This window comes from Mercenaria mercenaria, unplaced genomic scaffold, assembly GCF_021730395.1.
Source record: "Mercenaria mercenaria strain notata unplaced genomic scaffold, MADL_Memer_1 contig_3704, whole genome shotgun sequence".
Classification (NCBI taxonomy): Eukaryota; Metazoa; Mollusca; class Bivalvia; order Venerida; family Veneridae; genus Mercenaria; species Mercenaria mercenaria.
The window spans coordinates 1-69,073 of NW_026461869.1; the positions used below are offsets into that span (position 1 = coordinate 1).

Here is a 69,073-nt window from a genome sequence, read left to right on the forward strand (position 1 = left end):
GATCATCTACTTGGCATGTCCAGTCATCCCGCTAAATTTCAACACTATTGGCCTAGTGGTTCTCAAGTCACTGTTCAGGCTCCTGTGACCTTGACCTTTGATCAAGTGACCTCAAAATAAATAGGGGTCATCTACTCTGCATGTCCAACCATCATTCTAGGTCAAGTGGTTCTCAAGTTATTCTCAAGAAATTTTACATGACCAGGCCGCTGTGACCTTGACCTTTAATAGACTGACCCCAAAATCAATAGGGATCATCTACTCTGCATGTTCAATCATCCTATGAAGTTTCAACATTCTGGGTCAAGTGGTTCTCAAGTTATTTATCGGAAACTGTTTTCCATGTTCAGGCTCCTGTGACTTTGACCTTTGATCAAGTGACCTCAAAATAAATAGGGGTCATCTACTCTGCATGTCCAATCATCCTATTAAGTTTCAACATTCTAGGTCAAGTGGTTCTCAAGTTATTCTCCAGAAATGATTTTACATGACCAGGCCCCTGTGACCTTGACCTTTAATAGACTGACCCCAAAATCAATAGGGATCATCTACTCTGCATGTTCAATCATCCTATGAAGTTTCAACATTCTGGGTCAAGTGGTTCTCAAGTTATTGATCGGAAATTGTTTTCCATGTTCAGGCTCCTGTGACCTTGACCTTTAACAGCGTGACCCCAAAATCGATAGGTGTCATCTACTCTGCATGTTCAATCATCCTATGAAGTTTCAACATTCTGGATCAAGAGGTTCTGAAGTTATTGATCGGAAATGGTTATCAATGTTCAGGCCCCTGTGACCTTGACCTTTAATGGAATGACCCCAACAAGAGGGCCATGATGGCCCTATATCGCTCACCTGTTATCATTGCACTTGAGGACAAGAAGGTCCTCAGAAAAAATATCTAAGTCCAAAGGCCAGGAACAACAAAGGAAAGAAATTTAACCAAAAAGAAAAAAAAATTCTTACCAGGTACAGATATGTCAAAATACACCTAAAAATTGGAGGTACCATCCATGTTGTACCACAGAAAAGTGGTCTCGGTTTTTCCCTACGGCCAATAATAAAAATGTTACTAAAATAAGCTATTTATAGTAACGTAAAAGGGAAGTAATTAACAAGAGGGCCATGATGGCCCTATATCGCTCACCTGTTATCATTGCACTTGAGGACAAGAAGGTCCTCAGAAAAAATATCTAAATCCAAAGGACAGGAACAACAAAGGGAAGAAATTTAACCAAAAAGAAGGAAATAATTCTTACAAGGTATAGATATGTCAAAAAACACCTAAAAATTGGAGGTACCATCCATGTTGTACCACAGAAAAGTGGTCTCGGGTTTTCCCTATGGCCAATAATAAAAAAGTTACTAAAAATAAGCTATTTATAGTAACATAAAAGGGAAGTAATTAAAAAAAATATTGTAAGTGAACAAAAGAAGGATCTGCCAAATAAATATGTTGGCATAAATAAAATTTCAGATCAGTATGTTCATTAGGTACGGAGATATACCCATTTTAATTTGAAATAAAGGGAGGTAATTTGACATAAAATCAGTCCATAGTTATCTACCCTGATTGTCTCAGTCCAACTAATAACAATAATGAAATTTCAAATAAGTCCTGTAAGTACTTACTGATATAAATCCATTTTGATTACAATCAGGGGAGGTAATCAGATATAAAATAACTCTGGAACCTACAACTGGATCTGATTTGTCATGGAATCCAAGATTTATTGTTGTTGAAGATATTTTGGAAGTTTGTATCAAATAAAACCATAAATGAAGTCTCTATAATGGCTGCAAAAGCCAAAATAGCCGATTTTGGACCTTTAAGGGGCCATAACTCTTGAACCCAAGATGGAATCTGGCCAGTTCAAGAAAGGAAGCAAGATCTTGTGGTGATACAAGTTGTGTGCAAGTTTGGTTAAAATCAAATCAAAAATGAAGCTGATATTGTACAGACAAGGTCAAAATAGCTAATTTTGGCCCATTCAGGGGCCATAACTCTGGACCCCATTAAGGAATCTGGCCAGTTCAATAAAGGAACTGAGATCTTATGGCAACACAAGTTTTGTGCAAGTTTGATTAAATTCAAATCATAAATGAAGCTGCTATTGTGCAGACAAGGTCAAAATAGCTAATTCTGGCCCTTTCAGGGGCCATAACTCTGGAACCCATAAAGGAATCTAGCCAGTTCAAGAAAGGAACCAAGATCTTATAGTGATACAAGTTGTGTGCAAGTCTGGTTAAAATCAAATCATAAATGAAGCTGCTATTGTGCAGACAAGGTCAAAATAGCTAATTCTGGCCCTTTCAGGGGCCATAACTCTGGAACCCATAATGGAATCTGGCCAGTTCAAGAAAGGAACCAAGATCTTATGGTGATACAAGTTGTGTGCCAGTTTGGTAAAAATCAAATCATAAATAAAGCTGCTATTGTGCAGACAAGGTCAAAATAGCTGATTTTGGCCATTTCAGGGACCATAACTCTGGAACCCATAATGGGATCTGGCCAGTTCAAGAAAGGAACCGAGATCTTATGGTGATACAAGTTGTGTGCAAGTTTGGTTTAAACAAAATCATAAATGAAACCACTATCGTGCAGACAAGAAATTGTTGACGGACGGACGCACGCACGCACGCACGGACACACGACGGACGACGGACGAAGGGTGATCACAAAAGCAAACCTTGTCACTATGTGACAGGTGAGCTAAAAACAATAGGGGTCATTTATTCTGCATGAACAATCATCCTATGAAGTTTCAACATTCTGGGTCAAGTGGTTCTCTAGTTACTGATCGGAAATGGTTTTCAATGTTCAGGCACCTGTGACCTTGACCTTTAATGGAGTGACACCAAAATCAATAGGGGTCATCTACTCTACATGACCAATCATCCTATGAAGTTTCAACATTCTGGGTCAAGTGGTTCTCTAGTTATTGATCGGAAATGGTTTTCAATGTTCAGGCCCCTGTGACCTTGACCTTTGACGGAGTGACCCAAAAAACAATAGTGGTCATCTACTCTTCATGATCAATCATCCTACGAAGTTTCAACACTCTGGGTCAAGTGGTTCTCTAGTTATTGATCGGAAATGGTTTTCAATGTTCAGGCACCTGTGACCTTGACCTTTGCGAAGTGACCCCCAAAACAATAGCGGACATCTACTCTATATGACAAATCATCCTATGAAGTTTCAACATTCTGGGTCAAGTGGTTCTCTAGTTATTGATCAGAAATGGTTTTCAATCTTCAGGCACCTGTGACCTTGACCTTTGACGGAGTGACCCCAAAATCAATAGGGGTCATCTACTCTTCATGACCAATCATCCTATGAAGTTTCAACATTCTGGGTCAAGTGGTTCTCTAGTTATTAATCGGAAATGGTTTCCAATGTTCAGGCCCCTGTGACCTTGACCTTTGACGTAGTGATCCCAAAAACAATAGGGGTCATCTACTCTTCATGACCAATCATCCTATGAAGTTTCAACATCCTGGGTCAAGTGGTTCTCTAGTTATTGATCAGAAATGGTTTTCAATGTTCAGGCCCCTGTGACCTTGACCTTTGACGGAGTGACCCCAAAAACAATAGGGGTCGTCTACTCCAGCAGCCCTACAATCCTATGAAGTTTGAAGGTTCTAGGTCAAATGGTTCTCCAGTTATTGCTGGGAAATGAAGTGTGACGGACGGACAGGGCAAAAACAATATGTCTCCGCTCTTCTTCTTATAGAAGCATTATCAGTCTGCTACAAATTGTACTGATTTTACAGTTTGGAAAAGCTGATAAGAAGCAGAAATGAAACGTTTGCACTTTTGATTATATGTAGCAGGCTGTAAGCAGAGTAGAAACACAAAAATTGATTTGTACAGATTTCTATATTCATCATTCAAACCTTAAAGAATATAGTTTGGCCTGAATGCATGAAAAATACCTGGCTATGGAAGCAACTGCTTTTGGATTAAGTGATTCCTATGGCCGACATATGGATTCATCACGAAAAAATGTTTTAAATGCATTACCTAAATTGCTGTCAATTCTAGCCTGTCTTTTTGCTGCACATTCCTCAATCCTTAATTTAGGCATACCAGAGGCAACAGCCTTGGCCATTCCACCCATCTCTTCTATCTAAAAATATAGTACAGAATCTCTGTCCACTTTTCATACCCTACTGTAATGAAATAGTGCTTAAAAGAAAGACATTCATTTGACCTGGCCTGGTTAAATCCAAGAGAGCCGAAAATATTCCAGATCAAGCTGTTATAATGGCACTTTTATTATATACCTGCACATATTCTCTAAAATGTGACTGTAACTCCTCAGAAACAAAGAACTAATGCTGAAAATAGTCCAGATACATGAAAATCACAGAACAGATTTCAGCCTTCACTAGCCCAACAAAGGTTTTTTATTTCCATCCATTTGTATTATCTAAGACCTTATTTTTACAGCACATTTACAGGTATATAAATGTGACAATTATTTCACCAAAGCTGTCTTTGTATTCTTACTGCATTATCACAACTAGATGCAACAAAAAAGGTTATGACTTAGGTTTACCTCATTGATAACATTCAGTGCTGCCTCATAAATTTCATTAGTCATACTCTCCATCATGTAAGATCCACCCCAGGGATCTGCTACCTGGCGAAACAAAACAAGAAATTATAAATATTTTACAAGACAAGTAGTACTCAAAATTTATTTGATTTATAGTTACTGCAGGATAGCTTCGGTCAAATAGTTTAAAGCCATTAAACTCTTAACATAAAATTTCATGGTATTGGCCAAAATGGCTATTTTGAATGAACATGACCTTGTGCATTACTTCAAGCAAATATACCGGTATTAAAAAAACCTGTATGGTCAAATAACCAAATCAAATGTTATTTAAGATTGACTGATTTGGATTTCACTGCGCACTAACATAGCACAGGTTATACGACCCCAAACAGGACTTAATATTTCATCTCATTTACATAAAAATAACAAGAGGACCATGATGGTCCTGAATCGCTCACCTCTTCCCACATGACCCAGTTGATAAACATTCAGACCAACTTTCATACAGATCCCATGAAAAATATGGCCTCTAGAGAGGTCACAACGTTTTTTCATTATTTGACCTCCTGACCTACTTTTTGAAGGCATGTGACCCACTTTCGAACTTGACCTAGATATCATCAAGATGAACATTCTGACCAATTTTCATGAAGATCCATTCACAAATATGGCCTCTAGAGATGTCACAAGGTTTTTCTATTTTTAGACCTACTGACCTAGTTTTTGACCGCACATGACCCTGTTTCCAACTTGACCTAGATATCATCAAGATGAACATTCAGACCAACTTTCATACAGATCCCATAAAAAATATGGCCTTTAGAGAGGTCACAAGGTTTTTCTATTATTTGACCTACTGACCTAGTTTTTGACGGCACGTGACCCACTTTCGAACTTGACCTAGATATCATCAAGATGAAAATTCAGACCAACTTTCATACAGATCCCATGAAAAATATAGCCTCTAGAGAGGTCCCAAGGTTTTTCTATTATTTGACCTACTGACCTAGTTTTTGAAGGCACGTGACCCAGTTTCGAACTTGACCTAGATATCATCAAGGTGAACATTCTGACCAATTTTCATGAAGATCTCATGAAATATATGGCCTCTAGAGAGGTCACAAGGTTTTTCTATTTTTAGACCTACTGACCTAGTTTTTGAAGGCACGTGACCCAGTTTCGAACTTGATCTAGATATCATCAAGATGAACATTCAGACCAACTTTCATACAGATCCCATGAAAAATATGGCCTCTAGAGAGGTCACAAGGTTTTTCTATTATTTGACCTACTGACCTAGTTTTTGATGGCACGTGACCCAGTTTCGAACCTGACCTAGATATCATCAAGGTGAACGTTCTGACCAATTTTCATGAAGATCTTGTGAAATATATGGCCTCTAGAGAGGTCACAAGGTTTTTCTATTTTTAGACCTACTGACCTAGTTTTTGATGGCACGTGACCCAGTTTCGAACTTGACCTAGATATCATCAAGATGAACAACCTGACCAACTTCCATAAAGATCCCACAAAAAATGTGACCTCTAGAGATGTCACAAGGAAAAGTTTACGGACGGACGCACGGACGATGGACGCTGCGCGATCACAAAAGCTCACCTTGTCACTTCGTGACAGGTGAGCTAAAAACATGAGGCATGGAATCGAAACACTTATTCCTAATGCAGTCATGAAATTACAGCAAAATCAAGTGTTCAGACCCTATAAATTGCCTCAGGGTAAGACAGTGGTTCCAATTCATTTTATACCTAGATTGTCCAAAAATACATGGGGCTGTGATTTAAGAAACAGATCAAAAGAGCTGTTCATAAATAAAAGTGCCTGCTCTCCCTGCCCCCAACCCCAACCCAAAACCCCAACCCACTCAATGGCGTATCAGAGTTAACTGGGCATGTGATTTTCAACCTAAAGTAGGCTGTGACCTTGAAATTTTACCAAATGACCCAAAAAGATGATAGGGATCATCCACTGAAGTCTGAATCCAGAGAAGTGGGCTATGAAGTTTAATGGAAGTAGACAGGATCATTCTCCAGTCAATGATCATTAACCATTTTAGTCTTAATGTCACTTTGACCATGACCTAATAGCTTCGGACAATAGGGTTTTTCTCTTCTGAATACAGGCAATTATGCTATTAATTTTGAATGTCACAGCTGAAAGCCTTCTCCAGTTATTGAAAGAAAATCATTTTTAGTCTTCAGGTTACTCTGACCTTGACCTCTGACCTAGTTACCCCCAAAACAGTATGGGTCATCTGCTTACCGCAGTCAATCATCCTTTGAACTTTTGCAGCAGTTGGCCAAACTTGTCTTTTGATACTGAAACCAAATAATCTAACGACCGATAGACCTACTTACCAACATCAGCAAAATAGAAACAATCCTACGTTCAACTCAAGTACCTTTGTGATGCCAGATTCTTCCTGCAGAATGATCTGTGTGTTTCTTGCAATTCTAGCACTGAATGGTGTAGGAAGTCCAAGGGCCTCGTCGAAAGAGTTTGTATGTAATGACTGAGTACCACCAAATACAGCTGCCATGGCCTCAATACATGTACGAATAATATTGTTGTATGGATCCTGGAAATATATTGAGTCACGGTTTCCATATTTGTAATCACTTCTAAATATTAATAAACAACTGACAATTTTGCTGCAAAAAGTTGGTTTCCAAGATCAACAAATGCTTTTTTGAGATTTTTAGTAAAATCAACTGTTGTAATTCATGACCTTCATGACTCCACTCTGAAAATGTACTGTTATTTCTTGGGACTGTAAGACAGACAGAAGCAAAAAGAAAATTTAGCATTTTGAAGTTTAAGCCACAGTTTCAGACTTTAAGCCTTGATGAACACAGAAGCAGATAAACTGTCAAATGACTATTTTTTAATGTACGTGTATGTGAAACGGATCACTTCCTTACACTATGATTTCCATGACTAACCCTTCACAGTTAAGTGATATGGTAAACTGACACTGTTAACTGTGTCATCATTGGCCAGTCTGAGAACAAACTCCTAAGAGGCTGGGAACTGTCTGTCCCACAGAGCCCCGAACCACTTGTTTTCTTAAGACAGAAAATATACCTGTTCTGTCAATGACCAGCCTGAAGTCTGGGAGTGGGCTCTTAGCAGCAGAGATTTTGGGTTTTGAGGTTTGAACTTTTCATTCACCAGATGTGCCCAAAGCCTTCTTGCAGCTCTCAACTTGGCTATTTCCTGTAATAAAAGAAAATTACCTGTTAAATTGCATAATTATATAAATATAATACTAGTAATGATATTTCTTTTCTAGAAAGATACCTTATGCTTTCCAAGTGGATAGTTTTAAGTAAATGATTATCAGCTGAAAACAAGAGCTGTCTCCATAGGATGACACATGCCCCTGATGGCACTTAGAATGAATAGTTATGGCCGATGTTAGAGTTTAGGACCTTTGACCTACAGACCTGGGTCTTGCGCGCGACACGTCATCTTACTGTGGTACACATTTATGCCCAATAATTTTAAAATCCATGCATGAATGACAAAGATATGGACCGGACACGCCCATCAATGCACTATCATGAAATATGACTTTTAACGTCTAAGTGTGACCTTTACCTTTGAGCTACGGACCTGGGTCTTGCGCGCAACACGTCGTCTTACTGTGGTACACATTCATGCCAAGTTATTTGAAAATCCATCCATCGATGACAAAGATATGGACCGGACATGAATGCACTATCATGAAAAATGACCTTTAACGTCTAAGTGTGACCTTGATCTTTGAGCTACGGACCTGGGTCTTGCGCGCGACACATCGTCTTACTGTGGTACACTGTGGTACACATTCATGCCAAGTTATTTGAAAATCCATCCATGGATGACAAAGATATGGACCGGACACAAATGCACTATCATGAAAAATGACCTTTAACGTCTAAGTGTGACCTTGACCTTTGAGCTACGGACCTGGTTCTTGCGCGCCACAGATCGTCTTACTGTGGTACACATTCATGCCAAGTTATTTGAAAATCCATCCTTTGATGACAAAGATATGGACCGGACACCAAAATTGCGGACAGACCGACAGACTGACAGACCGACAGACGGTTCAAAAATTATATGCCTCCCTTCGGGGGCAAAAAAAAACTGTTTCATGTACAAAAATTGCTGTCTTCTGAAAGTCAATGGTTTAGGCATTTTAGTTGGAAACATCTCACTGCAAACCTTTTTTTTTTTTCCAAATGAACACTAGTAACAAGTTAGAAGAGAGTGGATCAAACCTGAGTCCCCTGGTTTCCATAAATTAACATCTTACCACTCAGTCTACTCTCAAACTAAATGAGCTAATAGGACAATTTTCATGTATGTCATTAACTATTATAGACATACTGGAAAAAACAATCAACCATACAGTGTGACGGCTTCCTAACCTGATTTCTGACCCTTGAGATTTTCTAATATATCTGATGACAACAGTTAAAAGTTCAAAATCAGCTTGTCTCAACCACTAAACTATGGAAAGCCAGAATAATGTTTATTCATTAAGACTCACCATATACATGTTCATACCAATTCCCCAGAAGAATGACAGTCTTGGTGCAAACTTGTCCACATTCAGACCTCGCTCGATACCTGAAGAAAGAACAGGATATACTGGTATAGACCTGAACATGAAAATCCTCAGAAAAGTACTTTATTATAGTATCACAAAAACATAATATTTTGAAGCAGACAAATAACAATTCAATCAGGAAGAAAGGTCTACAATAGAATAAACAACTGTTTAGTTCATTACATTATCTATCCAGGTTGAATAGACTTTAGTGGATGGAAATTTTAAATTCATCTCACTGTCATAGAAAATTTATTTATCATGGTTTCATATTTTATTGACAAACATATAAATATTACATTTCTTGCACACTAAACTGGCATTTCCAGTGATTTTACCCATGCCAGCAAAACCCACCCAGGCACCCCTCATGCCAGATGACTCTGATGCTGTTAATGGCAACCCAACATATTATATTCATGTATAAAATTAATGCACTGTTTATATATTTTTATCTAAAATTCTACAAAAATCAAATACCTTGATAGTTGCTCATTGTTCCCAGTAGCATTTTATTTCTCAATTCAGTTTTATCCTGCATAAGGGATGAACATACTTTTATCTGTTCCCTGAACAATGAATTTCATGTGCAAAACAATCTGGCTGCTTAAATTCTGATTGTCAGCTTCTTGATCTGCCTATTTGTCAGAATTTTTTTAATTGGAAATTATTCGTAGCCAATCCTCCCTGCTGAAAAAGACTTTTTGATATCCCTGATGACAAACAACACAACTATGTATACACACCAGTCCTAATGTACTGTAAACCATCTGCAATAGTAAATGCAAGCTCCAACACAGCATCAGCCCCTGCCTCCTGCATATGATAGCCAGATATCGAAATAGAGTTGAATTTTGGCATATTCTGAAACAAAAAGCAACAAACTGCACTTACTTAAAATCCATTACATCAGAACATTTACATGCACTTTAAATAACTTCTTTTCTAAATACTGGTTTTATAAGAGACATCATGAAAAGATTTGAAAAAAGAATAAACAAATGTGTGCCCCCATCAAATATAAGCCTGTTCTGAAAGTTGAGAGGCCAATGAGCCATAACTCTAGTGAATTCTGATATTTTTTTTTCATGCAGATCTACCATTATCTGTAAACGTCTCTGAAAATTTGAAACATTTGTTCAATAAGAAAAGAAACAAAACAAACATAAAATGAACACGTCAAAAAACAAATTCATCTTATTCGGTAGTAGACACCAACTTGACAAATGTTCAATTAACAGAAATTGACATTGCTGGTGACAAAATCAAATCAGTACATTGTATAAGGTACCTAGAGGCATTCTTAGATGAAAATCTTAGGTTTAAGGATCATGTCAAGAGAAAATGTCAAACCGCAATGGTTAATTATCTTAGAATCAAAAATATCAGAAAATACCTTACTAAAGAGGCTACTGAAATTCTGGTATTATCACTGGTCATTTCACATATAGATTATTGCAATGCAATATTGTATGGTATTCCTCAGTGTGAAGTTCAGAAAATGCAAAGGATACAAAACATGTGTGCCAAACTTGTTTTAAGACTCAGCAAGTACGACAGTTCAAAACAAGCTCTGTTCCTACTACATTGGCTTCCTATCAAAGCTAGAATTAAATTTAAGATTTTAACTGTCATGTTTAATTGTTCAATCGGCCAGGCTCCACCTTACCTGATTGCAGTATTATCGGAACAAGCACCAAGACGTAGTTTAAGGTCGTCAGACTCTGTTACAGGTTGTTACGAGGTACCATTTAAAAAACGTAAAACATTTGGTGATAGAAGTTTTCAAACTGTAGGGCCGAAACTATGGAAAAAATTACCAGTAGATGTGAGAATTTCTCATTCAGTAGACACTTTTAAGAAAAAGCTCAAACCACTGTTTTTCAGAAGCTTTGAATCATGGTTTTGATTATTTTTCTGTTGGTGGACTGAATATGGTAGAAACGCTGAGTATGCTCTACTATGTAGTGTGATCGACGTATGCTTAATACACAATGTTGTAATTTGCACTGTATAATAATTTTGTCAATTATGTCGTGTTTCATTGTTTGATACCACTATGTATATATTTTATCATAAAATTTTTAATTTAATGTACAACGCCAGTGAATATACTATGTGTAAAATTAGGCGTTTAATCAAATAAAGCAGTTTCAGTTTCAGAGTTTGTCAAGACATACATACGGACAGACATACATATGTACGGATGGAGAGACATATGTACTGACAGATATTCATATATATATTCATAGACAAAGACAGATACAAACAGGCATACATATTTGAGTACTGGCAGACACAGACACATACATACAGACATAGATGCATAAAGACAGACATATACATATGGACAGAAATACATAAAGACGGACGTTCCTACATGATGGATACTTATGTGGCTACTCTTTTGTTCTCTCTGTTCTTTTAGCCACGTAAGAGAAAAATAGCCACATAAAAGCCTTACGGAATGAATGACATCAAAGAACAAGAGGACCATGATGGTCCTGAATCGCTCACCTCTTCCCACATGATCCAGTTTTGAGTATGACGTCGTTTTTTCTATTATTTGACATAGTGACCTAGTTTTTGAGCTCATGTGACCCAGTTTTGAACTTGACCTAGATATTATCAAGATAAAAATTCTGACCAATTTTCATGAAGATCCATTGAAAAGTATGGTCTCTAGAGAGGTCACAAGATTTTTCTATTATTTGACCTATTGCCCTAGTTTTTAAGGCACGTGACCCAGTTTCAAACTTGACCTAGATATCATCAAGGTGAACATTCTGACCAATTTTCATGAAGATCCATTCAAGGGTATGGCCTCTAGAGAGGTCACAAGGTTTTTCTAATTCAAGACCTCCTGACCTAGTTTTTGATCGCAGTTGACCCAGTTTCAAACTTGACCTAGATATCATCAAGATAAACATTCAGACCAACTTTCATACAGATCCCATGAAAAATATGGCCTCTAGAGAGGTCACAACGTTTTTTCATTATTTGACCTACTGACCTACTTTTTGATGGTACGTGACCCACTTTCGAACTTGACCTAGATATCATCAAGATGAACATTCTGACCAATTTTTATGGAGATCCATTCACAAGTATGGCCTCTAGAGAGGTCACAAGGTTTTTCTATTTCAAGACCTACTGACCTAGTTTTAGACTGCACATGACCCTGTTTCGAACTTGACCTAGATATCATCAAGATGAACATTCAGACCAACTTTCATGAAGATCCATTGAAAAATATGGCCTTTAGAGAGGTCACAAGGTTTTTCTATTATTTGACCTACTGACCTAGTTTTGATGGCACGTGACCCACTTTCAAACTTGACCTAGAAATCGATCAAGATGAATATTCAGACCAACTTTCATACAGATCCCATGGAAAATATGGCCTCTAGAGAGGTCACAAGGTTTTTCTATTATTTGACCTACTGACCTAGTTTTTGATGACACGTGACCCACTTTCGACTTTGATTTAGATATCATCAAGGTGAACATTCTGACCAATTTTCATGAAGATTTCATGAAATATATGGCCTCTAGAGAGGTCACAAGGTTTTTCTATTTCAAGACCTACTGACCTAGTTTTTGACCGCACATGACCCAGTTTCGAATTTGACCTAGATATCATCAAGATGAACATTCAGACCAACTTTCATACAGATCCCATGAAAAATATGGCCTTTAGAGAGGTCACAAGGTTTTTCTATTATTTGACCTACTGACCTAGTTTTTGATGGCACGTGACCCAGTTTCGAACCTGACCTTGATATCATCAAGATGAACATTCTGACCAATTTTCATGAAGATCTTATGAAATATATGGCCTCTAGAAAGGTCATAAGGTTTTTCTATTTTTAGACCTACTGACCTAGTTTTTGACCGCACGTGACCCAGTTTCGAACTTGACCTAGATATCATCAAGATGAACATTCAGACCAAATTTCCTACAGATCCCATAAAAATATGGCCTTTAGAGAGGTCACAAGGTTTTTCTATTATTTGACCTACTGACCTAGTTTTTGAGGGCACGTGACCCAGTTTCGAACTTGACCTAGATATCATCAAGGTGAACGTTCTGACCAACTTTCATGAAGATCTTGTGAAATATATGGCCTCTGGAGAGGTCACAAGGTTTTTCTATTTTTAGACCTACTGACCTAGTTTTTGAAGGCACGTGACCCAGTTTCGAACCTGACCTAGATATCATCAAGACGAACATTCTGACCAACTTTCATGAAGATCCATTGAAAATTATGACCTCTAGAGAGGTCACAAGGTTTTTCTATTTTTAGACCTACTGACCTAGTTTTTGATGGCACGTGACCCAGTTTCGAATTTGACCTAGAATTTACCAAGATGAACATTCTGACCCATTTTCATAAAGATCCCATGAAAAATCTGACCTCTAGAGATGTCACAAGGAAAAGTTTACGGACGCACGGATGCACAGACGATGGACACTGCGGGATCACAAAAGCTCACCTTGTCACTTCGTGACAGGTGAGCTAAAAAGTACAGTTACCTATTGTTCCTACAGCCACCTAAGTATGCAAATGTGTGCTCAGACGCACATATATATGGACAGCCTAATGCAAATTTATATGCACCATCTTCCAATATTTGACGCTAGAAAACAGAGCGTAACAAAAGTGCCAAACTGTCACAATATAATATTATGCTCATCACAGCAAATTACTTTTGACTTTCAACAGACTAGTTGCTAATTTTCTCAATTTCAACTCATTAAAGGTCCATAACTCTAGAGAACAAGGACTATCTCAGTGGCTGGTTATCAAATTTGGCCAAGACATTATGCCAAGATATTATGCCCATAAATATTATGACAAAGTTTGGCTAACACTAAGGTAAGAAATGCTTAAGTTATTAAGATGCACTGTCAATTTTCAGCAATTTGAAGTAATTCAAGGGTCATAACTCAAAGAGTGACAGGAACTATTCGACTGGTTATCAAACTTGTCTCAGATATTATGCCAGAAAAGATTATGACCAACTTCGGTGAACATTTGGTTAGAACTACTCAAGCTAGAGGCCAGACAATGTCAGTTTTTGTAATTTTTAGTAGTTCAAGGGCCATTATTCAAAAGCCCCTGGGATGACCTTAACGGTTATCAAATCTGGCTGACATATTATGCCCATATACATTGTGATCCATTTTGGCAAGGTCTGTATAAGAACAACTTAAGTTAGAGTGCAGAAAATTTTGGTAATTTTGAGTAATTCACAGACCATAATTCCTGTGTCCAAGTTTAGTTTTATTTAGTTTTGTTTATGATGAGTTTAGAATCACAATCACACAACTTAAGTGATATACTTTATAAAAAAATTAGAAACATTTGACAGTTTTATCAATTAACACAAGGATTGCAAATCAAATTATTCATGATTTGATCAACATTCCCATTTAAAGGGGTCTGGGCTTTATTTTATGTTTCACAGACATGACAGATAAATGATGCTATGTTGCACTTCCTTTTCTCAAACATGTAGAACTACTTTAAAAACTTGAAGGATCAAACAGTAACTCCTTTATTACTACTGATAACATTAATATCTGACTGATGTATTTTGTTGTTACAATTTGGCACCTTATATAGCTAGCATAACCTCTAAGATTTGGAAACAGTACTGACCTACTGACCTAAATATTATCAAGATTAACATTCTGACCAAGTTTCATTAAGATATGGTCATAAATGTGGCCTCTAAAGTGTTAACTAGCTATTCCTTTGATTTGACCCCGTGACCTAGTTTTTGACCCGACATGACCAAGATTCGAACTTGACCTAAAGATCAACAAGTTTAACATTCTGACTAAGTTTCATGAAGATACAGTCATAAATTTGGCCTCTAGAGTGTTAACAAGCCTTTCCTTTGATATGACCTAGTGACCTAGTTTTTGACCCCACCTGACCCATATTTAAACTTGACCTAAAGATCATCAAGATTTACATTCTAACCAAGTTTCATTAAGATATGGTTTTTGACCCAACATGACCCAGATTCAAACTGGACCTTAAGATCATCAATATTAACATTCTGACCAAGGTTCATGAAGATACAGTCATAAATGTGGCCTCTACAGTGTTAACAAGCTTTTCCTTTGATCTGACCTGGTGACCTAGTTTTTAACCCCAGATGACCCAATATCGAACTTGTCCAAGACTTTATTGAGGATAACACTCTGATCAAGTTTCATTAAGATTGGGCCAAAATTGTGACCTCTAGAGTGTTAACAAGCTTTTCCTTTGATTTGACCTGGTGACCTAATTTTTGAAGCCAGATGACCAAATATCGAACTCATCCAAGATTTTATTAAGGGTAACATTCTGACAAAGTTTCATTAAGATTGGGCCAAAAATGTGATCTCTAGTGTGTTAACAAGCTTTTCCTTTGATTTGACCTGGTGACCTAGTTTTGATCCCAGATGACCCGATATCGTACTCGTCCAAGATTTTATTGAGGGTAACATTCTGACCAAGTTTCATTAAAATTGGGCCAAAATTGTGACCTCTAGGAGTGTTAACTAGCTTTTCGTTTGATTTGACCTGGTGACCTAGTTTTTGACCCCATAAGACCCAGATTCAAACTTGACCTAAAGATCATCGACGACGGACACAGGGCGATCACAAAAGCTGTCAGTGGAGAGCAACACCAGACTACTGTCATTAACAAAAGTCTAGGAATAAAATTAATGAAGAAACTTGAAAAGGGGGCATAACTATAACAAGAGCTGTCGGATGACAGCGCGCTCAACTATTCGAAGAATTGATTGAAGAATGGGGTCAAAATATTACCACAGATATTCAGACAAAAGAAAAAAAAAAGATTAGACAAACAATGTTCCTGTATTTGTGTATACCAGCTTATGTACAAAAACTTAATCAAATGGGGTGCAGATGCCTAAAGACGAGTGAGTGCAATTAGCTCCACCTATTCTTTAAACAGTTAGACTAAAATTGTCTTTATAAATGTACAATTTATTACCTTAGATGTGTACTCAAAGATGTCTCCAATCACCTTCATGGAGGGCTCCGGAGGAAAGATATATGTGTTACGCACCATGAACTCTTTCAGGATGTCATTCTGAATGGTTCCTGCTAACTCTGCTTGCTTTGCTCCCTACAGTTAATGAAGGTAAATGTCTAATATATTACAACATTTAAAAACAGACATCATTTTCTATAAACTATCAAAACGACTACTTTCATGAGCAAAACAATATAGACATATTCTATTTAGCAGGCTTCAAAATTTCCCACTGTAGTCACTTTTTTAAAATTTAGTTTTTTACTGAAAAAATGACACAAGATTTTTCACAGGGAGCATATTAAAATCTACCTAGAAGTGACTAAATAATGTGCTGACTTTTTATTCCCAATTACATAGGAAAATATTTCCTAAGCCATACCCCTTTAACAGGAAGCAAAACCACCTGTTCATTAAACATTTCCTACAGTCTATAATGCAATACCTGTTCTTCAGCTGCGACAACATACATAGCAAGAATCGGCAGGACTGCTCCATTCATTGTCATAGACGTAGAGATCTTGTTCAGAGGTATGCCAGCAAATAGTAAGTTAGTGTCGTCAACAGAATCTATAGCTACTCCAGCCATACCTACATCACCATGGACACGGGGGTTATCAGAATCATACCTTGAAATAAACTTGAAACTTGTACACAAGGTTTTATACACTCTAATGTCAGTATGCACTTTTCCAGTACAGAGTAGTTAAAAAGAAGTTATAAAGCACCACTTAAATATAAACTGGCCAACTGAAAATTGCACAACCTGCCTTGAATGACATTTTGTCTTGAAGCATAGGTTCTAATTTCATATTTCACAAGTATTTTACGGTAGTTACATGAGGTATCTTGAACAAACGGTTATACCATTTAACAAAGATTACTGCTTAAACAGCTGAGGTTCAAACTTCAACGGGGCTCACTTTAACACGATAGATTTCTGGCAATTCTTACCAGTACAAAATTATTATCAACATAATTTAAACACACCTTTTCCACATAAAATGGTAGCAAAGGCATACAAAATAGTAAGACTTATCATCTGCGAATGCTAAAACAACGTTCACAAAAAATATGAAGTGGAAGAACATGCAAACTGAAAATGACTTACCCTCTGTGAGTAGCCAGATCAAAAGCAACACTGAGACCCTGCTGTCCTGCCTTGATGTTATCCCTGTAAAATTTGTTACTTTCTTCCACTGTACTGAACCCTGCATACTGAAATACATCAAGTGTATTTGAACGTTGGATATAGGTTATATATCACATTTAACCTTCACCCTGCTAAATTTCTAAAATGGACTGGTCCATCATTCAATTTGGGCAGTACCATTTATTATTTAAACAGGTGTTCACTGAACATTTACTGACTGAATAGCGAACAGTGCAGACCATGATCAGACTGCACGGATCACTTGCCACCAGCAGGCTAAGGGTTAAGTTACCCAGTGTTCTTGTATTCTGTACCAACTTCTACCGGTGTATAGTGGTTGGGAGGATGAATAACCTCAGACAAATCATCTTCTGTAAAATAGTCATAGTGAACATTTGCCTTGCATTAAAATGAAATTTAGTTGTCATCTGCTGATGTATAATCATGAAAAAGTTGGTCTACTGTTTGATTAACAGTGACCTTTCATTTCTGTCAGAATGTGATGATCTGCCATTGTCATAGCCTCTACTCCATCTAAACAGCTGATCGCATGTACTGACATGCTGCCGTTTGACTGAGGCCTGATAGGGTAGCCAAGTTTGGAGCTCTATGTATGCCAAAGCTCCAAAATCATCTTAGTCTGGTATTGAACAACTGTCAGGCCCAAGACAAAAGTATTTGATATTAATAAGTGGCCTGTGTATATACAGTCAGGTAAATAACACCATCTGGATCTAAAGACTGCTAGATTGGTTTCTTGTTTTGTCATTTACTCTGCAGTCTAACCTGGTAAAAAGACCACTTGAGCCGTGCCATGAGAAAACCAACATAGTGGGTTTGCGACCAGCAAGGATCCAGACCAGCCTGCGCATCCGCACAGTCTGGTCAGGCTCCATGCTGTTCGCTTTTAAAGCCTATTGGAATTGGAGAAACTCTTAGCGAACAGCATGGATCCTGACCAGACTGCGCGGATGCGCAGGCTGATCTGGATCCATGCTGGTCGCAAACCCACTATGTTGGTTTTCCCATGGCACGGCTCACTTCTTGTCTCTCCCAAGGGTGGTCTTCACAGACAGGTTCTTACAGTAATTACAATGAAAGGTAAATAACAGCTTGCTGAAATATATACCTGTCTAATGGTCCAGGGTCTGTGAGTGTACATGGTGGCATATGGGCCTCTGGTAAATGGGTATGAGCCCGGGATTTCTTTGTCTGTTCTCTGTGTATCATCAGTGGTGTAGACTGGTTTAACATTGATTCCCTGAAGAAAACACCACACAAATTAAAGAAAACTGACAAGTTTTTTTTTTTAAATATTTTAAAAACTACATATTAAGTGATTTTTTGATAAACAAACTTGATACTGCCTAAAAGCCTTTATAAACACTTCATTTCTCTTTTCATTAAAAAATAACCTGGATAATGTTGACATTTTCTAACAAAACATTGTTCAGAAAGTCCCTTTAAAGATGTTTTTCACAATTATTTCTAGCGGACAGAATTTTTTGTAACTTTGCATATTTATAGATTAATGTATGACAAGTTAAAATAAAAAACAAAAATGATAGGTACCCGTGCTTTTTTTTTCAATATTCAAAGTTTATTAAGAACACCAAATCGGTATTTTGGTCTGAAGAAACAATACATACATGTCATAATAAAACTACTGCAAACAACTATTTATTCAAAGTTTCACTTTGATGTTACTGTTTATGCATCACAATTAATGAAACCACTATAACTATGCATAAAATGTCAACATATAGATATATTTACTCAGAAAAATTACTCTTGACAGATGTGGAAAGTATCTGAAACTGAGAAAAACACGAAGTATTTCTTAATGATATGAAAAATCTAGCGGACAGAATTTTACCAAATTTTATATTATGTAAGCTAGAACTAAGACAAAAAAATCTAAACCAAAAAAATAATATCAACCCGTGCTTGTTTTCAAGAAATATTAAAAAATATTCACTCCACCCACAAAAGTATTTTTTCATTACCCCACCCACTTAAAAATTATGAACATTTTTTTTTCTTACAAAACAAATTGCACAATGTTATAATCAGTTTTATAACTATTTTTCTTACTCACATGCGGAATAATGCTCCTTTAAGGTTGCATGCCTCTAGGTCAAATACATTTTGAGAAACGTGCTACACAAGCTTTCACATGCCATTTACATATATATTTGACCAAGTCAAGGGACATAAATCTGTTTTTACTCAGTGAAACCTCAAATAAAAGCACTGGTGCACAACTTCGCATGCTGAATTTAATTCTTGTGTTGTTTCATGACTCTTGGCGCATATACTTTTGAGGTATATGCGACACAAATGTTTAGACCCTTTATGTACAATTTGACTGTCAAGGGCCATAACTCTTGTCTTACTACGTGAAATGCGGGATGGGGCACAAAAAAGTATAACAACATTTTTAGGAAGTCACATTTGAACTTGAAGGAGATAGATCTACGTTAAGATTTTCTGGAATTTTATTTGATTTGGAGTCGGCTGCAACATTACTGGGCGAAATAGTTTACTTTCAAATTGGCTATCCACAATGTATTCGATTGGAGCACTTTCTACGACTACTCCTCCAATAAAACACCATCACTTTTAAAGGTAAAACATGGATGCACGACCTATATTGTCAGTAAATACGATATTTTTGCGCGAATGCGCTGCATATCCAACAATTATGCACTTTCGGCGGCGAATCCTGAACTTTACAGTGGTTATCGCTTGCTGCGAGATTGTGGTGCGCACAAAATATTGTGATGAACTCCTTTAAATGACATAATGTCAGCATATTACTTTTTTACCTTAAAACTGACAATTTGGTAAACTTAAAAAACATTTCTTTCAATCATACCCATCCGTTTTACCTACGAATACTATTTTATGTGCAGTATCAGCCCTTAAATGGTCATAATATTAGGTATCCTGAATTCCAATCACTTTAGATAAGGAAGTTAAAGAAAAGAAAGGGAAGATAAGATAAGACAGGCTAAAGTCATGCCATGCCTTTAACTTCCTTTACATGAAGAAGTCTTCATTGGTGTCCACCTCATATTTTAGATACTGCCTTTGGAAGCTAGCTTGGCTCTTCCAGAATCGTATGACCTTAACTTTGCTGATGTAAATTTTATATCATCAGCCAGTAGGGAGATGATTCAGTGAATAGCTGACGATTAATGTACAAGTGCAGTCTTATATATGTGGGATGAACTGCAGTGGGACACACTTCAGCACAGACACAACATGTCAGGAGCAGCCAGGCTATATAAAATTAGGTACAATCTTGTTTATGTTACTCCTGATCCTCTTCTATGGCAATCAGAAACCTGCCAAAATCCAAAACCAACAGTTCAACCAAATGTCCTGCAGCAAATCTGATTACCAACACAGCCACAGTTGTCCTTTCTGCCTAAAACTGAACACTGAGGAGCTTTAAGGCTGTTCTAGCAAACATCATCACATTTTAAATGACAGAGTTTGCTTCATCAGTTTTAAAAACAGTTACTTTTAGATGTAGTTATTATCCCTTACAGTTGTGCATGTACAGAACTTTAATTAAGTGATCAGTATTATACTCTTCTAGAGTGAGGCCGTCACTGAACATGAAGCTGATGTCATAAAATTTGAGTTACAAGCACTGCCTAAAACTCCAGCATGTGATTGGTTAATTCTGAACAAACTGTTGGAATTAACTAATGGTTAGTTTTCATTCTAAGACTAGTCTGTCATATTATTCTGAAAATAGATCTCACCTCTGGTGTTTTCCACATCAACGTTTTCTCCACATCTTTCCCCTTCAGTTCTTTAGCAGCAGCTGTCTTCCATTTCTCGTCTATAGGTTCTCTATGGATATTTCTACATCCACAGACAGGCAGCAACTTCTGTGTATAAAATAACTCAAACTTTTTCATATATATGAAAGTTACCAATCATAAAAGACAAATTTTAAAATATAAACTAGGTTTCCAGGTGTACTAGGCGTATCAGATTATTCCACATCCCATGTAATGCAATAAATTTTTAACATTGCCATTTTTAATCAAAGAAATAGAGATTTACTCTAATAATTTACCATTTTATTTTTGAAAAAAAAATTTCGAGTGAGATAATAAATTAGTTCTAGATGAAAAATATAAAATGAAAATAATAGTTTATATAAAATACCACGGAGGCTTTTACCACTAAAAGGGTAAGTACTAGCAGTCAACATACCTGTGTTGTGCGAGTTATTCCTCTGCACTGGAATACCCTCAACATCGTGTTGACAGATTACTAAACAGCACTTTAGTCTGAAAAATATATATTAATTAAATACAGATGGATGTCGGTACCTCAAATCAAGCGTTTTGCCTCAAAATAACCAAAATTTGACTTAAAATGGTATTTTGTGCAAATTACTTCAGGACGGGACTTGAAAATGTCTTTGAGACAGCCGAAATTTTGTGATAAACAAGTTTGAGATATGGAGTTTCAACTGTGTTTGTTTCTATACAAATTCATTGAAGCCAAATCACTTCAAATATTGATAAGGAACGTGGCGGTCTAGTGGTTAACTTATGGTTGCTTCAGACCAGGAAAAAAATTGTTTGAAATAAAACACTTAAACAGCAGACGGCGGTCATAATTCTATCATAAACAATTTTAGTTCAGACCATAATTTATGAAGAAAATGTTTAATTTGTGAAAAAGACATTATGGACAATCACATATGGTCAGTTCAAGCACTACGTGTCACTGGTTTATTAAAGACCAGTAAGGGGGGTTCTACTGTATATAAAAATCTCTGTCTACTATATAAATAACTCTGAAGCTGATTTTTTAATCATCTTGCTTTGCACTCAGTAATTAAAGCATTGTACTAGGAGGAAAAATAGGCCCAGGTAAGAATCTGTTACTAGATATAATAATGGTCACCACAAGAACTTTGTAGCTCATGTTGTCTTTTGAACTTATGTGATGTTTAATAAAGCTTACCTTTACATTTTATCTTCAACACTAGAAAAAATCTCAATAGTGGCTCAATACATAAGCGTGTAGTCCAAATAATAGGACATTTTGGGACAACATGATAACTTTAGACTGTCACTGTCCTGTCACATCCAAACTTATTCTGCATATTTCTGTCAGGAAATCCCCAATGAAATCTGTTGGGAACATTTTTTGGTGCAGGTACTATGTATTTGTAATGATTACATCTCTGATAATGAATTTATATGTTGACACTTAAAAGCATAAAACTGCCTTGCTGACATTTTTTAAATGTATATTTTGTGTTTTGTTTCTGCAATTTAGTGTCATCAGCATTCTACTGTGTATTGAAACCGGTGTTGGAATAGGTGTCTCCTCGCAACCATTCACATCATATTTCCAAAGATTTAAGTCTCCAATTTAATAGTCTTAAGACACAAAGTACACATTTCTTACCATCAAAAGAAGCGTGGTCATATGGTGAAACTGAAACTGAAACTGTTTTATTTGATTAAACGCCTATTTTTACGCAAAACATATTCAATGGCGTTTTACAAATACATAAAAATACGACAAAAATTAAGATATTTTAAATGACATATGACATAAATGGGCATAAATATCATTGTGAATAAACTATTTAGTAAGCATTAAAAAAAGATCAGGCATCAGATAAGATTAATAAAATATTAGAATATTAAGATACAGTAAGACAGCTGTTTGTTATTAAGTAAGAATAAGTGGGTTATTGCGACATGTCCACGGTGATAATTAATTGGCAGTGGCTATGATTACGGTACCGTAATCCTAGCCTCCAGTTCTAGGATTACGGAAGTTCCGTATTCCTAGACAACCCTATGAGGATAGGCTAGGACTACAAAAGTATTTAAGAGGCATCAAATATATGTTAGGTTATGCATAAATGACGTTGTAAACTTACTTATTTTTACTATTATTTCGTGCTATCTATCCGCTGTTTTGGGTTAGAATAATCTTAATGGCGGCGCGAGGAAATATTATAGAATTATCTATGTTTCATATATACCTGCATTTTTTTTCATCAAATCAACACAAATGGTCTTTAATAAGGCCATAATTAAAAAATTGTTTGTTTGCAGTGCTCCGACCCAGATTTTCAGGAGTGGGTAGGTAGGTAGGTATTTTTTTTTTTTTTTTTTTTTTTTTTTGTGTGTGTGTAAAGTCGGTGTACACAAATTTTCTCAGCAGACATTGAAACATATTCATGAATTTCAGAGAGTAAGAACATACATGGCAGACAAATTCTACCAGGAATTTCACAGAGCACTAACTTGCATGTAGACATTTATTAAACCAGATCTTTCATTTTATAATTAATCAAAATTAAAACTGAATGACAGAACTTTGGATATAGACCAAGAATGCAACGAAAGATCTGGACACTCCGAACCATCATTCCTTAAAACCTTTTACAGGACAGTTGTTCTGACTTCATGCAGATGCTGTCAGACCCTTAATGTATGAAATAATGGCATTTGTTGCATTTTGGTCTAAGTTTTGAGTACTCAAATGTCATCAATCTGGATACAGAAAGAGACAGAAGGTTTATAATGACCTCACTGCAGGCCTAAGCTGTCCAACCTGTTTTGGCGAGATGGGGGTGCGGAAGGTAGGCAAAGAAGAATGTTTGCTGCCATCCCCCTGGAAATGTTAAGAATATATTAATAAAATTGTGGCCTCTGTTACATCTCTTGACAGGAATGAAATAGCGGCCTCAGTTACAGTTTTTGACAGGAATGAAATAGTGGCCCCTATTACTTCTTTTGACAGTAATGAAAGGGCGGCCTATGCTACCTGTATTAATGAAATAGTGGCCTTTTTTACCTTTTGGACAATAGAAATGAAATGGTGCCCTCTGTTTACATCTATTGGTAGGAATGAAAATAATAGTGGCATCTGTTACATCTTTTGAAAGGAATGAAATGATGGCCTGTGTTTCATCTTTGTTAGGAATGAAATGATGCCAACTGTTACATTTTTGTCTAAATTTTGTGGGCACTGATATTATTTATCTGGACACAGGAAGTGTTGTTGCATATGAAATCCAGATTCCAGTCCAAAATTTGGCAGTAGGTATAGAAGATCGAATTCCAGAATATTTTTTAAATACAAGTTTGAAATGGTGGGTTCTGATACAAGTTCAACTTTGTTAAATAAAGGTAGCTTCTCGGGCAACTTGGGGCAGGGGAGCAGCATATAAGCCTACCAACCCCTCCACCCCAACCCTTTGAATACAGGTCTGTGTATAAGAGGGTGATTGTGACCAGCTGTGGAGCTTCTCATGCTTAATATTTAGTCTCCATTTTAGTGAAAATTAAGGCTTTAGAATTGAAAGGCTTCACTTTTAAACACAAGCTGAATTATGTCAAATTATGATTTAGTTCCTTTAAGTAAGGAACAAGAAACAAAGTTCACAGCACTTAAATTGCAAATCCATAAATCATATCAGTCCTTTTAAATCAAAGTGTATTAGGTAATACACAAATTGTACTTGTAGAATTAGGTCAAATTACATCACACCCATCACAACATTTAGCTGTCAAACTGCTTCCTTTCATCTTACATCAAAGGCCAAATGTGGACTCCCATCTTTCCTTTGAACTTAGCCGATTCCCATCTTTCCTTTGAACTTAGCCGACAAGTGCCAGTGTATTTTTCAAGATGTTTATGCAATTTTGTCACCAAATGTGTCGGATAAAACTGGAATTTAAAAGTTAAATCATGTTTGCAAGGAAAGGAAAATTAGGATTTACAAAAAAAATCGAGGTATGTGGCTTTATTACGTGTTCGAACAAGGTCTCAATTAATACATAAAAATGTGAATAGTTATCATTCAAGTTGCGGATTATTCTGGTGCATGATCAAAAATTCAGATGTCTGTTTAATTTATAAACTTTTAAATGTTGAAACTAATCAACAGAAAATCAGAATAATTTTTTAGACCGTGGTCATGTTGACTGACTCATTGGTCAGGTCCCTGGCACTGTGTCAGACGACATTGTTTATTAAAAGAATGAGTTCAACTTGGGATTTACGGCGAACTGACACAAACAGGTCATATACCGCCGAAACATTTGTTTACTGGAAAATAATAAATTAATTGTTTATCAAATATACATAGGTCACCGTAAAATCATGTGAGAAAGACTAAGTAAATATGTCTGAGCGACTTTCTCACTCGGATCGGAACTTGTGACTTCCGAAACACGTGCGAAGACGGCAATATGGTCGCGTACACTAAATGTTGAATGATCTGCTGTATATCAAAATACGAAAAGGAAAACGTCTGCTGAAAATGCATTTTGCATCAGAAAGGATCAAAACATATATAAAAAAAATTGCCCCCCTGAACTGCCTAAAAAATTATTTGGGTCGGGACGATTTTGATGGGGGCGGTCGGAGCACTGCAAACAAACAAATTTTTAATTATGGCTTAAAATACAATATTGTTATAAATAAAAAATCGAGTATAGAATATTTTTTTAAACCTAACTTTGACACTCATATTTCTATAATATTTCCGCGCGCCGCCATTAATATAGCATTTAAGATTATACTTACCCAAAATGGCGGATAGATAACATGAAAAAATAAGATAGGCATGAAAAATCGCTATTGTAATTAATTGAAATAAGAAGTTTTCAGCATCATTTATGCATAACCTAATATATATTTGATGCCTCTTAAATATTTCCGTAATCCTAGCCTATCCTCATAGGGTTGTCTAGGAATACGGAACTTCCGTATTCCTAGAAACGGAGGCTAGGATTATGGTACCGTAATCGTAGCCACTTCCTATTTAATTTACCGATGAATAATTGCTTTCGCATATAAAATGACGCGTGGAGAACATGTCACTTCCAGTAAACGAGATCTCATTCAGTTGCCACGTTTTCTTTGCGAGATTTGCTCTATATGCCTTTCAAGTTGCCGATCTATTTATTTTTATAGCTCTTTGGTCATCCCAACAAGCCAAATCTAAGAGTAAGGGTAAGCGTGTAACTTTTTGTATCATAGAAATACAATAAAGAGAAAAACACCACTATATCTGTCTTGACATTGCCCTTCCTATGATATATAACATTTGCATATTTATTTTTTCTCTTAAAAATATAAACAAGTTTTTTTTTTTAATAAAATGAAAGGTGAAGGCCACACAGACGAAGGTCAGGACAGCATTTTCTTTGAAAGGAAGAGTTGACAGCAATGACTTGTAGCTACAATTTATTCTACTGGTTTCAAGTTATTTCAGTTTTCAACAGAAATATGCAAAACCTTATTAATTTCATCGCAAATGCAAAAAAAAAAAAAAAATTAACCTGCTGATTTCTGTTTGCTATTTTCTTGCAAGCGAGGTAACTCTGCCACAGATATGCCTGATTGTAACATTTATGACGAAGAACAATGTTCTTAGATTTTGGCCGACAAGTTCTAATCTGTGCAATAGAAATTCTGTATTTTATTTAAATTGATTTGTTAGAATTATTTTTCTTTGTTTTACTATATAATGTGTGCTAATGTATGTGATCTGTGTAATTGCAAAAATAAATAATAATAATTTGATACAATATGTATATTTATAATTTCTGTTTTCTTTTTAAATCGTATGTAAGTAAGTAAGTAAGTAAGTAAGTAAGTAAGCTTTATTTAAAGTCGGCAAGAGGTTACAACAATACAACATAAGCTCATAAGAGCTTTTTAACCTACTACTTTTTTGTGACTGTTTATACATGTAGTAATAATAATAACAATAAGTAATATTTCTAGTTGCATCATTAAAACTCTTTAATATTTGTTTTCATAGCATATTAATCTGACCCAAGTAGTCCAGGAGCCAACTCGTGAAAATCACATCCTAGATCTATTCATGACGAGTAACCCGTCAATTGTCAAACGAACCAGTGTAATTCCAGGTATCAGTGATCATGATGCTGTCTGGTACAGTCAAACGCATCTGCCCAAAGAAAGCCCCAAAAACCGAGACAAATTCACCTCTATAAAAAGGCTGACTGGGATGGTCTTAGGTCACATGTATCAGAACTCCACAACTCCCTTACAATGTCAAACTCCTATGAAAATTTATCAGTAGAATCTCTTTGGAAGACCATCGCCAGCTCTATTGAAGAAGGAATTAAGAAATTTATCCCGTCTAAAATGTCATCAACCAAAGATAAATTCCCTTGGATTAAGGTTAACCTTAAACGACTCTACAGGAGACGGGATAAAGCCTTTAGGAAATATAAGACAAACAAAATTCCCAAGGAAACTTACCTTAGTCTCAAACATCAATGTAGGAAAGAAACCAAATTAGCATACGAAGAGTACCTTGAAGACATCCTTAATGTGAACGCCGAAACTTATCAAATGCAAGCACAACATAACAGACCAAACACCAAGAAATTATACAGCCTTCTCAACCACTCAAAACAAGAGTCCACTGGCATCGACACACTCAAACATGACAGCAAACTTCACACACAGGACCCTGACAAAGCCACAGTATTCAATAAGCAATTTCAGTCAGTTTTTACTTCAAAATCTCCGCTCTCTCTGAAATCTCTGGCTGATATGAAGGTCCAGGATATCGCAGATACAGGTAAAGAGATCCCAGGAAAAGAAACGTACAACCCACACAAACCTATGCATGATATTGATATTTCAACACAGGGTATCGAAAAACTTCTTTGCAACCTTAATCCCCATAAAGCTGCAGGGCCCGACCAAATAAGACCGGTCGTACTTAAGAATATTAGCCAAGTGATCTCCCCTATCCTTACACAACTCTTCCAAAAATCCCTGCAGTCCAGTTCTCTGCCAGATATATGGGAAATGGCGAATGTCGCTCCCATCTTTAAGAAAGGCTCTAGGTCAGACCCAGCCAACTATCGCCCAATATCTCTTATCTGTATCTTGTGTAAAACCCTGGAACACATATTGTATCCTATAGCATAACAAAACACTTTACAAAGAACAATATGTTCTATGAATTGCAGCATGGTTTCCGAGAAAAGAGGTCTTGTCAAACACAGTTACTAATGTTAGTAGAAGATATCCTTCAATTCTTGAACCTGAAAAGTCAAGTTGACCTCATACTCCTTGACTTTTCAAAGGCGTTCGATATGGTCAACCATGAAAAACTACTCTACAAGCTGCATTTCTATGGTGTAAGGGGTCATACTCTTAAATGGATTAAAGCTTTCCTTGATAACAGGTCACAGTCAGTGGTAGTTAACGGGTCCACATAAGGCACCATACCAGTCTCCTCAGGTGTTCCCCAGGGTTCGGTCCTCGGGCCTCTCTTATTTCTTATCTATATTAACGATTTACCTGACTTTGTTAAACACTCTAAAGTTCGACTCTTTGCCGATGACACGGCCATCTACCTTTCTCTGACTGTCTCTTCCCATTCAAGTCTACTACAGCAAAACTTACAGCAACTGGAATTCTGGGAAACAAAGTGGGACATGAAATGCAATCCGTCTAAATGCCAAGTAATACAGATCACTAAGCGTAAAACACCTATGCCAACACAGTACCTTTTACACAAAACCATCTTACAAACAGTACCGTCTGCAAAATACCTTGGCATAACTATATCGAACAACCTTACATGGAATGACCACATTGACAACATCACCAAAAAAGCAAATCAAACATTGGGTTTCTTAAGACGTATCATCAAAGTACACTCAGAAGGGTTAAAATCACAAGCATACAAAACACTTGTACGGCCCCAGCTGGAGTACAGTTCCACTGTGTGGTCCCCCCACTCTGAAACTCTTATTGATCAGCTTGAGTCTGTGCAGTGCAGGGCTGCACGCTGGGCCAAGCGCGATTATAGCCGTACATCAAGTGTAGACAACATGCTGACTTCCCTAAATTGGCGACGCCTTGCACTCCGTCGCATTGACCAGCGCCTGGTTATGTTTTATAACATCTTGCATAACCAGATCGCCATTCCACTACCGGACTACCTAACACCCAACACTAGATCTTCCAGAACCAGAACCACTCATTCCCAGGCATTCGTTCAAGTTTCACCCTCATCCAACTATCATAAATTTTCATTCTTCCCTAGAACAGTATATCATTGGAATGCCTTGCCCTCAGATGTTGTCAACTCGTCTGGGCCAGTGTTCAGTCAGGCTGTAAGCCAGATTGAGCACATCTCACCTTAAATACACCTGCCCTATTTTTAACCTGTTTTAACCATTCTCCTTCTTTTTTTTACTACTACTTTTTTACTCATTTTAACATTCTTGCTAGTTGACGCGCAAAGTCTAGGTCCCCAGCAGGGGTTTGACTATATGGAAGATAGACAGATAGATAAAACACACTAAAAGTTATTGCAGCTGGTAAATGTAAGAGCTCTATCAACCAAACAGAACATATTTACATAATTATCACATGTAAAATAGAAAAAAGTGGAAACTCCACAGGTCGCTCAACACGACAAAAACGAAAATGTTGCAGGCTCGGTTTGATTGAGCCTGTTCATGGACGGTAGTGGACATGCATGCTACCGTCCACACCCTAGAGTAGCCCCGGGTTGAGCAGAACGCAACATTTACACATGCTACAAGTACAAATTTTTTTTAGAGACATCTGCAGATGTATTCATACGGCAGTGCACATGGAATTTTTGATGATACACTAGGTGTAATTCCATGAAAAGCAGCGTATGGTCCCCAGTTAAAATAATCGGTTTGCCCTAAACGAGAAAACAATGGGCAGAACTAAACAAAGTGGGATTTAGAAAGGGGATCTGAGGTTATGGAGCCTGCATATCACATGTACAGGAACTGCCAAAAGACAAAATTAAAAAGCAGGCACCATATCCAAGGGGTGGTTATACAATACCCAAAGTTATACCCAGCAAACAAAAGACATCTTCAAGACGTCTTTATTTGGTTGTTTTATGGTCACGACGTCAGTGACCAGAAAAAAAGACCGTCGTCTTTATTTGGTTGTTTTATGGTCACGACGTCTGTGACCAGAAAAAAAGACGTCTTTATTTGGTTGTTTTACGGTCACGACATCTGTGACCAGAAAAAGACGTCTTTTTTGTGTCGTTTTACCTAAAAAATAAAGACGTCTTTTAAAAGACGTTTTAAAACCGTTATAAAACGTCTCTGTCTATGAGAAAATGCAAGTTTTCATTCTTCTTAGCTGCAATAACATTTGTTAGAAAAAAAACTATGATATTAGATATACCGGTATGTTGGATCGAAAGTTCGGTAATTTCCTTACTTCATAATAGAGCGGATGGGTATAGCATTTTTATTGTATTTTCAAAATACAATGTATTTACTAGGGTTACAAAATTCATGAAAATGGACTCAAACTAGTTAATGATATTTTTTGCACTTCCGAAAAGATTCCTTATTGTTATTAAAATTGGACTGTTGTCTAGCTCATGATTTTCAAAATTGTGTAATTACTTTTAATAATAACATTCACACATTTTAAACTATTCAGGAAAGCGAAAGTATAATGATTACACTAGAATTCATTGGGAACATTTATAATACATGTTTGTTTAATACATGGTAAGGTCAAAGGTCAGATACAAGAATGACTAAGGGTCCGTCTCTCTCTACACATTTACCTAGCCTAGTGAGTACAATCACTTTAAACATTATTATAACATAGTTATTATATTCGTCAATAATATTATATTTAAAAGACTGTCTTATTTATGAAATATCTATTTTAACATTATTAGCTTTTTTTTAATCAGCATTTTCCTTAAAAATATCTCATACTTACAAAGTCAGAAAGGATATCTCAATCACAAAATGTTGATAATAGTTTAAAAGCTTCCATTAACTGTTTTATCAGTACATTATTTATCAAAACTGTTTTTGCATTTTTATTTATTTACGGGAAAATGATGAATGATAATTATTAAACATTCGAATTTAATATATTTCAGGTGATACCAGGTCCAGTGGTTTTGCCGTGATGAAGATGAGAACTAAGCTATTAAACTGCGACTCACTTATTGATTACCTATTGGACTTACTATGTTACTTAGATAAAATACAATCACAGATCTATGAAATAAAGATCAGAAAATGCATGCTGATTACAAGTACTAGATAAGCGAAAAAAATCAATGCCTAAAATACTAGTTCTTTATCCGTTGGAGTATGGTTGGAATTCACATTTCAAAACGATGATGTCGTTTTTTTTTTCTTTCATAAATACATCATTATAATGCACGACAAATATGTCTTTTAAGAGACGTCATAAAGACGTCTCTATAAGACGTGATGGCACCTTTCAAAAACAACTGAAAAAGACGTCTCCAAAAAGACGTCTTTAAGACGTCTCTAAATGACGTGAACGCACCTTTCAAAACAACCAAAAAAGACGTATCCAAAAGACGTCAAAACAACAAAAAAGACGTCTTTTGTTTGCTGGGTAAAAGCGGGAGTATTTGAACAACCCAGGCCGAAATGTTCAAACTGATAAACTAAACAGTACCAATAACACGACATAAAAGTCGTGCTGAACGATCTGAGAAGATCGAAATATAACATCCCTGATTGAATGTACGGGGAGACTTTTTACAGCCGCCACACGGCACAAACAACTCTGCTGTGATAATAAAATAGAAAAAAGTGGAAATTCCACAGGTCGCTCAACACGACAAAAACGAAAATGTTGCAGGCTTGACTTGATTGAGCCGGTTCATGGACGGTATGTAGTGGAAATGAATGCTACCGTCCACACCCTCTAGCCCCGGGTTGAGCAGAACTCAACATTTAAACATGTTACAAGTACAAAAACTATTTTGAGACATCCGCAGATGTATTCATACGGCGATGCACATGGAACGTTCAATGATACACTAGCATGTAGTTCCATAAAAAGCGGCGTTGTTTTCTATATCTATCTTTCGAAGGGTCGAATCCCAATAGCGGACATATACATTGCGCGTCAACCAACAAGCCTGTTAAATGAAGTTAAAAGTAAAAGATATGTTTGTTAAAATATGTTAAAACAAAATATGTCCAGGCATATGGCGAGATGTCTTCAACGTGGCTGGTTTCCGGACTGAACTGTGGAAGATCTAGAACCACTATGTCTAGTGAAAGGACGTTCTACTGTACACATTTGTATTGAACTCGACGGTAACCAAAGTGGTAAGATGTTCCGCTAAAATAATATTGTAAACAGCATTTTCAACAAGTCAGTTATTTCGAGACTACTTGTCTTGTAGTTTGATAAAAAATACCACAAATATGGGATAAACCATAATGCATAGTAGATAATGAGATGAAGAGCTACACGCAAGCATCCTGCGAGGAAATGTATTAAAACTTAAAGCCGGAATATCTAAGTACGTATCAGTGAAGAAAATAAGTTGCCCCGTGAAACTGAGGACATTTCAGAAGTAATCTATAAGAGAGATCACCTGTACCGAAACGTAAAGGAAAACAAATCTAAACACGAGCAATGTTGTAAAATATAGAGTCTCATTTAAATTAAAATTAATTTCATATATTTCCTACAAGACATAACAAGATGCCCACGGGCAACATGTCGAGCCCGCCAGCTGTCATAAGGACCGGGAGTTCCACACGACACTCTAAGTCTACACAAAAATCCTTACCAGTAGAGATAGGTCATAATACACCTTAAAACTGGATGTAACATGCATGTTGTACTACAAAAGTGGTCTTGAGTTTTCCCTACGACCAGTAATAAAAAAGTTACAATATAAGGTAATTTGTAGTAACAGCAAAAGGAAGTAATTCTAGGTTCTTGCGCATGACATTCCGTCTCAAGATGGTGAACAAGTATGCCAAGTTACATCAAAATCCCTCTATGCATGTAAAAGAAATGCTCCGGACAAAGTCATTCTTGTATATGACATTTGACCTCTAAGTGTGACCTTAGACCTAGGGACCTGGTTCTTGCGCATGACACTCCATCTTATAAAGGTGATCATTCATGCCAAGTTACATCAAAATCCGACCATGCATTAAGAAGAAATGCTCCGTACAAACTTCATTTCACCTTTGGCCTCCGACTGTGACCTTGACCTTTGAGATAGGAACATGGGGTTTGAGCGTGACATTCCTTCTCATTGAGGTTAACATTCATGCTAAATATAAACACAAACATACACCGAACAGCCAAAAGTGGCAACTAAGATGAGCTCACCGCAAGCGGGCTCGACAAAAATATACCTGACAATATGATTATGATGACACAGACACAGAAAGCACGTGTAACTCTTAAAATCATACACATTATAATGAAAAACAAACTCTTAATAGGACTCATAATTTTTCTCCCTCCACAGACCAAACAGTCTAGCTAAAAACTAATATCATGTACAAGGTCAATATACTAACTAAATAGTTTCAATCAGTATTTCTCAGCAAATCTCCACTTTCTTTCAAACAAACATGCATCCAATGCTTTTGTACCTAAATCATCTGCAACATTGTGAGTATCCCCAGATGTCTGAATCTCTTATTAGCAAACCTGGAGTCGTAAATATATGTTGGTATTTTTAAAACAAAGCTGCAGTACCGGATCAGACCAAACCAAGCACGCTTAGGGCACTGAGCCATGCAATTACAGATATCATAATCGTTCTCTTTCAGAAATACTTGTCTGGCGACATCCTGCATGATTGGTCAATGTATGCCCTGTATAAATGAAAAGTGACACCAGTAACGCAACTAAGTGAGTCAACTTTTCTCAGAGGTACACTCTTTAAAACTCTAGAACATATTGTGGCTACCCTTATTTCCTCACACATCAACTAAAACAGTATTCTGTATAATCTTAAAAAATAACATGCTTTTAATTAAAGCGCGGTGTTCTGCAAAAACCAGCTGATAGAACTTACATCTACCTTGTTAATAATGTCGCGACTGGCGTCATTTTCCTTCACTTTAGTAACTCATGCGACAAGATAAACCATTTTAAGCTAATTAACACTCTCCCAGCATATGACGATTCTCCGCTAATTTTATGCTGGACACACTCCTTCCAGACCGTCAGAAACCAAACTGTCATCTTCGATGATAATTGTTCTACAGAAGTACCTGTCACTTCTGTTTTCCTCAATCTCTGCTCGATATCAAGACATTCACATTGTGTAGATGGATTGATTTTTTGTATAGACACTCAGCATAAAATATTAATTATATTAACATGAAAACCAGCAATACAATCATTGACATTTCCCAATAGATTTTATTTCTTATTGAAATTATTTTAAAAATTAATGCTGTCAACTTTGGATATAGTTTATTTTTTCATATTTATATGTCAGTACAGTATTCTAATTAGTAACTCATTTTAGACATATTGATCACCTTAAAATTCATGGTCAAATATTGTCAAGAGGTGACGTTATTTTCGTCAAAAACGCTTAATACTCAATTATTAGTATTCGTGCGAGATTAATTAACATTCCTCGATTTCGTGTTTGCGTCCATTCGAGAAATAAAATCCCGACGAATAAATAAAATTCTCGTTTTCTTTATCTTCAAAAACCAAACCATGAATTAATGTCCCGAAGAAATAGTCATTTTTGGTCAAAGTCATGAAATTTTATGCCCACGAATAGATTTTACAGTCTCACTATTTCACTGAGCTGGGATGCACATGATGCCGACAAGTCAATTCAGTCAGGAGCACATTTTAAGTCATTCATGGGTACCTAGTTAGCTTCAAGAAGGATAATTAGGCCCAACGCTATACCTATCATTTAATCACTGAAGATGCCTCAATTGCAAGAGGGGGCTTCCGTGACCGAGTGGTTAAGGTCGTTGACTTCAAATCACTTGCCCCTCAACGATGTTGCTTCGGGCGTTGAATTTTTTATGTGAGTAAGCCATACAGCTGACTTACGGAAGTTCAGTGGTTCAGAAGGGCACCTGGGTCTTTCTCCGCCATCAAAGCTGGAAAGTCGCCATATGACCTAAACTTTGTCTGCGCGACGTTAAACCCAACATAAAAAACAACAGTCAACTGCAAGAGACTTTCATACCAGCCGGAACATAAACAATTGGAAGCGTTTCAGCGCTGAGCGGTCTGTGTGTTACCTGGAACTAAAAGGCCCGTAACAAACAGATACATGTAATATGATATTTTAGTTGTTCATAGCTCCAGGCGACGGAGTATGTATGACTCATGTTTCGTAAGACACACGGACACATCGACACCTTTTGCACTCCATTTGTCAACCCAGCAACAATTTCCATTCGGGCTATATGCTGGGCTGCAGCGTCTCCTCTAGCGCTTTGTACAGACTACTTTTATATCGAAGGTTGAGCGCGATACTGGCGTAATTACAATTAAATAAAGAAGGAGTTACGGCAGTACTGCGCTCAACCCTCGATATGTTTTATTGCATGTAGTCAAATGCATGATAATGTTTAAAAGTGGACCCTTTGCATCACTAACATGAAGAAGAAAACGAGAAGAAAAACAAAGAAAGTTCTTAGTGCTAACTACTTTTAATTGCAATTATATTAGTTAATAAAAAAATATTTGCATTTCCAAGAGCGTTTGATATTTTACTATGTCGATTAGTTACGGAACTTTTGACTGTCAGTATTTTTTTCCAACTTCTGTTCAACAATATAACGTGTATTCTGTTACCAAGCTGAATACTGATACATGCACTGGCGTGGCAGTTCGTAAAAGTTTAAGACAATATAACATTGATAGGGACCAAAGTGCACATAAGTAGGTATAATTAATTATTGTAAATATTAATTACATAATCCCACATTTATTTCAGACAAGTTTTTTTACTCAAATATTTTGTTAGCTTAGTTCGGTTGGTTGGGAATTCCTCAACTGTATCAACTAATATAGTGAAACAGACATAAGCAATATCAATTACAGATCTGTCGTAAACATTTTAGGCAAAAACAATACCGTACCGGTTAGCACGCATATCTGCTGTCGAATCAATGAACTTTTACTAATCTGGTTACTATACCGTTATCTCTAAAACAATAGTTTCCTATGTGCATTTCACAGCATATGCACGACCAGGACCTTTATGACAAATGAAACGTATATTTTTGACAGCGGACAAATACATATTTTAAATGGGTTCATAAAAAATAGACACAGTCGTAAAACAGTTTTTAGAATATTAGTTCAATCAGGTTGATTTCATAAATGATTAATAATAAAAGAGTATCCAAGAAAATGATAGTATTGTCCTCTCACAAAGATAACAAGGGTAACAAAAAACTTTTGTATTTCGACGTATGTATAAAGCAAGCTGTAATTGTTGTCATTTTTATTATGATGATGATTATTATTATTATCTCTGGTCCGATGGAGTCACGGAGTCCATTCTCTACATTTTATAAGAAAGTATTTTCTGCTACGGCCTAAGGACGCCAAAATCGTGTACGGAGAATGCGAATAGGTCTATTATCTTAACAATGATGGGTATATTCAAAGAATGGACTGAGATTTTGTTGTTTTCTTTTGTGATACACACTGCAGGCGTGTGTCAAATTCTCCATGTCAGCATGCGTTCTATAATCAGATTTATTAACCGTATTCCATACCTGGATAGTTATAACTCAAACCGCTATTAACACATTTTAATTACTGTGTTAGGTTCGTCTTTCGTTTACATTATTATACTATATTCAGCTTCCACACTAGATTTTCCATTTATTTCAGTCCCATCTATGAAAACTACAGATATTAAGCCTATATTAAACAGCCAATTTGAAAGATATTTCTGTATTCTATGAAAAACCATCATCATCGGAAGATTGCAGCAGTCGATCGTTTTAAGATCGCGAATAATTGATACTATAAAGTTTAAATGGACTTTGAAAACGACCTAGCAAAATCAAAGTAGAGATATAATAGACATAAAATATAGCATACATTTTACCCTTGACAGTAACATTTTATCAATTCCACTAATATGCTTAAAAACAATAGACTAATCATAAAAATGTGAAATGACAGATTCGGTTTCGAATAACGCCTCTTTATAAATGAATTTTGTAGATATCGTGTTCTCATTAGTAAAAAGTATAAGCAGACTATTTGGTCGGTTTGGTTCGAACAATTACTTTAGTGTCATTGTCTTGATACTACATAAAAAGACAGTGTATAAGTACAGTTTATTTATGTTGTCAACAATAAGGGATTTTTAGCTGCTTGGTGCAGTTGTGAATATCGACAAATGTTGCGTAAATGCACTATGTATTCCAATTGTAATGCAAATCATGCGCAATAGAAAGTAATACTTGCGCTAATACCATTTCAAATGGATTTAATCGAGCTTGTGATATGCCAATTTAATGGAGAAATGAAGTGAAAGTCGCTGTAGACTAGTGCCACAAAAACGTTTAATCGATACATTTGTATATGGCTAACTATTAACATTGGTGTAACCTAGTGTCAGAAAAAGTTTGAGTTTGAGTACAATATTTTAAACTGTTGAACCTTATTATACTGATAAATAGTATTATTTGATTAGGACATAATATTTTGTTATAAGTAAAGATGGGAAGTGGGACATCTAAACCAAAGAGACAGCCAGAGCTGCTTCAGTGCTCAATATGTTTTAACATGTTTAAAGTTCCCCGTATGTTACCCTGCCAACATACGTTCTGTGAAGGTTGCCTCCATACATACATCACACGGACAATGTCTTTTGAAGCGGATAAAACAGATTTTCCTTGCCCAATGTGCAGAGAAACAACAACTATTCCGAAACCAGACAGACCACGTGACAAATGGGCAAAACTTTTTCCAAAGAATAGATTAATTTTGTCTTTGTTTGAAGGACAGCTTGAACGTTCGGAAGGTTGCAGGTAAAATTTAAATCGTGTTTATTCTTATCAATTGTCTGTCTGTATCCTAGTAAATCTGTAAGAATATCCTTTAGAAGTATAGAACATAACCAAGAAAAACAGTAACATATTCGTTTCGACTGTGTCTGTGTATTAGAGGTAATGAAACGTGAAATACTCCTCATGCCCGACTTAAGCAGAACTCTACTTTACGGGTACATACTCCACAATCCAACAGGACAAGAATATAGCACAAACATTGTCCCAGAAAATTTTGTCATTCCATGCTGAAGCAGTTTTCAGATTGTATTGTGTACATTAAACATATCGCACCATTTGTATTGTATTTCGTTGACTAATCACTCCAAATATCTATTTCCAGATTGCATCCAGGAAAAATTGTTGAATTTTACTGCGAGAGTCACATAGAAATTGGCTGTAGTACATGCTTGATAACTAGACACAAAGGATGTGAGGTTGTTCAACTTGAGACTTTTATAAAGAGTGGAAAATTCAAAAGAAGTTGTCAGAAAAACAATGATATGCTGCAACAATACAAGAAACTGTTTGAAGATATGGTAGTAGAAGCTGGACAGAACCTAGATTCTTTGGAGAAGGATAGGGCCTGTATAATCGATGAGGTCAAAGAGATGAGAACCAACCTTGAAACTATGCTGAAAGATTTGGAAGAAAAGATACTTTTTGATATAGGTAAATGTAACGAATTGTAAAATATGTTTGTCCGTTATCAATGATGTAAAGGAAATGTGAACCACATTTCATACATGTACTAAGTAAATAGGTATAGGGGAAGGTAATACTATAGTTTGTGTAACGTGTTTGTACATTATCAATGAAGTTAGAAACTTATTGTATAGCATGTTAATGCATTATGAAGTAAAGGAAATGAGGAACACGTTTCATACTGTGCTGCAATATTTAGTGGAAAAGATATTAAGTGGGGATGGTCCGTATTATATTTTATGTAACTTGTATATATAGAAATGAGGGTCATACATCAGACTTTATTATTAAATCTATATTTATAGTCCCTTCCTAGATGTAGTCACATGATCAATGATAAAAAGTCATATTGACTCGAAGGTGGAGCCAAAAACACATATTGACCACCAGCTGTGACGTCAAAACAATGCGACGTCGTACACAATTTACCACGAAAAATGACCAAAGGTTGCAGATATTTGTATTTAATGTTTATGAGTAGGCTGAATTTAATGATAAAACAATTGTTGCCTTTTAAGTTCGGTCGATATGTGGATTTATCAGGCCGATAAATCCACATATCGACCTCACCAAAAGGCAATAATTGTATAATATTGAAGGCTTTAGAGGAAACATCTTTCTGTGATTCAAGTGACCCCTGAATAATTTTTGCATAATACATATACCTACGTTATCGATTAAGTTAATGAATTGAGGACTAAAGTCCTACTTTACTGAATGATCTGGGGGAAAAGATACTTAGCAAAATAGGCAAAAAGGACCACTATTCAGTAACAATAACCACGCATGTTCTATGACCGTAGCAACCTCCAAATGAAACTCTTTATCAGTATATGTATTGTATGGTAACTGATTTGCATTTTTACACAAAATGCGTAGAAAAGTAGAAATTGGACATGTACAAAGCAAACAAGTAGAGGAACACTTGTGGGACCACTGCCTTGGAAAGGTAAAACCACTACTGGGAAATTGTTAAACCGTCAAATTGTTTTGCTTGCCAAGACCGACACAATGAGACTATCTGAAACGGTTAAATTTGATAATGAAGAATGTTGCTAACAGATACAGCACGTTTGTTTTAATAACCTTAACGCTAATGAACATAATACCTAAAGACTGGCATTTGCTTCATAATCGAGTATCTATTACCTTTTAATGATCATTGATCGAGTTATTCAGATGTTTGTTTGATTGAACACTTTAAATCTCATTAACATTTGATATTATCTCATTACCAGGTGTTGGAGTGATAAAGAAAGGGCATCAAACAATCAGCTGTAAATAATACTTAAACTATGATAAGTAATATAATACCAGCTCGAAGCGTCGTATTTCATACACGGCGGATTAACATTTTTACACTGCACGTATTCCACTTTATCATGGAATGGTCATATTATTTTTTAATTCGTAACACTAAGTTAAACTGGTTTCAGTCAAACACGTTTTTATCTGGAATTCAGAACAACAGTCTGCCTTAAAATGTGTGGCGGCCGTGAAAAGTCGCCCCGACTTCATCTCAGTGTTGTTATATTTTCTGGTCCTTCGGGATCATTGATTTCAACTCATTTAGATTTGAAGATTGAATACTTCTTAAGCCGGTGCTAGGGGGCGTGGGCAGTGTTGCATTTTCCATTACTGCTCATGAACAGACTCAATCAAACCGAGTCTGCAATTTTCACTGTTTGTCTTGTTCTCGGTGTTTCCGAGGGATCTACTTTCCAGATTTTATTATCATAGAAATTTTGCATCTATATATTTCAGAGCAGAATTATAGAGAATTCTATAAAAGTTATAAAGCATACATAAAATGTATCAATTTATAGCATTTTATGATAAGTATTTTATCTAATATTTCAGATGAAAAGTATAAAAAAGAATGCGAAAACCTTTGTGAACAGACTGCGCGATGCAGAAAGGTGGTTGCTGACATAAGCAACTCAATAGAACAAATTGCTGCAGCACAGGAAGATATAAACATGGTATCGGTTCACCTAAATTTTTCTTCCCAAAACGAATGTATTTTGAACCAACAACTATTGTCAGTGACCTTGACCGAGCCATTTTATTTACTCGCTTCGTTAAAAGATTGTATTTGATCTAATATCAAGTATGTTATTTTAATGTAGTTAGTGAATAATTAATGTAAAAATAAATTGAGTGTAATCATTCATTTTAAAAATTGTTGTTTCTCGGTCTATTGCATAAAATTAAAATATAAATTTTCTACGTAGGTACAAAAAGTAGAAATTATTGTCAGTGTAGAAGAAAAAATGGCAAATTTTGGCAAAAGTATTAGAAGTGAACACGATACTTTCAGCTTCATTAACATGACGGTGGCTTTCGATCCGCTTGTAGAAGATTTGAAACAAGGTCTGGAAAAGTTTGGAAATATCAATATAGAAAGGTTTTCTTCATTTTATTACTTTTTGTATTTTTCAATTTCAATGCTTTAACCAAGTATAATTATGTAGTGCGCTTATTCAATAACGCGTGTAAGCCAAGTTGTTGGCTCTTTCTTTGTCAGCCATTACTGCATTCCAATGCCGCCAAGACCACTTTGTGCTGGACGTTTCTACAGAATGTTATTTATATTATAAGTTCAATGTAAATACATTTGTGATATGTAAATACTTGCTGTGTTCATAATTGTTTCTTAAACCTTATCCACAACATGATTCGTGTTTGACGTTAACATTTGCATCTAGGCTTTGAAAATATCAACAAGACTTTTATTGCTCACATTTGAAAAAAAAAGTTATTAAAAATGCTAAAACATTGTAGCTTCCTATACAAATAAAGATTTTGATTTTCGTTCTTGTATACCTTGCAGGACAAAGAAGGACCATCTTCTCCCTGGATTTGTACCAAAATCACAGACACAAGAAAAAGAGAATGGTAAGCGTCATAGAAGTAAACATGTTGTCAAGTTGGGTGAGCATAGCGCGAGTGGGCAAGAGGAATCATTCTTTTGTAACGTCACAAGTACAGTGGTACTTTCAGACGGACGAATTATTCTAGCAGACGACAGCAATAGTAAGCTTAAAATGATGAGCAGTCGTTTTGATGTAACCTTTGAACTAGCACTGGATTCCAATCCATTAAATCTAGCAGCTGTTTCTGAGACGGAAATTGCTGTAACATTACCAGGGAAACGTGAAGTTTATTTTATAGATGTTGGAATTGATAAGTTCGCAATGAAACGAAAAATAAACACAAGGCTGGATTGTTGGGGCATTGATATTCTAGAAAACCTCGTAGTTGTGACCACTGGTAGAGATGGACATTCTGTCATTGTTCTAGACATGAAAGGTAAAGAGTTAAACTCGTATCTGCTAACTAAGCATGCAGACGAGAATATAAGATGTCCCGTTTCTGTTGTTGCCGATCAGCAGAAAAGACTTTTGTATGTTACATGCACTGGCGGGGCATGGAGTAAAGGTTGTGTCGTCTGCATGGACATGGATGGAAAACTTCAAAATGTTTACAATGACCCGGATATTGACACACCGCGTAGTGCTGCTATTGACAGACATGGAAAACTCTACATTTGTGGTCTAGAATCTTCTACAGTGTACCAGTGTAATGAAAAGGGGGAAATGTTCAGAATCTTTCCCGCCAAAACTGAACAAGTAGTAGGACCACTGCACTTGAATTTTATAAAGAACTATCATATAAGATTTTTGCTGACAGAGGTTGCAAGTGACTCTATAAAAGTATTTGAACTTCCGACGGCAAAGTGATATCCCGACTTTGATATACATACGTTATGCGAAATGCAGTATGAATTTTGAAAGGATAATATTATAACAGACATGTAAAAGATTATTACAGGAGTCCATTCAATATAAATTTGCATTTAAAATACATAAAGACGATCATTTTGAAGCATAGAAGCGATCCAAGAAAACTATAGGAGACTTAGTTTGATGGAGTATGTTCGTCATAGTTAATGATGCATGCAACTGGCTCTAAATGCAGAACTTTATCATTCAAATTATTAAATTAATCAATTCGGAATTCGCGAAAGCTCCGTTACCACTTACAGATAAACACACATCGGGTCTGCATGTCTATACTTTGCTTAGTTACATAAATATCTTGTTTAGGTTTTACATTTATTTGTGTAAATGCTGACTAAAGTTTTGTTACTCGTGTATTGGTACGTTTCTAATATACAATTGTATTAAATTTTGTTTTAATCGAAACTGATTTATAAATGCTAACTAAAGTTTTGTTACTCGTGTATTGGTATATTTCTAATATACAATTGTATTAAATTTTGTTTTAGTCAAAACTGATTTATATTAAGCTAGTCAGACACTAGCCTTCAGGTAGCACCAAGTATATGTCTTTATATAAATCAAATGTGCTAAGCAATGTACAACAACAATAATTTTGTTTTCCAAAAAACAATGTCATGTACATACTAGTTTAATTTGATTTGGACCCCGGGCCAACAGTTTTGACTATTGACTGACAAGTTTTTATTAAATCTCATAAATTAATTTTCAAATTTTTAACCTATGGGCCCAGTAACTATGTATTAAATACAGACCGGCCATATAGCACAAACCATAGACCCGTGATTTATGTAAGGAATGGATATAACTGTTGGTCAAGCTCGATTTTTTAAATATATAAGGTACTAGTATTCTTATTCAAAGTGCATTTATAGTAAATTTGTTCGAACGAAGCAGTGTACGTGTTCTCTGCTGCAAAACGATAGTAAACGTCTTTGAGCTGCATTTTCACCAAAAACTTTGCTTTGCAGTGCTTTCTGGTTGATTTGTACGAAATCGTGTTTGAATTATATTCAAATAAACAAATGTGTGTATTGCATGTGTTGTAAATATAGAAATAATGTCGAAGTTTCCCCAGTTTTGAGAAGATGGAAAGTTTTAATTTCCTTTTTATTAAAGAGGTGATCACAAAGGCATAAATTAATTTTGTTTTAAATTACAAAGATAAAAAATAAAGAAAAATATATTGTCATTTTGAAACGCACATTGCCGGTACTTTTTAAATGATTACATTATACAAATGAGAATAGTGTATCCTAACTCCTCTGCCACATAAACTTGTATAATTTGATCCTGTTGTGGTCAAAATATTTCGAAAGGGGAATAACTCATCTAAGGACACTGAAAGGATCAATAAAATGCAGAGATACTTTGGGTCAGGATACCCCCTCCTACACCACTACCAACTAGTAGCCAATGTCTTTTAGCATTCCGAAACGAACTGTATATAACGGGATTTTAAACTATCCTGTACGAAATTTTACAGCTGTAGAAGACCTGTATTTTTGTTCAAAATAACAGTCATTCTTATTCCAAATTTACACCTGTAGATTTTATATAACAATATTGATTTAATTTCAATTTACAGCTGTCAAATGACAGTAAAACAGTTCGAAATATGCAAATGAGCTACACCTGTAAAAAACGTTACAGCTGTAAAAATGCCCAAAGGTTACAGCTGTAGAAATATTATAGGTATTGAAAAAGAGAGCATTATTTTAAGGGACGAAAGTAGAGGTGCAAAAAGTTTTAGGATGAATTGCAATTCTCTAGATAAGGTAGCAATTACTATGAAAATGGCAAAATAAATGATCTAGTACGTAAAGTATATGTGGTATGATTACAGTATAGCTGGCAACAGCAAAACTCAAGAGTAGGATACAAAGTAGAACATATGCAGATCTTGTTTATAAAACTTTCTTTGTCAGTCATGAAAACATATGATAATCTTGTAATTATTTCTTTTAAACTTACCGGCTTCCAGTATAGAGTAAATAGTTAATGTATGTACTTATACATGTCATTTTACAACTATAATAGATAATTAAACATCTGTACTTACTCTAGACCGCTTTAAATTCCAAAATTCTACAAGATGTGATGTCTGTGTGAATTTCAGTTATATCCCGCCAAAATGCATTAAAGATGGCTGACAATACTCAAGTTTCCCTCCAAAAATGTTACAGCTGTAATTTTGAGACATAACCATTTTACAGCTGTAACTTTCAACGGTTTAATTTTTTACAGCTGTAAATGAGACCTTCATATTTTACACCTGAACATTTTAACTGTACGTCAAAATATTTCGAAAGGGGAATAACTCATCTAAGGACACTGAAAGGATCAATAAAATGCAGAGATACTTGGGGTCAGGATACCCCCTCCTACACCACTACCAACTAGTAGCCAATGTCTTTTAGCATTCCGAAACGAACTGTATATAACGGGATTTTAAACTATCCTGTACGAAATTTTACAGCTGTAGAAGACCTGTATTTTTGTTCAAAATAACAGTCATTCTTATTCCAAATTTACACCTGTAGATTTTATATAACAATTTTGATTTAATTTCAATTTACAGCTGTCAAATGACAGTAAAACAGTTCGAAATATGCAAATGAGCTACACCTGTAAAAAAAGTTACAGCTGTAAAAATGCCCAAAGGTTACAGCTGTAGAAATATTATAGGTATTGAAAAAGAGAGCATTATTTTAAGGGACGAAAGTAGAGGTGCAAAAAGTTTTAGGATGAATTGCAATTCTCTAGATAAGGTAGCAATTACTATGAAAATGGCAAAATAAATGATCTAGTACGTAAAGTATATGTGGTATGATTACAGTATAGCTGGCAACAGCAAAACTCAAGAGTAGGATACAAAGTAGAACATATGCAGATCTTGTTTATAAAACTTTCTTTGTCAGTCATGAAAACATATGATAATCTTGTAATTATTTCTTTTAAACTTACCGGCTTCCAGTATAGAGTAAATAGTTAATGTATGTACTTATACATGTCATTTTACAACTATAATAGATAATTAAACATCTGTACTTACTCTAGACCGCTTTAAATTCCAAAATTCTACAAGATGTGATGTCTGTGTGAATTTCAGTTATATCCCGCCAAAATGCATTAAAGATGGCTGACAATACTCAAGTTTCCCTCCAAAAATGTTACAGCTGTAATTTTGAGACATAACCATTTTACAGCTGTAACTTTCAACGGTTAATTTTTTACAGCTGTAAATGAGACCTTCATATTTTACACCTGAACATTTTAACTGTACGTCAAAATATTTCGAAAGGGGAATAACTCATCTAAGGACACTGAAAGGATCAATAAAATGCAGAGATACTTGGGGTCAGGATACCCCCTCCTACGCCACTACCAACTAGTAGCCAATGTCTTTTAGCATTCCGAAACGAACTGTATATAACGGGATTTTAAACTATCCTGTACGAAATTTTACAGCTGTAGAAGACCTGTATTTTTGTTCAAAATAACAGTCATCTTATTCCAAATTTACACCTGTAGATTTTATATAACAATATTGATTTAATTTCAATTTACAGCTGTCAAATGACAGTAAAACAGTTCGAAATATGCAAATGAGCTACACCTGTAAAAAAAGTTACAGCTGTAAAAATGCCCAAAGGTTACAGCTGTAGAAATATTATAGGTATTGAAAAAGAGAGCATTATTTTAAGGGACGAAAGTAGAGGTGCAAAAAGTTTTAGGATGAATTGCAATTCTCTAGATAAGGTAGCAATTACTATGAAAATGGCAAAATAAATGATCTAGTACGTAAAGTATATGTGGTATGATTACAGTATAGCTGGCAACAGCAAAACTCAAGAGTAGGATACAAAGTAGAACATATGCAGATCTTGTTTATAAAACTTTCTTTGTCAGTCATGAAAACATATGATAATCTTGTAATTATTTCTTTTAAACTTACCGGCTTCCAGTATAGAGTAAATAGTTAATGTATGTACTTATACATGTCATTTTACAACTATAATAGATAATTAAACATCTGTACTTACTCTAGACCGCTTTAAATTCCAAAATTCTACAAGATGTGATGTCTGTGTGAATTTCAGTTATATCCCGCCAAAATGCATTAAAGATGGCTGACAATACTCAAGTTTCCCTCCAAAAATGTTACAGCTGTAATTTTGAGACATAACCATTTTACAGCTGTAACTTTCAACGGTTATTTTTTTACAGCTGTAAATGAGACCTTCATATTTTACACCTGAACATTTTAACTGTATTTCTGATCAGTTTTCCACTTGCAGGTCTTTTACAGTTGTAATTTCAAAATACAGGTCTTTTACAGACGTTTTACAGCTGTAAAACAGATCCTTTTTTCGTACAGGATGCATTGTTACAATGTCAGCATTTTGAAAAAAAGTACCAAAATTTCTCTTTATATAGCAATCCTGGAAACACTGGGAATCAACACATGGAACATAAACCTTGCACTTGGATACCTGTTCTGTATCACGCATGTCTAGGTACCATAATTGACACATATCGTTTCATAGTAAACAGCCCTCGTGTAATATATTACAATTATCCGGTTCAACAAAATCGAAAACATGTCAATTTTGGTACGCGGCTCTGCCAGCCTATGGTATATATATTTAAAGCAGATACCCATTCGCAAAGGAGTGTTTCATAGAAGAAAAATTGATTGATTCGGTTACCCGTCGAAACCTGAATGTCAGCTCTCTATCTATGCTCAGTTCGTTTTAAAATGCTAAAAGATATATATTGGCCAAACATTATGTGAAGATGTTCACAACAGTACCCTGTAGAACAATATTTTGTTTGGGACCATCTTAAACGGCGGAGTGGCATAAGATCCCCAAGGACTACATCAGGACTCTAGTGAGATCTATGAGGCAACAGTGCATTGCAGGTAGGAACTCTCGTGGCGGACAGTCTTGTGGTAACATGAAAGACAAACCACTTACTTAACTTCTTTCTTTTTATTGTATAGATGCCAGTATCGGATTTATTCTAAGGACTCGAGGTACGTTGATTGATAATTGATGAACTTGAAAAATAGGCACTTTTTTTATCAAAATAGGATGACTAAATTAAGTGTAGTGATAGTCACAACCTCTACAATTTGGGTATGATTTTTGAGCGTATGTGTGATTGAAACTACATTTCTTGCACAAGCATGTCGCCCCAAACCCTAACTTTTCTCAGCACTGACAATGTTCTTCAAGAAAGTGTAAGTTATAGGCATTTAATTTGTTAAAAGGGTCTGGTGTATGCTTCATGCATTGGGAGATTTTCAGTTTCATATAGAATGAAGAATCATTCTTTTCACGTTTTCAATCAATGGACAAATGAAAAGAAAGGAACACGTAAAGAGAACACGTGGAAATCAATGAAGTGTGTTTATGTTTTATACAAGTGGTTCAAGCTCGGAAATTCTCGAACTGTATTTCCTTTTGAATAAATCATAAATCAAGTTTCTCTCCTTCGCAGTGGCCTCCCCTTACTTACTAGGGGAGGTAACCGTGGATGGGTTGATTTTCCCGTCCCGGGCCGTACTTGCACTTGCATACCATTACAGGCCAATTTTTTCAACAGGTTAAGCAAAAAAAGCATGTTACCATATTTTTTTCTGAATATCTTAATTATTTCATAACGCACGTTAAATCACAGATTATCGTATTAGCGTAGTTCTGCAATACGGGATTCGTAATACGGCATATTGCAAATTCTTGACGGGCATTAGACAATCTGTCAAAACAAACAACAACAACAACAAACAAAATGTGTGATGATTTCGATGATTTAGATGACGAAAGTATGATTTTAGAAAAGTCCTGGAAGAAAACAATTGATGGAATAAATAAGGTACTATCTTTCACTCTCAGCATAGTTGACTCTTACCTGATAATATGAATAATTTAAGGCACCGCCTTGCATGGGTCTGGTCGGTCAATAGCTGTACATAGCTGATGTTGTCTGTATATTAACACCGACTTTAAATAAAATTTGTATCTTGTATGGGGATTTATCTTTTATATATCAACTTACAAAGAAATATTTAACACTCAAAAGAAAGTGAAACCTTGTTCCAAGTTTACATTTAGTGTCATCATACCTCTTACAGCGAATATCATACTTTGCAAAATTTACGGGAAGCCGTGACGGTGACGTAATTCACCGCATTCTTGCACTGGCTTTAGGATATTTTTTGTTTGTTTGCACTTCTCGCAGAAACTTGACAGCCTTTACACTTCCTTGCTGTTTTAAAAGTGTTTTTCAGTTGCATGTACAGTTTTCATTACGAAAAAAGATGTAAAAGAAGCATGTTGGCCTGGTTTACGAATTTCTGTGACTGATTCGGGGTGCTCGGATGTGCATGAAGACAACCAGTCTGCGGCATGTGCATCAACCGGAACCGGAAAACATCGGAAAAAAATGCCTCAGTCAGGGCTCGACACTAACGCTGGTCCGCTGGTCCGAGACCAGTGCTTTTCAGGGAGGACCACTAACTTCTCGAACCTGTGTGGTCCGACGGACCACCGAAAATTACAAGCAAGTCATTTTTAAAATAAATTAATAAACATTGAATTGTTCGCGGTACTGCAGTTTAAAAATAGAATTTGGTTTTCCCCGTGTATTTTTCTTGAAATTTGGAATGCCCGGATGTAACGCTGGTAATAAAACCCGGGAACGGAACACGGTAACTTATCTATCTGCTTGAACTATTCATTTACGAACTATTGAGGTATCAGTACAGTATCCAGCGTTCGGTAGACCCGAGGTTCCGGATTTTGACCCGCGAAAATCGAGAAAAACTCGTATCTGACTCGCACAGAAAATGCCCTATGCGTCGGCGTGACCCGCGGAAATTTTCTTTGATGCGTCTCGAGTTCGAAAGTTCTGCCCCTGTGCCAATCAAAATCCCAGTGAATTTAAATATTGTTTGCCGCCATAAGCGGAAGTATGGCAGTAGGCGGAGCGTCGTATATTAATTAGCTACTGACATATGTCAATTACGCCACGCGCTGACTGACACGTTGTCATCTCGCGGTTTGTATTTAGTACAATTATAATGCCCGTCATTATCAAAAGTGTTTATTGATCAAAAAGTTAAAAGTTAATTGATAACAAAGCAGCCTATTATCGTGTTTGTACAACTTGTTAATTGGGGGTATATACAGCTTATGCTGTATTGTTATGTCTTGCCGATTATTACTGAACAACAAATTCATTAAAATCATTTATTTTATGTGCTTGACACGTTTATATAAGCCGATCGGCCGTTACGATCTATAGCATTTTTAGCTCATCTGATTTTTTGAAAAAAAATGATGAGTTATTGTCATCACTTGAGCGGTTGTCGGCGTCGGCGTCGGCGTTGCCTGGTTAAGTTTTATGTTTAGGTCAGCTTTTCTCCTAAACTATCAAAGCTATTGCTTTGAAACTTGGAATACTTGTTCACCATCATAAGCTGACCCTGTATAGCAAGAAACATAACTCCATCTTGCTTTTTGCAAGATTTATGGCCCCTTTTGTACTTAGAAAATATCAGATTTCTTGGTTAAGTTTTATGTTTAGGTCAACTTTTCTCCTAAACTATCAAAGCTATTGCTTTGAAACTTGGAATACTTGTTCACCATCATAAGCAGACCCTGTACATCAAGAACCATAACTCCATCTTGCTTTTTGCAAGAATTATTGCCCCTTTTGGACTTAGAAAATCAGTTTTCTTTGTTAAGTTTTATGTTTAGGTCAGCTTTTATCCTAAACTATCAAAGCTGTTGCTTTAAAACTTGCAACACTTGTTCACCATCATAAGCTGACCCTGTACAGCAAGAAACATAACTCCATCCTGCTTTTTGCAAGATTTATGGCCCCTTTTGGACTTAGAATATATCAGATTTCTTGGTTAAGTTTTATGTTTAGGTCAACTTTTTCTCTTAAACTATCAAAGCTATTGCTTTGAAACTTGCAATACTTGTTCACCATCATAAGCTGACCCTGTATAGCAAGCAACATAACTCCATCCTGCTTTTTGCAATAATTATTGCCCCTTTTGGACTTAGAAAATCATTTTCTTGGTTGAGTATTATGTTTAAGTCGACTTTTCTCATAAACTATCAAAGCTATTGCTTTAAAACTTGCAACAGTTTTTCACCATCATAAGTGGACACTGTACATCAAGAAACATAATTCTATCCTGCTTTCTGCAAGAATGATGGCCCTTTTTAGACTTAGAAAATCATGGGTAGGACAATATTTCTATTACACAAAAAAAATCAGATGAGCGTCAGCACCCGCAAGGCGGTGCTCTTGTATTTAATTTATTATCATTACCGAGGCTTTGTTTGGGCAAAAACAAATAAAAATGCTTTTAATAAGCAGAAATTATAAGTATTCAATAGGTATAATGAAAAAAATAGGAAATTTATAACATGTATTTTATCAAGATTTTAATGTACTTTCGTTTTCCAAATTTGTCATCCGTTTTCACGGCCGTGATTTTCGGACATTTTTAACGAGATTTTCTAGTGCAATCTTAATGAAAAGTCAATAAAAAGTCTGCATTTAAGAAAAAATGACAACTGTTGCAAAAAAAGCTCTTATTTCGAAGCTAAACCCCACCCTCTTAAAATATGAATTGCTGAAAAAATCTTCTTTATTGACATCTTTATTTTAAATTTGATTTTCAAAATTATTTAATAATTAAATGGCAGATGTTTATCAAAATAATAATATAAAAATCACGTTTTGCAGTGTTTGTAAAAAGTACTCCATGGAAGAAGAGGGGGGTCTCATATGTTACTGGTTCCGTTAACTTAAAAAAAAAAACCATCCATCTTGGTAGGACCACCTGAAATTCTGTCGGACCATCAGTTTGCAAAAGCTGCTGGTCCTTTGGACCACCACTGTAAAAAAGTTAGTGTCTAGCCCTGTCAGTATATGCAGACAACCAAGATGAATAACTATATACGGACGTTACTGTCATGGGGATTTTCATCCCCGGCGCTTTGCGCCATGGATAAATCCCCTATCAATGATGGAAGTGTCTAGGGGTACGGATCTGTACCTCTAGACAGTTCTGTTAGGGTTTTTCTAGGGGTACGGATCTCCTTTTTCTAGAGCTTTAGGGTTATTTACATCTTAAATTTTGTTGAAAATGAAATAACTAGTAAGACATAACCAGTGTTCACTTCAAACTTGGATTTAATTTTTAAATGATTTACAGGTACCAGCGTTCACCCGATTGTTTACCTGCTCTTTCAAAACCTAAATAACCGAGGAACTCCAAATGAATACACTGTTCCTTGCCGATAAATTTATTGTTAAAAACAAACTGTTGTTAATAGATTAATGAGTGAATCTAACCGCTGAATAAATTAATATATGAAATTCAGCAGAAAAAAGAGGCATAATAATTATGCACCTATTTATTTTGTTATTTAGAAAACCCCTAACAGCCCTGTCTAGAGGTATGGATCCGTACCTCTAGAATCAGATTCTAGAGGTACGGATCCGTACCCCTAGACACTTCCATCAATGGTACACATAAGATAAGGTTACTGATGACGAACCAGGAGCCGGACTAGACCCGTTTCCAGACAGACCGGATAGATATACAGTCTACTCGGGTATTCTGAACCAGTTTTCATAAAAATTAAAATTGGACTAATGCTTCAACATGTACAGTACTACTGTTTGCAGGTCAAATTGCCCTTTCGTCTTTTCTTAAATCGATAAACTTGTACCTTTACAGCGATGCTGGAGCTATTTTTGGATCTCGTCTATACAGGTGACTCCGGCTTTCCAATACAAGTAAAAATTACTGAATGAACTTGTTTACATAGACTGCGCTTAACTGGATTGTAACAGATGTACTAGAACTAATCTTCATTTAAAATTTAAATGAATCTTGCCATAATGCAAACTACATTTAGGTAGCGTGGATATGAAAAAAGACACCCTCTTGTACATTACAGGCCTTTTTCTGCCTAAATTTCAGTACCTTTTGCTGCATATTTTTAAATAATGTACCTCCTGTTTATTTTTTTAACAATAATTATAAAACGTGACTGACTCGAGTTGTTGGATTCGCTCATCGTTGATTGAAGGGCATAAATTCGATTCCCGGAACCGACCATGCCTCCTTAATTGAAAAAAAGTCGGCAGTTTCTTACTGAATATGCGAGTCTTAGTCTAACTAATTTGACGCGATCCTAGGAAACAGTTACGAGTAGTTTTCTCCACTCGAAAGAAATTGTCATTGCCAGATTTGGGTTTAAATGCTAATATTGTTGCGAATATAAGATAAATTCAAATAAAACTTACATGTATCAAAAGGTATTCCAAATATTTTTACTCAAGAGTTGAATATCATTATATTTTTGACTGGTTGATAACAACTATCTATTTACGTCCGATACATTTCCATACACAGGTTTATTTTTAGGTTACACGCCACGCCTATGTCATCGACATTTTTTTATTTACTGCATGTACTTACTATTCGCATTATGGTTAACAATTTCGTTTTTACTGTATGTTTTTAAATTGATGGCATTTTCTTCTTATTAAAGATTTTTCTATTCTGTTTTTGCCTTTTCTAGCCGAAAGTCCAATTTTATTTTTCGCATTGATTTCAATTTATTTACTTATAAGACATAATAGCTATTTGCGATCGCGCTGTATAAAATTTTACCGGTAAATTTATGAAAAATCGGCCGTTTTTATGTAATTTTGATTAGTTTAAAGTTTGTATCTTAATGAAAATGCCCTAATATTCTAGCTACATCTATCTTTTATCGACGTTGAAAGTTTGAAGCAAATCTGTTGGATATTAAAAGCTCCACACGCGTTTCCTGTGTACGGGACACCTAAATTTCGCGGTATTATTCTTATCTAAAATTTACCTGGTTACCTGTTTTCAGTTGCCTGTCGTCGTCTGCTTGTTTATTGAACGTTTTCACTACTGGATTTTCCTATGGTGACTTCTTTCTTATATCCATTACTCTGCTCTGTATGTTGTTTATGCCACCGTAGGTCCCTAACATCTATTTACAAATGCTTGCCTAACTTTACTGTAAATGATATTTTCTTCCTATGTTTACTATTTGTAATAGTTATAGTATGTGTGAGAGTGTGTTACCAGGATAAATCAGAGCTAGGGGTACATCGAGGGTATTTTTTCCTGCACACATCGTCGAGGCCGGTAGGCCGAGACAGATATGTGAAGAGAAAAATACCGAGATGTACCCCTAGCTCTGATATATACTGGTAACACACGAGCATTACATATTATAACTGTTTTATCGCATAGTTTATCATTAAAATTTATATATTATTTTCTTTTAAATTTGTTTATTATTATTTTTACTCTTTTGATTCCCTTTCTGCGCCTCGCTGACTGAAACACAAAACTTCTGTTTTAGGAAAAATTGTTCCCCAGATAAAAGTACCCAACAGATTTCTGCATTGGTTTTAAATCTCAGTCATTGGCCGGACATATTGTAAAACTTGTTGTTTTGTTTGTAAAAAAATCAAAGAAAAAGAAACATTTGAGAAATCTCAGAATTTCATATATTTCATGTATTTCTGAATTTGGCAATAACTATCAAGTTTTTGAAATATTCTAGTTTATTTATTCTTTTACTTTATAAATGTAGGTGTTTGTGACAATTCTTTCCCTGTGAACTGTAAATTGGAGCTAAAATCATCTTTTCTTTGAAAGGAAAAAATTATACTCCCTTGATAGGACCTCAATAGAGAAAAAGTGTTGCGATATATATCGGAACAGTTTTACTGTGCTGATATATATCGCAACAGTTTTTTTTCTAATGAAACTCTATAGAGATTTCTGTGTTGATTATATCGTAACAGTTTTGTAAAATATCAGCACAGATTTTGTAGTATTAATGTGTGTTACCATGTTTAACATACTGCAAAGATCAAAGGAAAACTGCCGCACTATGCGATAAGATTTCTTATAGTTGTTTTATTACCTTTGTTTCAGTTCTATGTAAAACATGTTAAAGTTGTTTCAAATTTTGGTTAAAACTGTTAAAACTAGCTAAAATATGATAACATTTTATAAAATCAGCATCGGCGTGTGCAAGCGATAAAACCAGTAAGTACTGCGATTTATCCTCAATTATTTTGGTCCTTTTAGAGTGACCTTCACAAATATAAAACAAACTAAACGTCGAATTATTTTGACTTATGTGAGTCTATAACTGGTTCTTTCCATGAACGAAGACAAGGCTTATCAGCTGCCTGTATGTTAATAACTGATATAGTGTTTAAACGACTTCAAATAAATAGTAGATAAATTCACATAGTTTTACACGTAAACCCCACCAAAAAATAAAATAAAAAAAAATCAAATAAATCAGTTTTTATGGATATAACAATTACATTTTCTACAAGTGTTGCGGAGCTTGAAGGTTCAATGATCAATGATACCTTTCTATAAAACCATGTATACTTTTGCATGGTTAGAAATTTCGTCGATAATAATTGTCATAACAAACAAAAAACGCTGTTTTCATGTGAACATAGTTGAAATATTCTATATTCTACTTTTGAAACAATATATATCTATTATCTCCTTATTCATTGCACTTTACAATGTATGCAAGTACGGCGATACTTCAAAGATAGAGTCAGAGCGCGCGCTTTGTGTGACGTCAAGATAAAGAAAAAAAGTTTCACCACAAAGTGAATGAATGAGGCGGGGTTAACCTGTCAGCATTGCTCCAAAAATAGCTTCAGCTTCACGGTTTTTGTGACGTAAAAGAGTAACTCTATCAATTTCAAAAAGGAGGAAAGCGCAATTTGATCTGCAAACAGTAGTATCTTTTGGATAAAGCTTTATCAATATCAGCCTTGCGTAAAATATTTTACTGCATAGCTGGAAAGATCAAAGTTCAAGGATTCAGGAAATAATTGCATGATGTCTCATTCAAAATGAGGAATTGGCACAGGAGGGCTTAGTAATATTTAATGATAACTGAAACAAGTTATGAAAGAATAAGCAGTAACTCAAACGGGTTATAAACTGCGATAACTTGAAACAGTTACACCCCTGACTGGTGTAATACATAGTAGCATGTAAATGGTTCAGACTTACTATTCGACATGAGTTCAAGGCATTTTTAAATGAATAGTGTAACACAAATAAATATTTAACGCTGATGAAAGTGAAGTTAAGTATATGTGTTATAAATAAACAACTATTTGGCAGGGAATAGAACAGACAAGAGTACAGTGATTCAGAATACCCCATATTTAATGACATTATTTTGTTTAATATAAACAACTTTATTATATAATGTAATGTTAAAATATTTATATATCTATAGTGTGATAGGTTTTACACCATGTCCATGTATTATTTATCTTTGTACATACCTGACAATGAAGTAAGAGTTTCTTGAAGGGAGCAGCTCTATAAGATTACAAACATAATCATTTTTTTAATTTTGCTGAAGTAATTGTTGTCATCAGCTGTAAAACGTTTACAGTGACCCGCATTTGAAACTGATTCGGAATACCCAGGTAGATTGTAGATAGTGGGTAATCGATTACTTTAAAGGTGGATAATCAGATTTTGGCCATGTAATGGATTTGTTCGAAACTTTAGCATCTGATCATTTACACTCATTTATGTTCACTTAACACAAATTAGATTTTCACTGGAGGTATTTTTAAAATTTCATTTTCCTATCCTGGTTGCCCAACCAAGATAGAGTTATTTTATCATAAGTATAAATTTGATAAACATACTTTGCCTAAGGAAATGTATAAATATTAGACATATTGTAATATATTTGTAAAATATTTGCATTAAAAATTATGTATTTAAATGGAATTCATTAGAAACACAAGTTTGAAAAATTATTATTACCTCCATTTGCCTATCTTGGTTAGATTGGAAATAAATGAATTCAGAAGCTACATACAGCTTTAAAACTTGCATTTTGGTTCAGATTGTTCAATAGTTTATATGTCTATCAAATGCAAATGTAAAACTAGACATTGTATCGAAATAAAAAGAAATACCCAGCTTTTTATATACTTTCATATTAAAGGGGAGTAATTACAAAATTTTATAAAAATAATAAAATATACATTTCAAATAGGAATCTAACTCTGTGTAATCGGTCTTTTTGTTCCTTAAATAATTCTCTACCAGAATATACAAAAAGTAAAAAATGTCATTAAATGTTGTTTAAATGTGATTGACCACCTTTAATTTAGAGGCATAAGCTATAAAAAAAAAAAACAAAAAAAAAAACGTTTTGATTGAAATGCACAAACACAGTTCAAGCCACAAAATTTGAAAGCTTAGGCATGATGCAAAATAAAATTGGGAGGGTGGGTTGTGGGGTCATGACCACGACTTCTCATATGACACCAGTAATGGTTTTTACAGGAAGCAGACTCAAGAGTGGTTCAAATAAGCTTAAAGCTTTCATCACAAATTATCAAGATTAAATAAATTGATTACTAAGAAATAGAGGCGCTATATATTTTATCGGCGGTGAAGAGGAGTGCGGGAGGGTTTCAATGGTCAGGAGACAGCAAACAAAGACCTTTTTTTTAGATGTGGCCCAATTCCAAAAGAAAAATTCTCAATCCAGAGCTATAATCAAGTCACGAATTACGTACTGGCATTTTGCGACGATTAAAGTACCGTACTACAGGTGCCAGATTTTAGCTTGGTAACTCATAAGGAAAGTTGGTTTACTGCCATTAGTACTGAATAAAGGGAAGATTATAGCTACAACAAAACAAAATGTAACTCAATTCGAAATTTATATTAAAGGGATAAATGTAAAAAAATTCATGTCAAAAACCTGATGTCCTCTGGGGAAAAGATACATGTACTGCCAGTGAAACAAATCAGTCTCCCAGTAATGTCTCTGTTGGACACTGGAAAATGTACTAGAGAATCTGCAAGTTTGTCAAGTGGTCAGCAGGTCTTTTATTCATCATTTTGGGAATGCCACCAAAACCAGTGGAATTGTGAAAATGCTCTCAGAAATTGTCTTAATTGCAGACATGGGGTAATCGATTAAAGTAATCATGATGATTAATAATTGATTAATATTTTTCATTAATCATACTTTTTTCTGATTAATGATTAATAATTTAATCGATTAATGAAGAAAATTTGGCTGTAATCATGATTATTTTACAATTAATATAATGATTACTTGTTTATATATGAGACTGATCATTACCTTGTAATGTACAGCATTGTGGTCATACAGGTCATAAATGTGTGGCAATTAACAAGTATGGTTAGAGGATTACACTTTCAGGATATTGATTGACAATTATCACCTAATTTAGGGGTACCCAATTGCATACATCTGCTTGTAATTTGCCTCAGGGCACAGTTTTAAATCACCATACAATAATTTGTATGGAGATTTAAAAGTTAGTAAAGTTAATATGGGGAAAAAGAAACTCTATTTATTCAAGAAATATAAAAAGACTGAATTTCATAATTGCTCTTAACTTGTGACCATGATTTGGTAAGTTTAGTTAACACTATTCAAGGTACATTCTTGTATACTGATCTTCCTCAGATGTCAACATTGTTTAGTCCTTTGTTATTCTTTTGCCAGAAAATATATTTGTGCCATTTATAGAATCATTTGCACCCAGAGTAGTTCAGACTTGGTAGTATGGCTGCTAGGAAGCATTTCCAATTTCCGGATAATATACCTGCCAAAGGAACTGTAAAAGCAGGGTGCAAGCACTGTAATATCATTCATATCTGGGAATGTTAAGGTTTCGATGGAGGCCTTGAGAAACAAAAATCAAACAACACCAAATCATAGAAAGAAAGAGTTGTTTGACATGAAAATTGAACAGCATGTAAAACATGTGTATTACTTTACGAAACAAGTGTCAGTATACTGATATAAACATTGAATTCCAGAAAAGGGTTGCCTAAAGGGGCTCCACTTCCGGACAGTTAAACGCCTTTAAAAACTCACCATTTTCAAAGAACAGTTACACATGTTCGTTTTGATGCATTTGCAATAGCGTGAGAGTGGCGAAATTTCGCATAACAAGGTGGAACACAGTTTTCAGCAATTGTTTATCATTTTTTCTTTACAAATGGCATTCATTTTCAAAGGGAGACAACTGTTCCCGATTATTTTAAGTATAAATGGCATTCATTTTCAAAGGGAAACAACTTTTTCCGATTATTTTAAGTAATCTTTGAGAAAAAGTTGTCTCCCTTTGAAAATGAATGCCATTTGTAAAGAAAAAATGATAAACAATTGCTGAAAACTATGTTCCACCTTGTTACGTGAAATTTCACCACTCGCACGCTATTGCAAATGCATCAAAACAAACATGTGTAACAGTTCTTTGAAAATGGTGAGTTTTTAAAGGCGTTCAACTGTCCGGAAGTGGAGCCCCTTTAGGCAGCCCTTTTCCGGAATTCAATGTTTATTTCAGTATACTGACACTTGTTTCGTAAAGTAATATACATGTTTTACATGCTGTTCAATTTTCATGTCAAACAACTCTTTCTTTCTATGATTTGGTGTTGTTTGATTTTTGTTTCTCAAGGCCTCCATCGAAACCTTAAAACAACATATGTGTGGTAGGACATCAAGCAGGAAATTACGGGATACCTGATGTCAGAATGTGTTGACATTGACCCGCTCAAATACTGGAAGGACAATGCTGATAAATATCCAACACTTGCATGTCTAGCAAGAAAATTCCTTGTTGTACCTGCCACCTCTGCCCCTGTGGAATGGCTGTTCAGTATCGCTGGAAAAAAAATTTGGCCTGAAAGCTGCAGGCTGAGTGATAAGACATTTCAACGATTCATGATGATCAAATGCAACATATACGTGAAGAACCATTTGACTCTAGTTGACTGTGTAGATGAATATACTTTGTCAAGTGCTGTATATATGTTTAGAGCTATGTGATTTATGTTTCATTCTCTGCTTTTCAAAAATAATCATTAATCATGATTTAACCTTGGGTTATTGGTTAATAATTTAATCGAATAATAGAAATTGGTCTGTTAATCAATTAATAATCGATTATTCAAAAATGTCTTAATGATCGATTACTTTTCAAAGTAATCGGCCCCATGTCTTAATTGGGAAAATTTGCAAATTACCAAAATCTAAGTAAAGATTTTTATATGCCTGTTTGAAAAACGGGACATATTATGGGAACGCCCCTGGCGGGCGGGCGGCGTCCACAGACTTTGTCCGGAGCATATGTTCTTCATGCATGGAGGGATTTTGATGAAACTTGGCACAATTGTTCACCATCATGAGACGGAGTCCCTTGGTCTAAGGTCAAGGTCATACTTAGAGGCCAAAGGTCAGATACAAGAATGACTTTGTCCGAAGCATTTCTTCTTCATGCATCGAGGGATTTTGATGTAACTTGGCACAATTGTACACCATCATGAGACGAAGTGTCATGCGCAGGTCCCTTCTTTAGAATTACTTCCCTTTGTTGTTACTATAAATAGCTTATATTGCAACTTTTTCATTACTAGTCGTAGGGAAAAATCGAGACTACTTTTCTGTAGTACAACATGCATGTTACATCCAATTTTGAGGTGTATTTTGACCTATCTCTACAGGATAAGGATTTTTGTGTGGACTTATAATTTTTTTTTTTTTTTTTTTTTTTTAAGATTAACTTCCCTTAGTTGTTACTATAAATAACCTATACTGTAACTTTTTTATAATTGACTGTAGGAAAAAAACAAGATCACTTTTCTGTGGTACAACATAGATGTTACTTTTAAATTTTAGGTGTATTTTAAGGTATCTCTAGCCCGCCCGCTTAGCTCAGTAGGTAAGAGCGTTGGTCTACGGATCTCGGGGTCGCGAGTTCGATCCTCGGGCGGGGCGTATGTTCTCTGTGACTATTTGATAAACGACATTGTGTCTGAAATCATTAGTCCTCCACCTCTGATAATTCATGTGGGGAAGTTGGCAGTTACTTGCGGAGAACAGGTTTGTACTGGTACAGAATCCAGGAACACTGGTTAGGTTAAATGCCCGCCGTTACATGACTGAAATACTGTTGAAAAACGGCGTTAAACCCAAAACAAACAAAAAAAATTTAAGGTATCTCTACTTGGTAAGGAGTTTTTTTGTGGACATAGAAAAACAAAAGAATTACAATAATTACTAAACAACCACAAAGTTAAGATTCCATTAGCAAACACAGCTGCTGTTTGCTAATTTGCTGCGACGGGCGTATATTGTGACATTCTTGCACTCTTGTTTTAGGTAAAATATTAATGAAATGCATTTCAGTAATTGTTCAAATGTATACTGTAACTATCATTGTAACGTTCTCTCCCAAATTTGTTCAGATGGGTTAAGAGGCCACTAAAATTAAAAATAGAAAGACCTGTAAACACCGTCTTCCCATGAACTTCTTGATAGATCTTCTGCAGACTTGTTTGGATTTTTATTGTGTGCAGGGTAAAATTCTCTACGCTTTAGCTCAATCGTATATGTGAATTATATATAAATATAGGTGAATGGGAACGTCTGTGTATTTCAGGATGGGTATAGAGCTGGTATAGATGTTGGCCAGGAAGAATGTCTACAGGAAGGATTCAATACAACTTTTACCCAGTCTTCAAAACTTCTTTTTGCTGTCTCCGAATTAAGAGGAATAGTTAGGTGTGTTTTGTCATTTACCTTCAGTGAATTACTAATTATTACTAGAATTTCTGGTCAGCACTGTTATATATAAATGAAATCACACATAAAACTAATAAGTCTGTAGAATTTTATTAACATAAGGCCACACCAAACTGATTACCTGTTCGTCGGATTTCCTGCACCAATTTGACGGGAAATGAAACAAAAAAATTTTTTTTGATTGCCCACACCTGGCGTATTCTTTGTGCTGGGTCGAAATCAGTAGAAACGAAAAAAAGAGGAAATTTCGAAGTTTAAACGCACCTTGCTTGTAATTTTATCGGAACATCAGAAGAACGTGTTCGCTGACAATGTTCTCTGACACAGCCACCAATTCGACTATGTAGTCTCCCTACCGCACAGAAGGGATACCTACCCTGGTAGTATCAGTTTATTCGATTAAATTTTTTGTAATATTCGATCGCTTTAAAAGTCGAGCATAAGAAAATGGCAGCCCCCTATGTCTTTTTTGTCTCGTGCCGAGATGACGAACGTTAAGTATTTCCAGCAACAGCTGTTGAGATTTCTGTGAGCTGCAGAGTGTTACAGAGTTGTTTAGGGCTGCGGCGCTATACAATAAGATGAATCTTTCCGCAGATACAGTCATATAAAACCTGCCGGGGCATGTGTGTTTATCAAACGCAGGTTTCTGTTTTTGACTTTTGTTGACTTTTTGAGCCCCCCATGAGTGGTGGGGGCACATAGATTTGCTCTTGTCTGTGCGTCCGTCCGTCCGAAGTTTGTGATGCACCTAGTTCAAAAAGTATTTGATATAAATTGATGAAACCTTGCATGAGTCTTTATCATGATATGAAATTGCGCACCTCCTAATTTTTGTTTGGCTCCGCCCCTATTTTTAGAGTTATGGCCCCTGAAATAGTCAAAAATGCACATTTTCACCTTGTGACACGCCTAGCTCAAAAAGTATTTGATATTGATTCATGAAACCTTGCATGATATGAACTTGCGCACCTCCTATTTTTATGCCCCCGGCATCTACTGATGCGGGAGGCATATAGTGATTGTCCTGTCTGTCCGTTCGTTTGTTTGTCCGTACGTACGAGGTTAACCAAATGGGACCGTTTCGTCTAGCATCAATACCCCTTACTAGAATGACTTGATACTAATGCAGATGTAACCTGTGACCATTCCTCATCTTCACACATCACCTGACCTCGTTTTGGACTTAGGTTGCTTTATATGGGTCAGCTCTTGGTTAACCAAATGGGACTGTTTCGTCTAGCATCAATACCCCTTACTTGAATGACTTGATACTAAAGGAGATGTAACCTGTGACCATTCCTCATCTTCACACATCACCTGACCTCAGTTTGGCCTTTACCTTGTTTTGGACTTAGGTTGCTTTATATGGGCCATCTCTTGGTTAACCAAATGGGACCGTTTCGTCTAGCATCAGTACCCCTTACTAGAATGAATTTATACTAATGCAGATGTAACCTGTGACCATTCCTCATCTTCAGACATCACCTGACCTCAGTGACCTTGTCCTCGTTTTGGACTTAGGCTGCTTTATATGGGCCATCTCTTGGTTAACCAAATGGTACCGTTTCATCTAGCATCAATACCCCTTACTAGAATGTCTTGGTACTAATGCAGATGTAACCTGCGACCATTCCTCATCTTCACACATCACCTGACCTCAGTGACCTTGACCTCGTTTTGGACTTAGGTTGCTTCATATTGGCCATCTCTTGGTTAACCAAATGGGACTGTTTCGTCTAGAATAAATACCCCTTACTAGAATGAATTTATGGTAATGCAGATGTAACCTGTGACCATTCCCCATCTTCACATATCACCTGACCTCAGTTTGACCTTGAACTTGACCTCATTTTGGACTTCAGTTACTTTGTATCGACAAGGATGCCATCGGGGGCATCAAGTGTTTATTGAACGCAGCTCCTTGTTCATCTGGGTCTGCCGTCTATTTCCAGAGTTATGGCCCATGAAATAGTCAAAAATGCTCATTTTCACCTGGTGACGCGCCTAGCTCAAAAAGTATTTAATATAAATTGGTTAAACCTTGCATGAGTCTTTATCATCATATGAACTTGTGCACCTCCTATTTTTCATATGGGTCTGCCCCCTATATTTAAAGTTATGGCCCGTGAAATAGTCAAAAATGCACATTTTCACCTAAGTAATGTGATGCGCCTAACTCAAAAGTATTTAATATAAATTGATTAAACCTTGCATGAGTCTTTATCATGATATGAACTTGTGAACCTCCTATTTATTATCTGCCTCCGCCCCCATTTTCAGAGTTATGGCCCCTGAAATAGTCAAAAATGCACATTTTCACCTTTTGACACACCTAGCTCAAAAAGTATATGATATAAATGGATGAAAACTTACATGAGTCCTTGCTATGATATGAACTTGCACACATCTTATTTATTTGCTGGCTCCACCCCCTATTTTTAAAGTTATGGCCCCTGAAATAGTAAAAAAATGCACATTTTCACCTTGTTATTATGTGCCTAACTCAAAAAGTATTTAATGTAAATTCATGAAACCTTGCTTGTGTCTTTATCATAATGTGACCTTGCCCACTTGGCATTCTTCTTGAGAATCTTAGAGTTTATTACAGAGTTATGGCCCTTGAAATAGCCAAAATAGTGGATTTTTTGTTTGTGATGCTCATAGCTCAAAATAAAAAGTATATGGTATAGAATAATGAATCCTTTTTATGCCCCCAGCATCTACTGATGCCGGAGGCATATAGTGATTTTCCTGTCCATTCGTGCGTCCGTTCGTTCGTTTGTTTGTCTGTACGAGGTTAACCAAAAGGACCGTTTCGTCTAGCATCAATACCCCTTACTAGAATGACTTGATACTAATGCAGATGTAACCTGTGACCATTCCTCATCTTCACACATCACCTGACCTCACTTTGACCTTGACCTTGAACATGACCTCATTTTGGACTTAGGTTGCTTTGTATCGACAAGGATGCCACCGGGGGCATCAATCGTTTATTGAACGCAGCTTCTTGTTGTTTTGTTTTTTTGAGGCTATACCCCATTAAGACTGCAAACATTTGAACTATTTCCCCTTATTTGTGGCAAATGTACCAGTGTGGGGCACACCCTGTGTCCTACAGACACATTCTAGTTTTATTTGGTTTGAGTGATATTAGATATGAAGATGATACATGACAGTACATCAGGAATTCTAGACATTTGCTTATACGTCACTAAAAAGTGTCAACATTTGTTTTTGTTTACTTTGTATAGCTTGGTGTAGTCAAGCCCTCAAAGTCCTTGATTTTCATTCGATTTCTGACAGTAAAACCCAGCCTGCTGACTTAGCACCAAATAGTACCACCTCAGATTAACAGGTTCAGTTGAGTGCTGTGATCTGCATTTGTAATAGATACATGTTGTCCAGCACTTCAAGGGTTAAAAGGTCTAATGTCACGAGCAGAGAAAATTGTTAAGTGATATGGAATAAATAGGACATTTCAGAATAATAATAGCGCTGACAAATTTCTTACTTTTTATTAGCCCACCATCAACAGATGGTGTGCTATTCAAATCACTCTGCGTCTGTGGTCCATCGTCCGTCCGTTAACAATTTCTCATTATCGCATCTCCTCAGAAACTACGTGGGGGATTTTGACCAAACTTTGTCAGAATGATGTATTGGTACCCTAGTTGTGTCTCCCTAAAAATCAGACTGGTTCAACAATTTTTGAGTGAGTTATGGCCCTTTGTTTATTTTTATAATTTACATAGATTTATATGGGGAAAAACTTTGAAAATCTTCTTGTCCAAAACCACTTTTGGGCTTTGATATTTGGTATGTAGCATCATCTAGAGGTCCTCTACCAAGATGATTCAAATTATTTCCCTTGGGTCAAATATAGCCCCGCCCCGGTCAGGTCACATGGTTTATATAGACTTATATAGGGAAAAACTTTGAAAAACCTCTTGTCCAAAACCACAGGGCCTAGGGCTTTGATATTTTGTATGTGACATCATCTAGTGGTCTTCTACTAGGATTGTTCAAATTATTCCCCTAGGGTCAAATATGGCCCCGCCCTGGGGGCACATGGTTTACATAGACTTATATAGGGAAAAACTTTGAAAATCTTCTTTTCCAAACCACAAAGCCTAGGGCTTTGATATTTATAATGTAGCATCATCTAGTAGTTCTCTACTCTACCAAGTTTGTTCAAATTATCCCCCTAGGGTCAAATATGGCCCCGCCCCGAGGGTCACCTGGTTCATATAGACTTATATAGGGAAAAGCTTTTAAAATCTTCTTGTCAATAACCTACAACATTCAAATTTGGACCACATGTATAGTTTTGAATGGCAAGATGAACCTTGACATGAGTTGACCTTGATTTTGACCTAGTGACCTACTTTCACATTTCTGTAGCTACAGCCTTCAAATTTGGACCACATGCATAGCTTTTTGCACCATAAAAAACTTTGACCTTGACATTGACCTAGTGACCTACTTTCACATTTTTGAAGGTACAGACTTCAAATTTGGACCACATGCATAGTTTTGTGTTCAGAAATGAAATTTGACCTTGATTTTGACCTAGTGACCTACTTTCACATTTCTCAAGCTACAGCCTTCAAATTTTGACCACATGCATAGTTTTGTGCACCGAAAAAAACTTTGACCTTAACATTGACCTAGTGGCCTACTTTCACATTTTTGAAGGTACAGGCTTCAAATTTGGACCACATGCATAGTTTTGTGTTCCGAAATGAAATTTGACCTTGATTTTGACCTAGTGACCTACTTCCACATTTCTCAAGCTACAGCCTCCAAATTTGAAGCACATGCATAGTTGTGTGTACCGAAATGAACTTTGACCTTGAAAATGATCTAGTGACCTTCTTTCACATTTCTCAAGCTACAGCCTTCAAATTTGGATCACATGCATAGTTTTGTGTTCCAAATTTTTTTAGAATAAATATTAATCTGATAAAAATACTTACAGTCTATGCAATAGCATTAATATAACTGCTGTATTACACTTATTTGTGTGTTTTTTACTTTCATACATGTAAGATTTTAACTGGAAGAATTTTTAAAATCCGGTTTTCCCATGCTTGTTGTGCAACCCAGATAAAGAATTAATTTATGATAAGTATTAATCTGATAAACATACTTAGTCTATGCAATATTTTAGCATGAATATAACTGCAGCAGACTGTATTATATGTGTTAAAGATTTAAATTATTTAAACTTCAATTAAAAGTTGTTAAATAAAACTTGTTGGGTATTAATTGTTATATTTGTCTCTCAAAAATGAAAGCCAATACTTCATGAGGGTAACAGAATGAGAATGTTTAAAAGTATGAAAAGAAAAAGGAAAGCTTGTTCACATTATAGGCATTATCTAATAATACTACATAATACCATGAGGTCTGAAAGATTCTCAGATGCAATGTGAAAATAGTTTGAAAATGACACCGGAAAGCGCACTTGGTTGAATGCCCCTTTGATGCCAAAGCGCGCCCTAAAAGTGCCCTTTTTCCTGGGAAGCTCCATGCCCCTTTAAGAGTCTGCAGGAAACACTAGAAATGAACTTTGATCTTGATATTGACCTAGTGACCTACTTTCACATTTCTGAAGCTACAGGCTTCAAATTTGGACCACATGCATATTTTTGTGTTCTGAATTGAAATTTGACATCGATTTTTACCTAGTACCTACTTTCACATTTCTCAAGCTACAGCCTCCAGATTTGAAGCACATGCATAGTTTTGTATACCGAAATGAACTTTGACCTTGAAATTGAACTAGTGACCTACTTTCACATTTCTCAAGCTACAGCTTTCAAATTTGGACCACATGCATGGACCACATGCACAGTGTTGTGTACCGAAATGAAATTTGACCTTGATTTTGACCTTGAGCTAGTTGAAATTTGGAACATTTAAAAATGGCTCAATGGTGGGCGCCAAGATCACTCTGTGATCTCTTGTTGTATGTATCACACATTAAACATTTAGTACTCCAAAGACAATGCTGTCTGAATGTTACTTCACACACTTTGCCGGCTTATGAATAGAAACACACTTAATTTGGTGTTAAATATGACACAAGCGATTATTGTTTTTAATTTCATCGCTCTTCGCTCGCTTCAATAAATGATGATTTGTAGAAAAAAAATTATTGTACCCCCCCCCCCCCCCCCCCCCCCCCCGACAACAAAGTTATAAGGTGGGGTATACTGGTTTCAGGTTGTCTGTCTATCTGTCCATCCATCCGTCTGTCCGTAGACGCAATCTTGTGCGCACCATCGCTCCTCATCCCCTTGACAGAATTTAATGAAACTTCACACAAGTGATCAGTACCAACAGTAGTTGTGCATGGGGCATGTTAGGTTCTTTTAGAAAAAAAATTTGCAGAGTTATGGGACTTTGTTTTTTTTGTTACTATACTATATACATAGACACAATTTTGTGCGCACCATCTCTCCTCATCCCCTTGACACAATTTAATGAAACTTCACACAAGTGATCAGTACCAACAGTAGTTGTGCATGGGGCATGTTAGGTTCTTTTAGAAAAAAAATTTGCAGAGTTATGGGACTTTGTTTTTTTGTTACTATACTATATACATAGACACAATCTTGTGCGCACCATCTCTCCTCATCCCCTTGACACAATTTAATGAAACTTCACACAAGTGATCAGTACCAACAGTAGTTGTGCATGGGGCATGTTAGGTTCTTTTAGAAAAAAAATTGCAGAGTTATGGGACTTTGTTTTTTTTGTTACTATACTATATACATAGACACAATTTTGTGCGCACCATCTCTCCTCATCCCCTTGACACAATTTAATGAAACTTCACACAAGTGATGAGTAACAACAGTAGTTGTGCATGGGGCATGTTAGGTTCTTTTAGAAAAAAATTTTGCAGAGTTATGGGACTTTGTTTTTTTGTTACTGTACTATATATATTATGTAGACACAATTTTGTGCGCACCATCTCTCCTCATCCCCTTGACACAATTTAATGAAACTTCACACAAGTGATCAGTAACAACAGTAGTTTTGCATGGGGCATGTTAGGTTCTTTCAGAAAAACAAATTGCAGAGTTATGGGACTTTGTTTTTTTGTTACTATACTATATACGTAGACACAATCTTGTGCGCACCATCTCTCCTCATCCCCTTGACACAATTTAATGAAACTTCACACAAGTGATCAGTACCAACAGTAGTTGTGCATGGGGCATGTTGGGTTCTTTTAGAAAAAAAAATTGCAGAGTTATGGGACTTTGTTTTTTTGTTACTATACTATATACGTAGACACAATCTTGTGCGCACCATCTCTCCTCATCCCCTTGACACAATTTAATGAAACTTCACACAAGTGATCAGTAACAACAGTAGTTGTGCATGGGGCATGTTAGGTTCTTTCAGAAAAAGAAATTGCAGAGTTATGGGACTTTGTTTTTTTGTTACTATACTATATACATAGACACAATCTTGTGCACACCATCTCTCCTCATCCCCTTGACACAATTTAATGAAACTTCACACAAGT

At 35.9% G+C, this 69,073-nt stretch overlaps 3 protein-coding genes across 3 annotated transcripts; 2 read left to right on the forward strand and 1 right to left on the reverse strand.

Moving 5' to 3' along the window:
- Nucleotides 1-4,023: 4,023 nt before the first annotated feature.
- LOC128553321 (methylmalonyl-CoA mutase, mitochondrial-like) lies at nt 4,024-26,803 on the reverse strand (the record flags this gene model as incomplete). Its single annotated transcript, XM_053534456.1, is given in 13 exon segments — nt 4,024-4,129; nt 4,562-4,645; nt 6,984-7,160; nt 7,667-7,798; nt 9,120-9,199; nt 9,926-10,043; nt 16,200-16,334; nt 16,687-16,870; nt 17,353-17,459; nt 18,524-18,655; nt 21,171-21,299; nt 21,631-21,707; nt 26,745-26,803. Coding segments are annotated over 12 exon segments (1,429 nt in total), but the record flags the coding sequence as incomplete, so codon positions are not given.
- Nucleotides 26,804-37,650: 10,847 nt separating this feature from the next.
- Nucleotides 37,651-38,971, forward strand: LOC128553322 (tripartite motif-containing protein 3-like). The gene is made up of 2 exons (XM_053534457.1): nt 37,651-38,261; nt 38,623-38,971. Exons 1-2 carry the CDS (start codon nt 37,951-37,953, stop codon nt 38,969-38,971), a joined length of 660 nt encoding a protein of 219 aa, XP_053390432.1. The 5' UTR covers nt 37,651-37,950.
- Nucleotides 38,972-41,229: 2,258 nt separating this feature from the next.
- On the forward strand, nt 41,230-43,215 carry LOC128553323 (uncharacterized). Its single transcript, XM_053534458.1, has 2 exons — nt 41,230-41,391; nt 41,818-43,215. The coding sequence occupies exons 1-2, from the start codon at nt 41,258-41,260 to the stop codon at nt 42,725-42,727; spliced, it is 1,044 nt and encodes a 347-aa protein (XP_053390433.1). The 5' UTR covers nt 41,230-41,257; the 3' UTR covers nt 42,728-43,215.
- Nucleotides 43,216-69,073: the final 25,858 nt, after the last annotated feature.

Excerpts from the sequence above, each read along its gene's own strand:
- LOC128553322 (XM_053534457.1), top strand. The coding sequence starts at position 37,951 with ATGGGAAGTGGGACATCTAAACCAAAGAGACAGCCAGAGCTGCTTCAG. Across the intron at positions 38,262-38,622 it reads GAACGTTCGGAAGGTTGCAG|ATTGCATCCAGGAAAAATTG; the intron begins GTAAAATTTAAA and ends ATCTATTTCCAG.
- LOC128553323 (XM_053534458.1), top strand. The coding sequence starts at position 41,258 with ATGGCAAATTTTGGCAAAAGTATTAGAAGTGAACACGATACTTTCAGC. Across the intron at positions 41,392-41,817 it reads GGAAATATCAATATAGAAAG|GACAAAGAAGGACCATCTTC; the intron begins GTTTTCTTCATT and ends TATACCTTGCAG.